Consider the following 72,089-nt stretch of genomic DNA (forward strand, 5'->3'; position numbering starts at 1 on the left):
GCTAGGGCTATTCGGGAGATGATTTCTGGGGCAGGCAGCGGCCAGGAAAAAAAACATCCCTTCTATAGAATCTATAGACCCTGGTATTAACAGCTGGCTAAATCCTAACTTTGTTCTGGCTTGGTGTATGGCCTCCAGTTCCATCCCCTGGCTCAGTCCTGAGTCCCACAAGCATCTCGAGAGGCACCAATCTCGAGACGGGCTTTCCTGCTCCCTCATGGGCTTGTGGGGTATCAGGTAAATAAAGCAAAGAATTCTCTCCTGGGCTATAGAAATAGCCAGAGCTACTGCAGAGGCTGTAATAGCAAGAGATGGGGGGCTGGAGCAATAGCACAGCAGGGAAGGTGATTGCCCTGCAGGCAGTCAACAAGAATTTGATCCCTGGCATCCCATATGGACACTGTCAGGAATGATTTCTGAATGAAGAGACAGGAGTAAACCCTGAGTATAACTGGGTATAACCTAATCCCGCCCCCTCCCCGCAAGAGGGGAGATCCCAGTGGGAGGAAGTAGAATGCATCCAGCTCACAAAGACACCAATATCAGATCAGTCATGGAAACAGGGACATAAGAAACCCTCTCCAAAGAATCAGAGTCCTATGCCAAGCCTAGTCCCCCACTCTTGACAGTGATGAAGTGTTTCCTATTGCTATTAACCCTCCCTTCCTATCAAAATGCAAACAAACAAACAAACAAAAACCTCGCTGGGCCCATGGAGCCTTCTTCTTAGTTCCTAGGCTTTCTCAGAAATCCTGATTTCTTCGCCCCCCCCCCACTTTTTTATTTTCTAAATTTTGGAGCTGGCAGTGCTCAGGGCTCACTCTAGCTCTGTACTGAGGGTTCGCACCTGGTAGACTTGGGGGAACCATATGAGGTGTTAGGGATCAAACACGTGGTCAGCCACGTTCAAGGCAAGCCCACACACCCTACTGTACTGTCACTCCAGCCCAATGCTCCACTTCCTGATGCAGCTGTAGATCCAAGGGACCCCAACTAACACATCTCTGCCATTGGCTCCTGCTTTTCTGTCCTCACTCTCAGGACTCAGAAACTCGCCCATCTGGTGTTAGTTGAAGTGCGATATGTGCCAGCTATCTGTGCCTGCCTGCCGTACTCTCTCTACCCACCTACTTAGAGCGGTCTCCCAAAGCCTTGAGGTGTGACATCCCCTTTTTTTCTCTGCTCTTTTAGCCCTCACTGTTGTTGGGCATCTTCCAACTCATTTCCTCACTAGTAAGCAAGAGAGACAAGACAGGAGAGACAAGAGGCAGGATCTTGCGCAAGTGCCCCTCCCAAGTCTGCAGGAGCAGCAGAGGCAGGAGGCAGCACATGAACCCTGGGAAAGAAGAGCGAGCATGTGGGAGCAGTAATAACCCCTGTCCACCCCTAACAGGAAAGGAATGACCTGTCCGCATCAGAGAATCTAGGGAAAACCCAGACACCCCCATCAAGATTCCTTACTCATTTCCCAGTCTGTAATCCAGCCCAGTACTCAGGGCTGGATATGACAGGACCAAATGCCTACAGAGGATTTTCAGCCACTCCAAGCACTGGGTGGACAGCGGGACCAAAGGCCTGGCTCCCACAGGCCTGACACCTTCAACTCTCAGCAGCGGCCAGCCCCACTGTGGAATCTTCTGGAAGGCTCCAAGTCTCCTACAGAGCAGCTATTATGCTACACTTCAGCACAGATTTAATTCCGGCGAGTCCCAGGTTCCTGAGCTCTGCTACAGAAACAGCATGTGTAGGAGTGATACTTGTGGAACTAAGGTGCTTGCTCTGCGTGCAGCCAACCTAGGTTCTGGCCCTGGCATCATGTATGATCCTCAGAGTCCTACCAGGAGAGGCCTCTGAGCCAGTCAGGAGTAAGCCCTAAACACTGCTGGTGTGGCTCCAAATAAACAAACAAGGCATCTGTAGGGCTGGGAAATAGGCCACGGGTTAGGGTACATGCTTAGCACAAACTTATCCTAGATCCAAGCCCAAACACCACTGGTATGTACAGCTGTGGCTCAAGAGAACCCACGAGTGCCACGAGGCTGGCTCTGCTGATTTCCAACACTGCAGCACCTAGGAATCAAGTAGCCACTGGCAAAGAATCATGCAAGTGGCCCCTGGGCTCCTGAGTACCACTAGGGTGGTTGAAAAAAAATTAACATCTCATTGTAGTACTACTCACAATAGCCAGAATTTGGAAACAACCCAAATGCCTGAGAACTGATGAATGGATAAAGAAACTGGTATATCTACACTATGGAATACTATGCAACTGTTAGGGAAAATGAAGTGATGAAATTTGCTTAAACACAGATAAATATGGGGAGTGTTTTGCTGAGTAAAATAAGTCAGTGGGACTGGGATAGACAAAATGATGGTACTAATTTGTGGGATATTTAAATAAAAAGTTATTGGGACCAGAGTAGTAGTGCAAGCAGTAGGGCATTTTGCCTTGCATGCAGCTAACCTAGAATAGACTGCGGTTCGATCCTCTGGTGTCCCATATGGTCCCTCAAGCCAGGAGCAATTTCTGAGCGCATAGCCAGAAGTAACGCCTGAGTGTCACCAAGTGCCCAAAAATCAAAAATAAATAAATAAATATAAAAAGATATGGTCTAGAGTGATAACACAGTAGGTAGAGTGGTTTGCCATACATGCAGCTGACCTGGGTTCAATCCCTGGCATCCAATATGGTCCCTAAGCCTGCCAGGGGTAATTTCTGAGTTCCATGTCAGGAGTAACCCATGAGTATTGCCCAGTGTAGCCCCCCCAAAAAAAATTTAAAATAGAGATAATATGGTAATAAAGTCCAAAACAGAGTTGAGGACCAAAAGGATTAAAGCATAGAAAGAAGCTTGCCACAAAGAGCAAGAGAGTGCAGTGAGAGCAGAGATGGGACCACTATGAAAACGATAGTTGGAAATCATCACTCTGAACAAGAACTAGGTGCTGTGAGAGCAACAGGAGTGGTGTAAGAAGTGGCAAGAGATTAGATTTAAAAAGCATCAATGGAATCAAACCTCCAGTACATCAACCCAGACCCAGAAGCAGCTGCCTGTTGGTTGTGGGTGGAATTTTGGGGAAAAATTCTGGTTTGATCCTTGCTGAGTTTGTGAGAGAGGTAAGAGTGCAGCCATTCTGCTTCGCTCCATGGCTGTACATGCATTCCAACCAAGGTGCAACACCACAACACTTAATAATAGTATCAAACACCAAAGTTCCCAATGGGAAAATTACACAGAACCCATGAAACCATGTGACTGAAGATGGAGACTCAACCAACACCTGCCATCCACATAACATCTCTGATCAAAATGTTAGAGAGGAAATATTACAGATGTTCAAATAACTTAAAGAAACAATGGAAAAGACAGGTCAGAAGAGTCAGGAGGATATGAGGGTTGAAATGAGAACACTCCAAACAGAAATATCAGGACTGAAAAACATGGTAGGAACAAAGAGAACCTCACTAGAAAGCCTCACCTGCTGAGTTACATCCACGGAGGACAGAATGTGTGATAAAGATGAGCTGCATAACCCCTTCATACAACAGAAGAGACTGGGAAAAAATCATCAAAGAAAGTGAACAAACAATAACAGAACTCGGGGGTAAGCTCAATAGAAGCAACATAAGAATCATTGGAATCCCAGAGACCCAGTCAAGGACATCATTAGAACTAAAGAGTGCATGCAGGGGCTGGCGTGATAGATTGAACAGTGGCAGGGCTTTGCCTTGCTGACTTGGGATAGACCCCAATTAAACCCCCAGCATCCCATATGGTCCCCTGAGCCTGCCAGGAGTTATTTCTGAGCACAGAGTTAGGAGTAACCCCTGAACACTGCCGGGTGTGGCCCCCCCCAAAAAAAAACACACACTGGAGTGCATGCAATCATATTCTGTAGCCCAAAGAGTACCAAATAAAAGAGATCCAAAGAAAAACACCCTAAGGCATTTAATAGTCACAACGATAGGAATAGAATACTGAAAGCAGCATGATCAAAAAGGGAAGTTATATACAAAGAGGCACCCTAAGATTTACAGAAGATTTATCACAAGGAACTCTCAAGGCTTGAAGGAGTGGTGGAATACAGTGACAAAACTCAACAAAATGAATGCTTTGCCAGGGATACTTCAACCAGCCAGACTTTCACTCACATTTGAAGGAAGGATACACAGCTTCATTGATAAACAGCTCAGAAACTTTACAGACTCAAAGTCAATCTTAAAAGAAGAGCCTGAAGAGTCTACTTTAAGGTAAAGCAGACCTAACAAACACACCAAACTCCTACAATAAGATGACATTTAATCCAGAAACAAGCAAAGTGGCAGGCAACAAAATTAATACACAAAAATCAATGGGCTTCTAATATATAAATAATGATAGAGAAGAAATAGACATTAAAAAATCCTATTCACGGGGTCGGAGAGATAGCATGAAGGTAAGGCATGAAGGTCATCGGTTTGAATCCCAGCATCCCACATGGTTCCCCGAGCCTGCCAGGAGTAATTTCTGAGTGCAGAGCCAGGAATAACTCCAGACCATGGGCCAGGTGTGGTCCCAAACCAAAATGAAAAAAAAAGGAAGAAAAATGAACATTTCCTCAAAGAAGAAATACAGATGGCCAAAAGGCACATGAAAAAATGTTCCACATCAGGGAGAGATGCAAATCAAAACAACGAGATGTCACCTCACACCACAGAGACTGGCACACATCACAAAGAACAAGAACAGGCATGGATGGGGAAGAAAGAGTCTCTCATTCACTGTTGGTAAGAATGCCATCTAGTCCAGCCTTTCTGGAAAACATATGGATATTCCATAAAACTGGAAACTGGGGGCCGGTGAGGTGGCGCTAAAGGTAAGGTGTCTGCCTTGCAAGCGTTAGCCAAGGAATGGACCGCCACGGTTCGTCCCCCCAAGCCAGGGGCAATTTCTGAGCGCTTAGCCAGGAGTAACCCCTGAGCATCAAATGGGTGTGGCCCGAAAAACAAAAACAAAAACAAAACTGGAAACTGAGCTTCCTTATGATCCAGCAGTACCACTCCTAGGAATATCTACCCTAGGAACACAAAAACACAACACAAAAATGCTCTCTGCACTCCTATGTTCATTGCAGCTCTGTTTACAAGAGCCAGAATCTGGAAGCAACCCATGTTCCCAACAATAGATGAGTGGCTAAATAAACGGTGTTACATCTACACAATGGAATACTATGCAGCCATTAGAAAAAATAAAGTTATGAAATTTGCTTATACATGGTGGGCATGGAAAGTATTATGCTGAGTAAAATGAATAAGGAGGAGAGGGATAAACAGAATAATCTCACTTATCTGTGAGATAACGGAAATAAAAGACAATGTGGGGATGATTAGGAGGACCACCAATAAATACATGGCAGGAAGCTAGCCACAAAGAGCAGAGTGCAGTCAGAATATAGAAGGGAGTAATCTAAAACAAACATTCATAGCACCTATTCATTAGCAGTAGTGAAAACCACAATGTCAAAAAGAAAAGAGAGAGAGAGAATAAAGTAAAATGCCTGCCCTAGAGGCAGATGGTATACCGAAGGTGGGTGGAAGGGAAGAGAGCATCAGGGAGGATGAGAGGGAAGCTCTTGACATTGGTAGCAGGAAATGTGCACTGGTGAAAGTTATTATACATTATATGACTGTAACTCAATCATGAACAACTATCTGTGGAAAAAAAAACTGTAGTATGAACAACCCTGTAACAATGGTATTTAAAAAAAAAACCAGAAAAAGAAAAAAGAACTGGGTGTTGAAAGGTGATTAAGTGATATGCATGATAGCCCTTCAGGAACAATATTGCAAACCATAGAAAATTAAAGAGAGAGAGAGAGGAGAGAGAGTGGTGAGAGAGAGAAAGAGAAGAGAGGAGAGAGAGGGAGAGAGAGAGAAGAGAGAGAGAGAGAGAGAGAGAGAGAGAGAGAGAGAGAGAAAAGAAACATGTCTGCTCCAGAGACAGGTAGGAAGAGGGAGGGTAGGAGGAAAACTGGGGACACTGATGGCATAAAATGTGCACTGGTGAAGGGTGCTGAATATTGTATAATTGAAAACTCAATTATGAACAATATTCAGCACCCTTCACCAGTGCACATTTTATGCCATCAGTGTCCCCAGTTTTCCTCCTACCCTCTGTGTATCTCATGGTGATTCAATTAAAGAATTTATTGATATCAAATAAATAAATAAACTGGGGGAAAAACAATGACTAGCACCTGCTTGACCGGACTACTGAGAGGAATATATTAGAGAGGCCACTGGCTGCGGAGAGCTCCTTGCTGCAAGGCTTCTCCTGCCTTGCACGCAAGAAGCTCGGGATTGGTACCAATCATGCACCATACTGGAAACAGCCCCCAAGTAGTACCGAGTGAGGGCTCCCCATCTTCCCCCCAAAATAGTGTAGGCCAGATTCATGGCATAGTGTAGGGAGGCATCTCAGTGGACAGTTCTCTGATTCTATCACTTTGCTCCTAATTCCCAGAGTCTGTGACTAGTGTCTGATCCTGGCTGATACATAGTTCAGTCTTGCCATCAGAATAAAGCTGGGAAAGGGTAGGCATGTTCCGGTCCTCCCCGCAGGACAGGTGTCAGGTTAGCAGCTCCTGACAGCTGAGATGAACAGGACACAGAATAGACACTGTCTTTACACACAGACAAGCAATGGGGCACTTGACACATCAACTCAACTTAAACCAAGACAAGACTTTCACACACAAGGAAGCAAATATTGGAAAAAGCTAAGGTGCTTGTCCAAGTGTGAGTTTACCTAAGCCTAAAATAGACAGTTGGCTAAGACTTTAATGTTATCTCAATTAAAAATAAAGAAATCTGGGGCCGGAGTGATAGCGCAGTGGTAGGAAGTTTGTCTTGCATGCATCTGACCCAGGACAGATTTTGGTTTGATCCCTGGCATCCCATATGATCCTCGAAGCCAGGAGTAACCTCTGAGCATCACTGGGTGTGGCCCAAAAAACCAAAGGGAAAAAAAAAAAAGAAATGCAAGGAATTCAAAGGAGCAAAGGACATCTGGATTAGCTTGCCTAGCTTCACTCCCCTCTGCACACCCCACAGCCAGACCTTATGTTCTCCAGCCGGCTCCATGAAGGTCTGTAGCCCCTGCTGGAAACACAAGTCCAGGACAGTAGGCACAGCCCAGTTTCAGCACTGGCTTAGCAGCCCAGGCCTGGCCAATTTCCTTTCCCCATCACAAAAATGCATCCTGGCTGAATGAGACCAAGTCCCAGTAAATCAATATCATCTACAGGAAAGGTGCTTAGAAGAACTGTATTTCTCCATTACTCTGGATGTGTTTTGGAGGTTCATATCACAGGGTGAAAGTACCAAATAAAGATCTGCAAACTTGAAGGCTAAGCTTTGCAAGTGGGAGTCCAGGATCCAATCCCAAGTATCAGATGGGTTTTAATTCCCTAACCCTACAACCCCTGGGCATTGACTATAGTTCAAAACTTAAAAAAAAAAAAGAATTTTTTTAAAGCTCTGATGACTTGAGAAACCCCAACAGCTGGTCTAATTGAGGCAGAATATGGAAACCAGTGTTTTCTTTTTAAAAATATTTTATGGTTTTATTTAAAAATTTAAAATTTTAATTTAAAATTTTAATTTTAATATTTAAAATTTCATTTATTTATGTACTGGTTTACATAGTTGCTAATAAAACATTTGTTTCTGTCACTCCATGTTCCAACACCAATCTCACTACCAATGTCAAATTCTCTCCACCATTGTCCTCAGTTTGCCACCCACTCCCAAACCTGACCCCTTTGCAGGCAAGAACTAATTTACTTTATATTGCTTGTTTACAAATAAGTAATGGAATTATAAAAACAATATACAGCAAAAGAAAATTTTTGAAAATTATTCTATCTCACAATGGAGTCATTAATTCATTGCTCTAAAGTTTACTAAGCTTTTTATTGCTAGCTGAGCGTTCTGTGATTGGGAAAATCAGTATTGTTCTAAGTGGCCTCTGGCTTCACCAACAAGTAGAAAAAGGGGCTGAAGTTCCATTAACCTACGGACAGATTTTGGGCAAGTTAGATCTATTTGGTTTTCTACTGGAAACCTGGGCTGATTATTCCCAGCTCAGCGAAAGATCCTATTTCCTAGCAGACTATTCTTTCCCCCAAAACACCTGGCCCCTGATACACACTGGTCCAGCAATGACCCTCCCTGCATCTGCCCACCCTGGCCCCATCCTGGTTCCAAAAGTTGCCCTGCAGGACAGAACGGAGAAAGGAAGAGAGAAAATTCTCAGGAGTGCTTTGGCTTGAAGCTCGTAGAGAGGCATTTGCATACTATTATAATATGATCTTAAAAAATTTATTACAGGAGCTGAGGTGATAGCACAGCTCTTCATGTGTTCACCTGCATATAAGCCAACCCGGGCCTAATCCCTGGCATTCCATATGATTTGGCCCAAGCCTGCCAGGAGTAATTTCTGAGCTCAAAACCAGGAGTAATGCCTGAGTGTCATTGGGTGTGACCCAAGAACAAAACAAAGGTATTACAGTAGAGTAACCTATAGTATCTCTAAATAGTGTCCATTCTAAACACCGTTTTATTTAGCCAGCACAAGCATCTCATTGTGAAGGATTATAGTGCTGACCTTTTAAAAGAGGGGGGAAAAGTAAATTTCTCTTGGCCTACTTTATTAAGCTACTCTTTTTTTTTGCCAATGATTAATATTTTATTTTATTTTTTTGTATTATTATTTTAATATATAAAATCTTTATTTAAGCCCCATGATTACAAGCATGATTGTAGTTAGGTTTCAGACTTAAACAGAATACCCACCCCTTCACCAGTGCCACATTCCCACCACCAATGTACCCCACCCCTACCCCTGCCTGTATTCAAGACAGGCATTTTACTTCTCTCTCTCTCTCTTTTTTTTTTTTTTTTTTTTGGTTTTTGGGCCACACCTGGCAGTGCTCAGGGGTTACTTCTGGCTGTCTGCTCAGTAATAGCTCTTGGCAGGCACGGGGGACCATATGGGACACCGGGATTCGAACCAACCACCTTTGGTCCTGGATCGGCTGCTTGCAAGGCAAACGCCGCTGTGCTATCTCTCTGGCTGTCTGCTCAGTAATAGCTCTTGGCAGGCACGGGGGACCATATGGGACACCGGGATTCGAACCAACCACCTTTGGTCCTGGATCGGCTGCTTGCAAGGTAAACGCCACTGTGCTATCTCTCCGGGCACCTCTTCTTCTCATTCTTTAACATTGTCACGCTAGTTGTTAGTGTAGTTATTTCCCTAATAGCATTCACCAATCTTTGTGGTGAGCTTCAAATTGTGAGCTGGCCCTCCCAGCCCTTAACTCTATTGTTTCTGGGCCTTATTACAATAATGTCTTTAATTTTTCTTAAAACCCATAGATGAGACTATTCTGCATCTATCTCTATTCCTCTGACTTATTTCACTCAGCATAATAGATTCCATATACATCCACGCATAGGAAAATTTCATGACTTCATCTCTCCTGACAGCTACATAATATTCCATTGTGTATATGTACCACAGTTTCTTTAGCCATTCATCTGTTGAAGGGCATCATGGTTGTTTTAAGCTATTCTTCATTCTGGACTTGAACATGTAGTTGGAAGATGTAGGAGCAACAGTAGCAAAGGGTCCATCTTGCTAACTTCATACTTGACCCTCTTGAACCCAAGATCATGGCATCTGATCTACGAGCCCTCAAGAAGAGGCAAAGATTGATCACTGATTTGCTTCCAGTGGGACATCCAGAGTAGGAGAATTGAGTACCCTTCCAGGAGTACTGTCTGCAATAAGGCCAGGAACCACTGACAGGTTCCATTCGCGCTGAGAACATCTCTGGGGTTTGAGCTCACGCTTGCCCCGCATCAGGACATCACAGACCAACACCCACGGTCCCCACCCCAGAGACTCTTAATTGGGTGGAAACATGAGAGGAAGGATGAGGTATCGTGTCGGGGTTTGTTCTGAGGTGAGAGAGGCTGATTAATTAGTGCTCTGGGGATTTGTTTGTTCCACGGGAGCCCTGCTCAGAAGAGAGAGAAAAATAAAAGAAAGGAAAATAAACTTTATTCAGAAATGCCATAGTGGGTACCTACCCACCCTGAGTTTCTAGAAATTGAGTCCACAGGATTGGGAACTGGAAGCAAAGCTCTGATCAGAATGCTCCTCAGTGTCCATACTCTCCACGAGGGTCTGAGGTGCCCATGGTGAGGGTGAAACATTGCCGTCATCCCAGGAGGGGCCCACGAAGCTGCCAGAGGGCAGGGATGGGGGTAGAGACTCAGGGGAAATAGCTGATGGGGTTCTCAGGGGGCAGAAACAGATTCTGTGGAGGTTCCAGTGGTGTTTCATGGAGAAGACAGAGAGGGAGCTAGCTAAGGGAGGAATTTTATCAACACAACATCCCAATGAGCAATCGAAGACAAGAGCCTTTCTAGATCAAATGAAAGTCTGGAGAAAAAGCTGAAGATGCCTAGAAGAAAGAGGAAACTAATAGGAAACTACCTATTAGGTAAGGTATGAACAATTCTGGATTCTTTTCTCCCAGGAACACCCCACACAGCAGAAAGCAAATACACTGGATTGAAGCATTGTGTGTCAAATTGGGCCAAAGGAAATAGCATAATTCCTGACCAGACAATGTAAAGTCTACCTGGAGATGTCTGAAGTCTAAGCCCAGGAAGGGGTGTGTGTATGTACCTCTAAACCTTTCCCATTTTTGCAGAGCATGGTTGATAAACTTGAACTCTAGAAAACCTTCACAAGAGAACACAGGCTACTCTAGAAATTGAGGGCAGATATTAGAGCACTGAAGGCAACATCAAATCAAATTGTTCTTGAGCACAAAGATAAGACATTCAGGCCAGCTCGACAGTACAGCAGGGAGGGGGCTTGTTTTGCATGTGGTCCATCCGGGTTTAATCCCCACATATCTCATCTGATATCCTGAGTACTGTCAGGAGTAATTCCTGAGTGAAGAACGAAGAGTAAGCCCTGAGCATCACTGGGGATGACCCAACCCTCCTCATCTCCTCACCAAAAGATCCAAAACACCCCCCACCTTGTCTCATTCAGTCTAAATTAACCACTAGTTTTTCTTTTTTTGTTGTTTTTGTTTTTATTTTTGGGTCACACCCAGCAGTGCTCAGGGGTTCCTCCTGGCTCTACACTCAGAACTTGCTCCTGGCAGGCTTGGGAGACCATATGGGATGCCGGGATTTGAACCACTGTCCTTCTGCATGCAAGGCAAACGCCCTAACCTCCATGCTATGTCTTCAGCCCCAGTTTTTCTTAACAATGAGCACAAAATGAAGAACTCGGACTAAACTTTGTCATCTAAAGAAAGAACAAAAGGTTCTACCCTTTATGCTCTTTCTAATCCATGTTCCACGTTTCCATTTATCAAGTTCTCAAAGATTGGTATTTGTGCTGAATTAATTGGTAGATAAGACCCTCAAGTTTTGGGGGGATATTTGTTTGTATGGATGTTTTTAAGGAATACAATCCTATCCAATTAGGTCCCCTGGGGGAACTTTACCATGAAGAAATGATTCTGATAAAAATCCATGAATCTTGAGTCGAGCTGGTTCAGAGGACTGGAGGGAGCGATTTTGGGGCAGAAGCTACAGGTTTGAATCCCCTGCACAGTCTTGTCCTCTGTGCTGGGGGGAGAGAGGTCCCCAAATAAAAACAGGCCAAACTCTGAATTTAAACCTGGAGAATAATTATCAACAGGGAACATCACGTTTCCTGTAAAAATGTCTGCCTTTATTTCCTTCCATATAAAGCAATAACCTCAACTCTGCCTCCCTTGTTCTTTCTCTCCTCTCTCTCTTCTCTCTCTTCTCTCTCTCTCTTCTCTCTTCTCTCTCTCTCTCTCTCTCTCTCTCTCTCTCTCTTTTTCTCTCTCTCAGCAAAAGCACTGAGTGGGCATCAGGAGACGTCCCCTGTCCCCCACAGGATCTCATACTGCACCAACCTCAGCAGTCTGCACACTCCATGGTCACCAGACAATCACCAACTCTGGACGCAGTCACCTTCTCTTTCTCAGTGTTCCCCAAACACGAAACCCTTGGCCCTGCCAATTCCCAGAGCACCCAGTCTTCTGGCAGCACAGCACCACTCAGATGCCCTGTCCATTACAGGGTATCCTCCAGCCCAGCATGAAAGTCCACAGAACCAGTGACCATAAGGCCTGGCCTGTGAATCAGCCATTAAGACACAGAAGTCAAGCATTTCCTTTCCCACTTAGGCTGCCACTCTCCTCTGAGATGGCAGAATGCCCAAGGCTCCCCCAAATATCTGTGGCCCTCCCAGCCTTCCTGCTTACCTTTCCTCGCGCCCCCTGGGACTCAGGAACCTGCTGGAATCATCATCGTGGCTACTCTGCTGGCTGCTCTGCTGGCTACTGTGGAGAGACATGGGGAAGGAAACCGTTAGGTTCTTTCTCAATCGCAGGCAGCTCAGTTCCACCTACAAGGGAGGTTACAAAATTCCAGCCTGCAAGTTCCCCAGTATTACGTGCATTAAGAGGGCGCTGGCATAACTGTGCTTCCTGCCTGAAGGGACATAGCGTGGGACAGACTCACCCTCAAGGCCAAAGGCAGGACAGAAAGGACCAGCAAAGCTAAGCAAATGGCCCAATATCTCATTATTGTCCCAGTTCACCCACATCTCAGGAACACCCTTGGATGGGGAGACGGGTGAGGGGACAGTGAGGGGCAGGCAGAAAACTAAAAGCTGGGAGCCCAAGCAAGGGCTATTGGGGCCTCATTTCTCTGCCCAGCAGGAGGACTAAGTTGGGTGGGCCAGTGAAGCCAGACTCAGTTTCTCTGTTCTGTAGAAATCAGTATGGAGATCACAGGGCTGCAGTCCAGGGAATTCTAGAAGATTTGTGCAGTCAGGAAAAGGAGAAATGCATTGGGTTTCACTCCAAATAAAAGAAATTTGCTCAAATACCTCCTAGCAGTTTGTTTGTTTGTTTATTGGGTTTTGGGCCACACCTGGCGATGTTCAGGGGTTACTTCTGGCTCTGTGCTCAGAAATGGCTCCTGGTAGGCTCAGAGGACCGTATGGGATGCTGGGAATCGAACTGGGTCCAACTCAGGTTGGCCGCATGCAAGGCAAATACCTTATCACTGTGCAATCTCTCTGGCCCCAGATATTTCCTAACTGAATATGTAACTGATAAACAAATGATTAATTGATTGATTAATAGTGGGCACGTCCAGTAGTGCTACCCCCAAGAAGAGCAGGGGACTATTCTTGTCTCTGTGCTCAGGAATTATTTCCTAGTGGTGCTCAGGGATGCCAGAGATTGCACAGTTCAGCTATGTGCAAGGCAAGTGCTCTCCCTGTTATGATGTCATTTGGACCCAAACAAATAACTTTTATTAGTCACTAATCAAATACTCCAAATATCTCGTCAGGAATGTGCAAACCATAGTCCCCAGATCAAATCTGGAGCTATCTGGGTTTAGTTTATTTGCTTGCTTGTTTTTTTAGCCTGGAACCTAAGAACAGAGCTCTCTATTTAAGGGGTTGGAGGCAAACTCCACAGTATCTCATGATGTGTAAAAGTAATACAAAATTCAAACTTCAGAATCACCAATTTTATTAGATCAGTCATTTCCTTTGCTTCCATTCAATCTAGCAGCTTTCTTGCTAACAAGCCAGAGCTAACTTGTTAAGTCTCTAGAACAGGGGTCCTCAAACTTTTTAAACAGGGGGCCAGCTCACTGTTCCTCAGACCATTGGAGGGTCTGACTCTAGTAAAAATAAAACTTATGAACGAATTCTTATGCACACTGCATATATCTTACTTTGCAATGAAGAAACAAAACAGATACAAATACAATATGTGGCCTGTGGGCCATAGTTTGAGGACCACTGCTCTAGAAAGTAAAGGAGTAGGACCATTAGGCTGAAAAGTTAAAAATATTTACGGTGGGGCCAACGAGATAGCGCACCAGGTAGGGCGCTCACCTTATATGCACCCCACATTTCTTCTATCCAAGAAGCCCATAGGGTCTCCAGAGCTCACAGGATTAAACCCTGAGCACAGACAGACAGGATTAAATCTTGAGCACCAGCAGGTGTGACCACCCCATAAATATAAACTCCCCCAATTATCTGGCTCCTTAGAAAAAAAAGCCACTCCTACTTTAGTTCTCAATAGATATGAATCATAAAGCTCCCTGCCATAAAATCACTATTACACAAATTCCAGTTAGCCACAATGCTTTAATTGTTTGGGGAATTGTCTGTAGCAACACAATGCCCCTATTTCTGTAGACTGGGTCCCCCCTGTGAACTGTGAGCCCTAAATCAGTGATCTCTAACCACTGGGCCATGAACTAATGCTAGTATGCAGATGGAGAAAGATGGGGAACTGCCAGCCAGCCGTATTGGTCTAATGCCAATCTGCAGGGGAAAAGGTGTAAAAGGGCTGAAGAAATGGCTCCGAATAGGAAGGGGAAGTGGTTTATTCCTGTACTTGGACATGCCCAACCTGCGAAGAACATGACTGAAGCCAATGAGAGTCGAGTTCTGACACTCTGTTTTTGCAGCAAGACGTAAATAAGTGATCACAGAAGAATGCATGTTATTCCTTATCACACATACACACGAACACACACTACCACCACCACCATCAGGACAGCACTACACATAGCTTTGGGGAGACCACAATTTCACCCTCATCAGTCACTTTATGTTTTCCTTCCCCATTCACTATGAACGGACTAATCTTCTACCTTCTTCTGCACAGTAACCACTCTCCCAGCCCCTTATCTGAGGTTTTGCTGTCCTTGGTTTAGGCTTCCCAAGGCCAGTTGCATTCCAAAGGTCTGACACATAGTGACATTTCTGAGGAAGAAAGGGTTTCCTATTACAGGACAATGTGCAGCTTGTGATCGGCTGTTATTGTTCATCTACTGTGTCTCATTTATAAGTTAACTAACTTCATCATATTCTGGATCTTTAGGGAAAGACAGTGTATATAAGAGTTGGAGCTGTCCACAGTTTCTTTCAGGCATCCCTGGGGGGCATGAAATGCACCTCTGCAGGTAAAGGCATGCGCCACATTTGTCCGGAACATGCCTTCCACTGCAACTGGCAACCTGATAACGACTGGGATTAAAATCCCAAAGTGGACACCATTTCAGATAAGCACAAGAGGGAAAGGTTGTGGAAAGTAGGGGTGACAAACCCAGGCTTTTGCTATGTGAAGTAGGTTCAGCCACCCAAATGATCACAGTCAACAGAGAAGAAGGCAAAGTGGTTTCCATTTAAACTGGGAGGGGCTTGTTCTCCCAACACCACTCTCCTCCTTTGGCTGTTAAAACCTGACAATTAACCAAAAAGTACCAAAATTGCATCAAGATTCAAAGAAATACTTTGGAGTTGATCGATCTATTTGCTGATCTCCCACTAGATGGCAATATTGGCTAAACCAATACTCAACACGGATCAATCCTGCCTTCTGGTGCCCCCTTCTGGCCTTCCCATTGCTCAGAAATGACTTCAGAGGGTTGAGGATGAACACAAAAGTCCAACACCTTCATCCAACAACAGTTCATTGGCTCCAAGTAATTAGTAACAATCGCTCTGCCTGCATTCAACAACTCACAGCTGACCTTTGTTGGATCCAGGCACCCCAGATGGCTCACTCTTCCAGTGCAGGGTCAGGAGTAAACCAAAAAGCAGCACATGGCCAGGGTTATGTCTAGGCTGGGAAAAATAAAGCCTGATTGAGTCCAAAGTCCTCCTGTGGACCTCGGGGAAATGATTTGATGTCACTTTTCTTATCCATAAAATGGAGATAGATGTTATGATAGTTCTTATTTTGTAGAGATTAATTTTGAGGATTAAAGATTAAAGCAACAGAAGAATAGAGAAACTAGTGGGCCTGAGGGTTAGGACAACAAGGAGACCATTTGCCTTTTATGCAACAGACACAGGTTTGATCCCTGGCATCCATATGGTCCCCCAAGCTTTGTCAGGAGCGATCCCTGAGCACAGAATCAGGAGTAAGCCCCAAGCAATCACTGAGTGTGGCCCCAAATCCTCAATAAATAAAACAGAATAATTCCTTGTTTCTTTTAGTTGTGGGAGGGGGGGCACCTGATGGTGCTCAGGGACTATTCTTGCCTCCATGTTCAGCTTCCTAGCAGTGCCTGGAAGACTATAAGCAGAACCAGAGGTTGAACTGGCAACCACATGCAAGGCAAGTGCCATGCCTCCTGAGTCTCCAGACCTTAACTCCTGTGCAAATGTTAGCCCTTATTAGTATGTTGAAGACATCAATTCTCATGGGCCAAGGAAGTTAAAGCCACAACTGAGACAAAGATCTATCCTCCAGGCGTTTATAGTCTGGGAAGTAAGAGTCCATTTAATTAACTGCCTTTGAGAAATCACACTTGGAAGTCCATATGAAATGTTACTGGCGTACAGAACAGAGAGAGAATGATCACTGTGGTCCATAAGAGAGCAGAGATACAGTTATTGTGCAGACTGAACTTTGAATCTATTGCAGAGAAGAGGATATCAGGAAAGGCATCCTGCTCCGGCTTCATTCACCAGACACAGATCAGGGTCACAGAGATCAAGCGATCCCTCTGTCTCACCATGCAGTCTCTCCAGGAAAGCAGCTGACAATCCTGAGTTGGAGGAACATATAAGAGAGGGGAATGCTGAAGAGAGCATAAATAAATCCCTGGTAGCCATTGGCACAAGGCCGAGCCTCCAGAAGGGGCATGATGCTCTCGTCTCCCATGTTTGAATCTTGTTTTTAACAGTCTTATATTCATGAGATGGTGACACCAAGCATTCTTCAGCCCAACCCCATGAGTTAAAATTAAATAAACTTAGGGTTGGAGCAATAAGACAGTGGGGAAGGTGTTTGCCTAACACACAGCAGACTCTGGCTGTTCAATCCCTGGCATCCCATAGGATTCCCTGAGCCCTGCTATGAGTGATCCCTGAGCTCATAGCCAGAAGTAACCCCTGAGCACTGCCATGTATGGTCCAAAACCAAACAAGAAAAAAATGAAAGACTTTCCAGAGATTCAGACAATGCTTCACTCTCATAAAAATTCTTATGGGGTCGGAGAGATAACACAGTGGTAGGGTATTTGCCTTGCATGTGGCTGACCCTGGAGGGACCTGGTTTGATTCCCAGAGTGCCATATGGTCCCCTGTGCCTGCCAGGAGCTATTTCTGAGCAGACAGCCAGGAATAACCCCTGAGCAACGCCGGGTGTGGCCCAAAAACCAAAACAATAACAACAACAACAACAACAAAAAACAAAATAAAAACTTTATTGATAGATTTATGGGACACTGGGATTCAAACCAACCACCTTTGGTCCTGGATCGGCTGCTTGCAAGGCAAACGCCACTATGCTATCTTTCCGGGCCCTATCAATAAAGTTTTTAAAAAAAAAATTATCTTAGGGTGTCTAGGGAGATGGCACAGAGAGCTCGAGCATACACTTTGCATGCAGGAATCTGGGGTCTGATCCCAGCACCACACAATCCCTGAGTACTACCAGGAGATTCCCCGTCCCCCCAACAAGCATTGAGAAAGGAGTAGTCCTTGATCATCATCGGGTGTGGTCCCCAAAGTAGTCTGTGAACACCAGGCAGATCACTCTGCTCCTAAATAAATCTGCTAGTCATCTTGGTCAGGAGAAAGCAAGTGGCAACCTAGATGTGTTGAGGGGAGAAGAAATGCCAGCAGGTCAATGGCATATCCCCATGCACTCCAAGGCATAGGGTTCACATATTCAGTGACATGAGAACTTGGGAGATGCCCAGAAGAGCAAAACACAACAAAACAGAAAACACCCTAACCATTAACCATAGATTTGGAATGAAAGCCTGGGCACCAGAATGCCCACGTCAACACCACAACTTTTCCTGTTCCGCATTCTGAGAACTGCACTTCCTCTTGCTGTAAATGTATGCTCCCAATAAAAACCTCTACGTTAAATGTGACATACCTGACCATCATACTAAACCAAGAGAGGAAGCCCTTTCAAAACAAGAACAAAACAAAACAAAAAAGCCTTCTAAAATATTCCTGAGAGATACTGCACTGAAAGCAAAGCACCTCAGAATCCTGATTTTCTTCTGTCCTGGCAAGTTAGTGCTTGAATCCTGTAAAGCTCCATTGTAACTTGAGCTCAGGCATATTCTAGAAGACAGATATTCAGAGGCCCTAGACCAGGAAGTGCAACAATGCAATCTGGGTAAATCTCCCACTGTGTTCCTGGCCCCCCTTACCAATTGGCATATGCAGAAAAATCCAGGCTAAACTTACAAGGCTCCAGAAAGGTGGCCCTTTGCCCTTTGCAAAGTACAGCTTTATTGCTAGGGAGACTAAGACTAGTTGGCACCTTTTCTGAATGGGTGCTTCCTAAGTACCTGACTCTTTCTTTTCCAGACAGCACCCAAGGGAATCTAAAAAGAGAAGCGGTTTGGAGTCAGAGGATTCCAAATGATCATGAGGATTATGAATGAAATGATAGTACTCGCAAAATCAAACACAAACTAGACTTTTTGCCACATTAATCCATTGTATGCTTTGCTGGGGTTGTCACTGGGGCAATCTAGTGGCTAAGCACCCATTATCTCTAACTAATCAGAAGCTCAGAGGCAAAGAATGACTTTGAATGATTTATAGGAAGAAGGAACTTCGAGGAAGAGGGCGCAGTAGAAAGAGCACAGAAACAAGTAAACCTATTTTGGCCTGGCTTGGTTTCCTGGTAATTGTTTCCTTTATAACAAAGTTCCCTATAAATTTTGGGAGGTTCACACTAGGGGACTCTCAGGGGTTATTACTGTTATTCTGTGCTCAGAAATTACTCCTGTCAGGCTTGGGGGCCATATGGGATGTCTGGGATCATACCCATGTTTGCCATGCACAAGGCAAACACACTCCTAGGCTCAGTTCCCTATTAACTTTGACTTGCCTCTTATCCCCTCAGTTCCTTACCTGGGAAAACTGAAGAATAAAATATAACTTTAGGATTATGTTAAGGAGTAAGGGTTGAGTATTACAATCACAAAAGCTGAGTTCAAGATTTTATCTAGCTCTGACTCTACTTATGGCAGCGCGGCTCATCAGTTGTTCTTACTATTAAGTTGGCAAATGTTTTTGAAACAGGAGATTCTTGGGGAAGGCTAGAGATAACAGAAGATGAACTTTTGGTTAAAGCAGTGAGAGTTACTAACCTGAAAACTTGCTATACAGAGAAATCACCATCAGAGAAAGCTGAATTTCCATGCGGACTTAGAGGGCTATAGCAATAGTATAGCAGACAGGAAGTGCATTTGCTTTGCATGTGGCTGATCTAGGTTCAGTCCCCAGCATTGCATTCCATATGGTCCCCAAAATCCTGCCAGCAGTAAATCTTGAGTACAGAGGTAGGAGTAAATTATGAGTACTGGGGGTTGTGGTCTAAAAAGTGTGTGTGTGTGTGTGTGTGTGTGTGTGTGTGTGTGTGTCGTGTGTGTGTGTGTGTGTGTGTGTGTGTGTGTGTGTGTGTGTGTGTGTGTGTGTATCCATGTGGAATTATACCCACCCATAATAAAATTGGCAGGGAGAGCTTCATAAATAGGAGAAGTACATAGGAAAAGAGGGCAGGTTACAAAGAAGTAGAAATAAAGGGACATTTCTGTTTGTCTTCTGGCAAGCAAGCATGGGAAAGTCGAATAACAAAATAAGCAAACAGATGTGATTTAGGGCACTGCTAATAAATGCCAGTTTATTTCATTTAATTATAGGGGAGGGGTTAGTGGGTCATGCCAGGCAGTGTTCAGGGCAGAGTTCTCCTGGTTCTGCATTGAGGAATAATTCCTGCCCGTGCTGGCGAATCCTGCCAGTTGTTTTCCATAACCAAACTTGGTTGGCTTCTCTGTGCCTTACCATTGGTTCCCTGGCATCTCTGCTGTACTGAGGGTAAATCTTTGTAGTTAGTTCTAGTGAGAGAGTCTTAAGTTTCGTAGATTTCTAGAATTGTTCTCAAAATACCATGTGGTAACATCATAGCACGTATTCACAAGGAAAGGTTTCCGGCTCGCATCATATTCTCAAATACACAGTCCCGAAACCTAAGAAGGTGGAAATCCTCAGTCACACCTCCCTTGGGGCCTCTCATTCACATCAGACACAACTATTCTAATGGGTACCTCAGTAGCCCCAAGAAAGCACAACAGATAGCTCACTGGCTATTTAAAATTCAGTACCTCACACTTCTTGTGACTAAATGCAGCAACAAAGTGCTCACCACAGTGCCAAGATTCTGTCACCATTATTATAAAAATTAATTTGTTTATTTTGGTTTGTTTGGGGGCCATATCTGATGGTGTTAGTGTTTATTCCGGGCTCTGATCTCAGGAATCCTGGTGGTGGTCAGGGGACTCCATAGGATGCCAGGGATTGAACCTGGGTTGGCTGAATGAGAGACAAATTCCTTCCCTACTGTGCTATCTCTCTGGTCTCTAAATTGATTTAGTTTTTAATTTCAAAAAATTGACCTGAAGGGCAGGCCAAGTCCCTGCCCTGCCAATGGCCCAGAAGCCTCCTGCGGATAAACAGCAACCCAGACTCACAGCTAGCCTTAAAAGAGACACCAACCTAATGAATCTTCCCAGTTCCACAGCTTCCAGAAGTCCAAATTCTATAAACTTGACAGCTCTGTAGGAGCACAGAAAATCTGATGGGGAAAATCCCACTAAGCTCAATGAGTGAAAACAGTAACACAGAAGGTTCATCTAACATCAATCTGCTCTGTTCATCCTCAAAAACTTTAAGGCTACCATCGTGACATCTAACAATTATTACAAATTTTCTTCTACTGAGCCATTCCTTTGATAGTTCCATTTGCCATTTTGTAATCACAAGCAATATAAAGTCAATTATTTTGTGCCTGCCAACATGGCAGGCTTGGGGGATGAGTGGGAAACTAGGGACATTGGTGGCAGGAAGGTCACATTGATACTAGGATTAATATTGGAACACTTGTTCTTTATATGACTGAAATCCAACTACAATCATGTTTGTAATCAAATTGTATAAATATATTAAAATAAAAGAATTCACACTGCATCTTGATGAGGAAAATATTGAAATACTGAATGACTGAATCAACTGTATTATGAAAAATTTCATAATCCATGGTTTTAAATAAAGCTTTAAATAAGAAAAGAAAGAGGAAGGAAGGAAGGAAGGAAGGAAGGAAGGAAGGAAGGAAGGAAGGAAGGAAGGAAGGAAGGAAGGAAGGAAGGAAGGAAGGAAGGAAGAACTAGTGGGGCTGGAGCAGTGGCGCAAGTGGTAAGGTGTCTGCTTTGACCTCAATAGCCTAGCCCTAGGACAAACCGAGGTTTGATCCCCTGATGTCCCATATGGGTCCCCCAAGTCAGGAGCGATTTCTGAATGCATAGTGCATAGCATTACCAGATGTGGCCCAAAAACCAAAAAAAAAATTTAATAAATGTAAAAAGAAAAAAGGAAAGAAAGGAAAAAAAGAAAGGAAAAGAAAAAGACAGAGAGAAAAATAAAGGAAAGAAAAAGAGAGAAAGTAAAAGTAAAAGGAAAGGAGAGGAAGGAAGGAAGTCCTGAGAGCTAGTACTGAGATGAAGGCACTTGCATACAGCCAATCTATGGTCCCCCGAGCACTGACAGCAATAATCTAGGAGCACAGAGCCAGGAGTAAGCTACAAGCATTGCTGGATGCAAAACAAAAAATAATTAATTTTAAGAAATTAAAACTGAGTACATTATTAATAATGCTTTCAAGTCCTCTATATATGTCTCCATGTAAGTGATTATTCATGTCCACAAGAGACAGTACAGAAATCGAGCATTCCATCAAGGTAGGAACCTGTCTCCCACACTACTAAGGTTTCTAGGATTTGAGTTCCAACCCTACCACTCCTCACCTGAGAAACTCAGAACAACAACCTCTCTCTGCATTCCCTTCCCCTCCTCCATTTGAATAGAAGTGATGAGGACTGAACAAGTTAACAACAAACGTCAAGCAGTGGTTTTCATTTTTTTTTGTTTATTTTGTTTTGTTTGGGGGCCATACCCATTGATGTTCAGGGGTTACTCCTGGCTATTCGCTCAGAAATCGCTCCTGGCTTGGGGGGACCATATGGGATGCCGGGGGATCGAACCGTGGTCCGTCCTAGGTCATTTTTTATTTTGAATGTATTTATTTTGTCTGTCCTGGAGGTCACTCCCAGAGGTGCTCGCCAGAAATGGCAATACATTGGATGAACCAGAGCTTCCTGTGTATAAAGTATGCTGAGCTCAATCCAAACCTATAGATCTGCACCATCAAAAAACTATGATCGAGAATACAAGACAGGGTAGAATGCTTGGCAAACAGTCCTTAGAGATGCTACCGGAACTTATTATTTATTGATTGATTGATTTTTGTTTTGGAGCCACACCCAGTGGTGCTTAGGGGTTACTCCTGGCTCTACGCTCAGGAATTATTCTTGGCAGTGCTTGGAGGACCATATGGGATGCCAGGGATCAAACCCAATTTGGCTGTGTGCAAGGCAGAAGCCCTACTCGCTGTGCTATTCTCTGGCCCCACTACTGCTACTTATTTTTTGTTAACACATATTGTAGTGGAAGTTTTCCTGGCACAGGGATCTCACACAGGACACACCCATCTTTCTCTCCATAGCTGCCCACGAGAAGGCCTTCAAGCTACAAACACATCAGATTTGTAACTTCTCCCCTAGATCCCAACCTCACTGGCCCCCAACCGCAGCATCCACCCCCCTGACTCAGTCTCATGGCTTCTTGCAGGGATTTTACTTCCAGAGTTTCAGCCTATTTGCCAGTCTGGCCTGACTCAAATGTGATCTTTTCAAAACACAGATCTGACCAAGTCTCTTCCTGGTTTCAAATTCTTCAGGCTTCCCTTAAGCTCAGAACAAAGTTCAAACTGATAAGCTTAGCAATAAAGGCCTCCCTGCTGCCTATAATCATCCCCGCCCTCAGTCCATGGTGACTGCAGAACTTCACTGTTGCCCGAGGCATCCCACAGCTTCCGCCTGCTTTGGCATCACCCCAAAAGGCATTATCTTTGCTTCACGCACTTCCAAAGGCAGCAGAGTTCAGGGATCAAGCCTGGAAGGCTCCAGTTTGAGACTCAAGTCTTGTCTCTTCCCCAACTCCACTCATTAAGCCTCTAAAAGAAATAAGGCGGCGATAAATGTCTTCATGGGGACTGGAGGGACTATTGAAAATGAAGTTAATCCTCCCCCAAAGTTACTTAGACATACATCTGGCATACTTTGGGACCACCCATGAAACTCTGATTCACCACTGCCCTATACTGCGGTTCACAATAAGCTCCTGGAAACACAGTCATGGGTGATTCTGTTCCCTATCGTTCCCTATACCTTAGAACAGAACATAAGCTATTTGCAGCAAAGTAACCCTTTCCTTTCCTTTTTTTTTTTTTGAGGGGGGCATGTTTTTTTTGGGGGGGGGGTCACACCAGTGGCACTCAAGGGTTACTCTTAGCTCTGCATTCAGAAATTGCTCCTGGCAGGCTCGGGGAACCATATGGGATGACAGGAATCGAACCACTGTCCGTCCTGGGTCAGCCACTGCCAGACAAACGCCCTACCACTGTGTTATCTCTCCGGCCCAAAGTGACCCTTTTCTTTGACCCTGCATCCAATCCCCAGGCCCGGCACTCCACTAACATGGAGCAGGCATCAAATTCATGAGCCTGCAAAATACCTAGCCTGGCTCCGGCTCTCACATAATCCCTGGCCACACAGGGATTATTCTGTATTTTTCTGATTATTCTGCAAATATGCATGTTATTTGTACATGGTTGACATGTGATCTGAAGGCCTGTGCTGAAATAGCCTGTGAGAATATATAAAGTAACATGATGAACTCGAGTCAACTGCTCCAGACGAATGACAGATAAGCCATCAGGCAGGTTCAACAGGATCTGTTTCAGGCCCGAGTTCTGGAGATACCAACTTGAACTAGAAGACTATGAACTGTACAAAGAAAGCAGCCACATAAGAGAGCCCTTGAGTTGGCACTGAAAGCCCCCCCTTCCACCTCACTCCTGTGTCAAAGTTGGGGTCCAATTCTGCTACCCAATGAGATGATTTTTCAATAAGGAAGTGCTGATAAAAGAACAGAAAAGTGGGCCCGGAGAGATAGCACAGCGGTGTTTGCCTTGCAAGCAGCCGATCCAGGACCTAAGGTGGTTGGTTCGAATCCCGGTGTCCCATATGGTCCCCCGTGCCTGCCAGGAGCTATTTCTGAGCAGACAGCCAGGAGTAACCCCTGAGCACCGCCGGGTGTGGCCCAAAAACCAAAAAAAAAAAAAAAAAAAAAAACCCAAAAAACAGAAAAGTTTTTTTGTTTATTTTGTTTTGTTTTGTTTGGAGACCTTATTTAGTGATGCTCAGGGGTTACTCCTGGTGCTGCTCTCAGAAATCACTCATAGCAGGCTCAGGGGGTCCATATGTTTTCTTTTTTTCTCTAAACTGTGAGTTTAACTTTCATAATTCAGGGTTCTCATAACTACAGACTTGGATTTCAGTGAAAATAACTACTTGCTAGTGCCCTACTCTGAGATATTTTTCACTCACAATCAAGGTATTCACCGTCCCACCTATGATTAAACTCTTACCACTCGCAAAAGAATGACACTTACCCTAGACAATCCTCAAACGCCTTTTGATGAGGGAGACCAGGAAAATCAGGTCAGCTTCAACTGCTTTCTGTGGCTCCTAGCTAAAGGCGCACACTGATTATTCTTTCTTTTTTTCTAGATCCTACCAGCTTTCCTAACCCCATAACTAGCGATTTCACAAGGAAGCTTCAACCCCCTTAGAGTCAATATGAAGTAACCAGGTTACTTAGCAGTGACTCAAGAGGTAACCTGAGTGCCGCAGCTTCCGAGAATGTAGCACCCTGAGGGTGTCCGCTACCCGGAAAGCCTCAAAGAATGACCCCCCAGCCCCGCCCCTCCATCCCTGTTTCAACAATGCCCCTTGCTTCCAATCTAGAGCCTTAAGGCTAGATCCACCGCAAGTCCATTTGTCCAGATAACTACCCAAGCCACCTGTTGGACAACCATATTGGTGTCTTCTCCTTGATCCAAGTTTCTCCTGATGCATTCACTTCTCATAAAAGCAACCCAGGTGCCCCCAGAGGGACAACCAGTGGGCCTCTGTTCACATCCCCCACACCAAGAACCCCTCAACTACACCCCACCCCAGGTCAGTCAATGGGTGAAGGCTATGAAAGTTTGTTCAAGCTAACACACAGCTCTGCTTCCAGAACACCCAGCCACTGCCCTCCTAAGGGGTGTGAGTCTTCCTGTTGCATATGATCTTGCCTCAGAAACAGGCAGTGCCATTCATTTCCTCTAGAAATGCTGGATCCCGAAAGAAACCCTTGCTCAAGGCATTGAAACTTGTCATTTAAAAATAAAAGGCTGTCTCTCTGCTCTTGTACTTAGTATTTGATCTTTACTATTGATTCATAACGATAAAATTGTAAGTAGGTCATAATGTCATACAGAATATTCAAAAGCTCACCTGCACAGTTACTCTGTAGGATGGCTTAGGTCCACTTACAAATCAAATTTAAGCAAAGTCCTCCTAAGACAGAGATCAATAGTGACAATGTCTAAGCATAATTAAACATTGGTTTCTATTTACAAAACTGTCTTATAACCAGTGTTATTATTGAGTAGCACAATCACACACATATATAGGAACACAGGATCTTATTCTAGCTAGACCAGGGTTCCTAAATTGAACAGGCCTACTTCCTCCCTTCTCAGAAAAGCAACCACCTAAAAATCTACGGATGCCAGGGATCAAACCTAGGATGACTGAGTGCAAGGCAAGCATCCTTCCCACAGTGCTATTTTTTTGGTTATTGTTGTTCTGGGGCCACACCCAGCAGCACTCAGTGATTACTGCTGACTTTGCACTCAGCAGTTACTCCTGGCAGGCTCATGGGACCTCAACTGAAATGCCGGAAATTGAACCCAGGACAGATACATACAAGGCAAATGCTCTACCCGCTGTCCTCAACTGTGCTATTGCTCTAGCCCCGCTATTAGACAAATTTTACTTGGCAATAGGATCTTGATTAGAGGCCTGAGAAACTTTTAGCACAGGGAGGAAGACATTTGCATCTGCTGCCCTCATAGTTGTCAGGGTCGGCATGAGCCAATCTGGACTGCCCTTCTGTCAACCTAGAGTTCCGCTGGCCGCCTCTTCTTCACACTCTCTTAACACTCTCACCCGCTGAGGGACTGCTAAATTCTGGACCTGAATCTCCAGCTTCCAGCCTTCTCCAAGTCCATGTTGTCAGGACCTCCTCACGCCAGATGTAACATCCACAGCCCAAGTCTCCTCACACACTGTGTCTGTCGCATGCCTCCCTCCTCACCTCTTCTTCTTGGTAATCTGCACCTGCCTACCCTGCACTCAGCTACCAGTACCCCAAGTTACCCAAACCAGGAGCTTTGAAAGGGTTTCTGGCAGCTGCTGTTCCTCCCTCCCATCTGTTCTGAGTATTTTAGCTCCTGCTTGAAACATCTGGCACACACAGACCCTCAGGGCTATCTCTCCTATTTTTCACAGCCTGGTTACAGAGGAATTGCCTGGATACTTTTTTTTTTTTGAAGGGGGTTGTTTTGGGGCCACATCTGGCAGTGTTAGGGAGTTACTCCTGGCTTGGAACTCAGGGGACTATGAAGTGCTGGGATCAAACCTAGGCCTCTTCTATGCTAAGCATATGCATAGCCTGTTGAGTCATCTCTCTGATCTTGGAACGTGAGAGATATTTTTAATATAATTTTTAATGGAATCACTGTGAGATACAAAGTAAAAGATTTTTTCATATAAATTTGAAAAATTGAATCATGTGAGATACAGTTACAATGATTTCCAATTATACAATGTCCAACTCAATCTCTTCACCAATCCCACCACCTAGTTTCCCTCCCTTCTTCCTGCCTGCTTCTGTGGCAGACATTTTTCTTCTCTCTTTCTCTCTCTCTTTCTTCCTTTTTTCCTTTTAGACACTGTGGTTAAAATATTGTTATACAGATGAGTGGCTGAAGAAACTGTGGTACATATACACAATGGAATACTATGCAGTCATCAGGAGAGATGAAGTCATGAAATTTTCCTATACATGGATGTACATGGAATCTATTATGCTGAGTGAATTAAGTCAGAGGGAGAGAGAAAGACACAGAATGATTTCACTCATCTATAGGCTTTAAGAAAAATGAAAGACATTTTTAACAGTATCTCAGAGACAAGAGAGATGAGGGCTGGTAGGTGCAGCTCAGGACATGAAGCTCACCACATAGAGTGATGAGTGCAGAAATAACTACACTGAAAACTATCATAACAATGTGAATGAATGAGGGAAGTAGAAAGCCTGTCTCGAGTACAGGTAGGGGGGTGGGGAGGAGGGAGATCTGGGAAATTGGTGATGGGAATGTTGCATTGGTGAAGGGGTGTGTTCTTTACATGACTGTAATCATACAACTATAATCATGTTTGTAATCACAGTGTTTAAATAAAGATAAAAAAATGAAAAAAAAGAAAAAAAAAGGAGACATTGATGTCAATATAAAAACCAAAAGATGGTGTAATCATCAAAAATAAAGAAAAGGTATAAAATAATAAATGATAATGAGGAGATAGAAAAAAAATATTGTTATAACACGTATCACCTGATTTCCTTTCAGCACCCAGTTCTTGGTCACAGAGTGATCTTTTCCAACTATCATTGTCCTTAGGAACTTGAAAGATTTTTAAAACACATTTTTTCAACATGTTTTCCAAAGTTTTTCAAACAAGTTTTCCAAGTCACTGAGGTCCTATTGTTCTGAAGTAGCCCCATAAGAGAGTAGGCATGTTTAACAGTAATTTGGGAAGGTTGGAGAAAGGGCTGTTTTGCCTCATCTGCTGACCTCTGCAGTACAGCGGCAGCTACCAGCACTGTGTCATGAAGCTCAACATTGGGAGCAAATGTGCAAAGTTGGGGAGGCCTAACCATCCCATAGAACCAGGATACACCTAGAAGTGAACAATTGGAGGCGTGACCTCTGATTGACTCATTCTGGGAGCTGGACAAAAATAAATGGGTCATAAATCACAGAATTATGACCAGAACAGGGCAAGGGTGCAAAGTGAATTAGATGGCATAAGCTGGTAAAGGACCTCAGAAACAATTAATAAAGGTCTAGATAGACTATAAGGCAAATTGTATTAATCACTTACTGGATCCATGATTGTCTATGTTGTCAGCCATCATGTACAGTGAAGGAGAAACCCTCTTCCTTGCAGTGGAGCAAGGAAGTATATTGCCTATACAATGCTTTCTGTGTTACTGTGGTCAAGGCCCAAGCCTTTTTTGTGAATAAATAAAACTGCTATCCCTCCATCTTCTCTTTCCAACTGCCCCTCAGTTTCTTGGTCCATTTTCTGAAATAACACCAAGTGGATCCACTGAAGCAGCTCTGAACATACCTCTTCCCGGGTTAGGGTCCTCTAAAGGCCCCTTCTCAATTCCAAAGTCACTGCCCCAGTTCTTTGCCTTACACACAAGGTCTTATAATATGAAACCAACTTCTCTTTTCCATTTCCCTGACAGAAAGTTCTTTTCAGCCCTGAGTGTTTCATTTACACAGAATCACAGGTGGTTCCCCAAACTTGTTCCCCAAACTTGGCTCTCACTGCCTATAGAGTCTCATTGATATGACCCTCCTTAATATCCTGGATCTCTTTTATCAATTTTTTTTTACCTTGGCCATTGAGCCCCAGGCTGCGTGCAAGCCAGGCTGCCTGGTGATGATGGACCAGGCTCTTGGGGCCTAATTCACTGATTTTTCTTTTTCCCCTCCCTGGCTCAAAGCACTGTTCCCTTTTGGATCTCAGAGGGATGAACTTCCAAGCCTGAACAGTGAAGGCTGATTAGTGCTCTGTTCCTGGCTAGACTACAGAGAAGGTTCTAGAGATCCAAGCATCATCCTCTGCCAACTGCCTTTCCCAGTATATTCAAAAGTGCACATGCTAACCCACTACACCAACAATCACAGCTTCCCAATGTGATTTCTACTGTCCAGGGGAGGGGGCTGGAGCCATCAGAGTAGGGGGAAATGAAGACTCCAGGTACAATGGTGAGGGAAAGGAGTTTGGTCAGACTAAAGGGTTCAGCAGATTTTTGGCGAGTCCACTATGGCAACACGGTGAACAGGCCTGAAAAGTAGAGAAGGTTATGGGATTGCCTGCCAACCTCATCTTCAGGTCCTGGCAAGATAGATCCCAGGTGCTAGGGCAATGTTACCTGCAAGGGATATGCATACATATGATGGGTGAGAGAGGCCAGTGTGCACATAACAGACCTTACCAGATCATAGAACTCACTCTTCCTTATTGTTAAGAATCTAGAGAGAGGGGCCGGTGAGGTGGCGCTAGAGGTAAGGTGTGTGCCTTGCAAGCACTAGCCAAGGAAGGACCGTGGTTTGATCCCCCCGGCGTCCCATATGGTCCCCCCAAGCCAGGGGCAATTTCTGAGTGCTTAGTCAGGAGTAATCCATGAGCATCAAACAGGTGTGGCCCGAAAAAACAAACAAAAAAAATCTAGAGAGAAAAAAAGTTCCTCAAGAGGCTTCAACAACCAGCTAAGGAGAAGTCAGAGCAGGCCACTGATGGTGGGCAGGACTTCCAAGAGCTAAACCAGGCCTTGAGAGACTCAGAAGGCCAGGGAAGAGCTGGCCAGCAGCTTCTGGGTACTCTTAGGAGTCAAGAAGGCCAGGGTCACCCCACTGCACAGCAAGTGCTGGCATAAGGAGAGGGTGGACTAACTGAACACTAGTGCCCCATGAGCCTTCTCGCAGTGGGCAACAAGATCTACTACTCCAGTTTGTGCCAGCTGAGGTGGGAGGAGCTGGACAGGAAGCAAACCATAGTGGGACAGACACTGTGCTCACCAGAAACATCTGGTAAACCCCTTCATCCAGTCAAAAGCTCAAGAAAGAGCCGGCAAGAGTCTCTATTTTTCTGACCAGACTGTTCTGACCAATTCTGTAGAGATTTTCTGTTGTGACAGTTTCCACATGATGGTCATTCACCGGTTCCGGCATCCCCTATTTCCCTGCAGAGGACACACAGTCAGAGGCCATAAGTGAAAAGTGTCGGAGTCTTGAAGAAGGAGAAACAAAGAGCCCGTGTGAGGGCCTTGGGAGAGAGGGTTTAAGAAGCAAGGCAGCTGCATTGGGAAACTATACTGTTTCTGGAGGCCTTGCTTATGTGGGGCCTGGGCATTTAAGCCAAAACTTAGCATGGACCTGCTGCTAGTGTTCAAGGGCAAATGGACTCTGAATGAGCTGCTTCCGGAGAGAGTCCTGCCAGTTTCCTCCTTCCCCTTCCAGCCCTCCTCCCTTCATCCCCCGGCCAACAGAATTGGCCCTCAGCCCCAGGAAAAACTGGTTTGTAGGTTTGTGGTCAAGTAGTTCTTGCCTTTTTTCCAATTAGAATAAATGAAAAACAGTCCTGATGAAGAATTTGAGTCATTGATCAACTCACAGAGAACACCTGGGGGTGGGGGGAGCCCTGGGAATAAATAATTGCTCGAACTGGCCCTTGGTCAGGAGTTTGACCCGTTTCCATGATGCCACTGTTCCAACGGGCTTGACTCCAGGTGTCTTTGCTCTGCCAAACACTCTGACAGCTTTCGATAAGGCACACACACACCTCTCATGGTCTCTTTCATCCTTTCATCAGCAGAAAGAAAAGGGATCAAATAACTCAGAGCATTGAACAAGAGAGAAGAAGCAGAATTCACAAATCATTTGCTTTGGACTTAATGAGACACAAAACAGGTTCCAAACATCTTTATATCCAATTGGATCTATCCACATGTACAAGGTCACAGAAAGAATTGGGGTGAGGAGGGCTGGGGAGATAGCTGCTGAAGCACAGGCCTAGCATGCATAAGGCCCCAATTACTATCCCTAACACAGAACTGGTCCCCTGAGAAAGATCACATGAACCCCAGCACTGCTGGTGACGCAACATCAGGTCTAATCATTGAACTATCAGGATTATGTGGTTGAAGATTGCTGGAAGCAATGACCGCTACAGGCACTCAGCCCTGCTTGAGAGGCCTAAAAAAAGCTGAGGGGCCACAGCAAAAGCTGCTTTGTATACAGCTGACCCAGGTTCAATCCCTGGCATCCCACAGACTTTTCTGAGTCCCACCAAGAGTGATCTTTGAGCTAAGAGCCAGAAGTAAGCCCTGAGAACCAGATGTGGGCAAAATAATAAATAAAATTTTAAGATAGATGATCTATTCCATATAACATATTCCAAAGTGGATATTTCATTCACTCAAAACTAATTTTTTCTTTCATTTTTGGTTCTGTTTTGAGGGTGGGGGCAGAGTTGGGGTTCAAACCCTGGCCTCCTACACACAAGGCAAGGAGGTCTCTATTGCTGAGACACATTTCTCAGGCTCCAAAATTCATTCAAAAAGCATTCTGATTGGCAGAACACTTCAGTGAGCTCCTCAGATCAAAAATGTCTTTATTAGTGGTGGTCATAGGGTGGTGGGGGCATGCCTGGCAATGCTAGAAGGCTACTCCTGGAGTCAGTCAGTAGCAATCCCTGCAGTGCTCAGGGAGCCTAGGGATCCTGAAGATTAAACTCGTGGCTCCCACTTGCAAGGCATGCTCTGTTCTTGGAAGTTTCTCCCTGGCATAAGATCAAGAATTTTAATGTGTATTTAAGAATGGGGTTAAAACTCTAAAAAAAAATACATAATATGCAAGTAGTCCAAAGTTTATGTTAGAGAGGGAGAGCTAATATGTACTAAGTCAACCCCTTCTTTATGGCCCTTTCCCATATTACTTCCCTTAAATATCAGAATTTGAATACAATAAGCATGCTTATTCTGCTGTTAATTTCCTTCTGTTATTAAGTTATGAGGCCCATCACTGAGACAATCCATATTGGCTCTAATGCCAACAGCTGATGTCTGAGACTACAACTCACCTGAGGTATGTCCTTTATGCACAGCAAGAACCTGCCAGAAGACTGAAGTGATAGCACAGCAAGTAGGGTGTTTCCTTACATGCATCCACCTTGGATTCAATACCCGACATCCCATGCAGTTCCCTGATCCTGCCAATAGTGATTTCTGAGCGAGGAGCCAGGAGTAATCCTTGAGTACCACTGGATTTGGCCCCAACCCCACACCCAAGAACCTACTAGAATGATCACCAGCTCATTGACAAGTAGTCAATTGTATTAGTGTGGCCCCCTGCCCACCAGACTGCTCTCTGCATCCTCAATGTCGCTCTGCTGGGTTAGCATGTGCCATTTATTTTCGGATGAACTGGCTAAGGTCTGAGTCAAGCCTGGGGGGAAGTTATAAGGGCACAGAAGATGGTCCCCTCCCTTCAGGACCTGTCTGTGCCCAATGCTGAAACATCAAAGAATACCAGCGATGGGGCAAGGGGAGAGACACATACAGGAAAGGCACATGCAAGACACATCTGTGGCACCTCAAAGGCAGACTGAGCTATTCAAGGCTGCTAGGCGTGATTCTGCTAACACACAACCTTGTTATCAGCAACCCGCCTCCCCACAAAAGAAGGTGCCTATGCCTACAAACATAGTTGACATGTACTTGGGGTGGGGCACACATAGCAGTATTCTGGGTCTATTTCTGACTTTGAACTCAGAAGTGATCTCTGCAGTGCTCAGGGAATACACAAATGGAGGGGCAAAAGGAGGGGAGGCTCTGAATGTGGGAAGAGCTCTGAGAGGTGGCAGCTCAGATGAGTAGAGACTTCCCAGTGGCAGCTCACTTTCCAGTGGAGAAACAAGCCCTTGCCAAATGACAGGAACATGAAAAGTGTGTCCCATGGAAGACCCCGGAGTTCCAGAAGGTGGGCACCAATGGCCAAAGCAGGGATGGCAAGAGCTGAAGGTGGAGACATGAGCCAAGCCCGCAGTGCCAAGGGCTGTGTGTGTCTCAGAAACCAAATTGAAGGCTATTTCATGACACTGAGGAAACAGATTAGAAATAAGGTGCTGGGGCCAGCGTGGTGGCACTAGAGGTAAGGTGCCTGCCTTGCCTTCGCTAGCCTAGGACGGACCTAGGTTCGATCCTCCAGTGTCCCAGATGGTCCCCCAAGCCAGGCACAATTTCTAAGCTCATAGCCAGGAGTAACCCCTGAGCGTCACCGGGTGTGGCCCAAAAAACAAAAAAAAAAAAAAAAAAAGAAAGAAAGAAAGAAGGTGCTTGGAGGAATGGGGAGACCGTTGGAAGAAGAGGCTGAAAGCTGCAGGCAGGCAGAGTGTAGATGCAGGGAGAGATGAACCATAACTTGTTTTCTTATGCACCAGCCCTCTTCCCCCACCCCCACCTCTGCCATCCTTTTATTTTCTTTGCTAGTATCTCCATTACCTTAGCATAGTGTAAGTCTGAGAGGACTGAAGAGCCACATCTACCACCTTCACTAACTAATTGTAAGGAACAGCACCTGTACAGCTCCAGGGAGCCTCTTTCCTAGAGCCAGGAAGGCTGCCAGGTGAGTCCTCAAAGGACTTCAGGGGCCTCCCGCTGGGTTCCTGCCATCTGCCTGCAAGCGAGCTGGGCTTCTCCACTGTGTAACACTGATCTATTAGATCAGAAAGATCCGGAAAACAGCACAACAGAGCAACAGCAGGAGGCATGGGTAATCGCGGGCCACCTGGAACCCAGAACGGGCAGCAGTGCCCATTTGAACCCAGGCTGGCTTAGCTGAATTCCAGCTCACAAAGCTCACTCTAGTTGAGGGCAACAATGAGGAGGAGGAAAGGAAATCAGGGAAACCAGCTCCTGCGCTGTGGTTGGCAGACAAGGGAGCTTATGTGCATTGAACTGGGGCTGAGATGGCTCCGGCCAGAGAGAACAGGGTTCCCTGAAAAGAGCAAAGCACTGTTTGGGGACCCAGAAAGACAATTGCTGGGACAAGATTCAGGATGTACCCAACTAGTTCCCAACTTGTTACCTGCCTCCTCTATTCAATCCCTGCTTTCCTTTATTGTTAGCTTCTTTCCAGCTTATTATTTTCTCTTGGCTAATTCTGAATAAACCCACGGGCCAGCCCTTAAAGCAGGAAGAGGCCTAAAAGATTATCTAGGCTATTTCTTTTTTTTTTGGTTTTCTGGGCCACACCTGTTTGATGCTCAGGGGCTACTCCTGGCTAAGTGCTCAGAAATCACCCCTGGCTTGGGGGGACCATATGGGACGCGGGGGAATCAAACCGCGGTCGCCATCTTCCCTTGGCTAGTGCTTGCAAGGCAGACACCTTACCTCCAGCGCCACCTTCCCGGCCCTATTTCTTTCACTTTCAAAACAGGAGTCCAGAGGCCAAAGCAGTTAGAGCATCTGTGTTAAGCCACAAAAGTATGTGCATTAGAGAAGAAAACCCAAGTTTGTCCGCTCAGAGGCCCCTAACACCATACTCCTCTTCACATATGGATTTCGGTCTGAGGGCACACAAAGGCATCTGGTTTCTGTGCTGAGTACTTGGTGGTAGTCCTCATCATGGGATAACCATTTCTACTGACCATTTCATGAAGTGTGTGAGGGATGTTTTCTATCATAACTACAGGAGACTCAAGAGTAAGAGTCCTCCTTAAAGGAACTTCAAATTCTGACAGCCAAGATGCAGAGATGGAGAGAGTCTCAACAAAGAGATACAGAAAGGAAGATGACCAGGGAAATGCAAATCAAAACAACAATGAGATGTCACCTCACACCACACCACAGAGGCTGGCATTCATCAAAAAGAAAAACAACCGGGGCCGGAGAGATAGCATGGAGGTAAGGCGTTTGCCTCTCATGCAGGAGGTCATCGGTTCGAATCCCGGCGTCCCATATATGGTCCTCCCGTGCCTGCCAGGAGCAATTTCTGAGCCTGGAGCCAGGAATAACCCCTGAGCACTGCCGGGTGTGACCCAAAAACCACAAAAAAAAAAAAAAAAAAGAAAAACAACCAGTGTTATTGAGGATATGGGGAGACATGGACCCTCATTCATTGCTGGTGGGAGTGTTGACTGGTCCAGCCTTTTTGGAAGAGACTACTTACATTACTCAAAAAAATAGAATTTGAGCTTCCATATGACCTAGCAATTCCAATCCTTGGAACATACCTACCCCATGGGTCCCAAAGTAGAAAAGGCACCTACACTCCTATGTTTCGTTGCAGCATTAGTCACACTAGCTAGAATCTAGAAACAACCCAAACGTCCAAGAACAAATGAGTGGATAAAGAAACTATGGTATGGGCCCGGAGAAATAGCACAGCGGCGTTTGCCTTGCAAGCAGCCGATCCAGGACCTAAGGTGGTTGGTTCGAATCCCGGTGTCCCATATGGTCCCCCATGCCTGCCAGGAGCTATTTCTGAGCAGACAGCCAGGAGTAACCCCTGAGCACCGCCGGGTGTGGCCCCCCCCCAAAAAAAAAAAGAAAAGAAAAGAAAAGAAAGAAACTATGGTACATATGCACAATGGAAAACTTCTTAGCCACAAGAAAAAATAAAGTCATACAATTTGATGCTATGTGGATGAATCTGGAGAGTATCATGCTGAGGGAAATCAGAGGGAAAGGAACAGAAACTCAAATGATGTCTCTCATATGAAGGATAGAAGGAAACTTCCTAGGAGAATAGCAAATGCCTACCCAATGGCAATTAAAATGAAGAGCAGGAGAAATGCTCTTCTGTGGGAAACTTGCACTTGGGTCAGGTTGTGGGGAGGGGATAAGCTAGGAAAGGGAACACCAGGACCATAGGACAAGGGAAAAGTGCGTGGGGGAGCAGCAGGGAAATTGGGATATTGGTGGAGGGTAGAGGACTTTGGTGAAGGGATAAGTGCTAGAACAATGTATACTTAAAACTCCATCATAAATCTTTGTGATTTAATAAAATAAAGGAATAAGATGAGCGTCTCTAAGGTAAAAGGGTACTTGAAAGGTGCAGTCTCAAAACTAGCTACTATACGTGTGAAAAGTCATAGGATGGTGGGAGAGGTGAACGGGACAAACACTACAGTACAGAAATTCCTGAAAGTCACATGAGTGGCAAGTAACAGAGTGTGGGCTGGAATTCACTCAGTGCCCAGGACTTCACCCACTTGGCTCTATTGAGTGACTGGCACTGTTGTCTATCTAAGAAATTGTGGAAGGAAGATGGAATGTAAATGCACTTCTTAGAGGAGTCCTCAGTGTACTTTTAAATTAGAAAGGGATTTAGAAGATCCTAGTGAATTCTTTTTTTTTTTATTTTATTTTAGTTCCTCCTAATGAATCTCTATCAAGGCATAAGGGAAACATAGATGATAGTGTAATCAAATATTTTTTCTTGCATTTTATATCTCTATCTCCTGAGACCAAAAGACAAGAAACATTTGCTTTCTTACTTTCCAAATATTAAACATGGCTCTTCAAACAGCATTTATTGTTTGGATGCCAATGGGGATCAAATCGATCACACGACTCTTACTCAGACTGAACATTCATAAAAGATGCCGTTGTGACAAGTTATCATCGTTCTTAAAGCGCGAGTTACACTCACGTCTATCCATAAATAAGCTCTCACAAAAGACAGAATAAGCATTGCAGTGTGTGCATAAAAGCTAACGCTACTATCACTGATGCCTCTGATCATTTGAGAGATGGTCTCGAGGCGTATCTTGCCTCTTTTGACAAGTTCTTCTCGTTTTGAAAATTATCCCCACTCCGCATCTCCTCCCAAGCACAGAACATCTTCTTCCATCCTGTCAGCTCCTGTCATAGAACATCACTGCAGCCCGCCCTCCATTCAAGGGAGTTCTCTGCAGGACTTCGTGGGCAGCTCAACAAAACACAAGCCACATCAGGAAGCCACATCACAGGAAATTCTGCACCCACACAGCTGGGCTCTTGTCCCCCTCCCTGACCCATCAGAAGGGGACCAGGTTCAAGACACACACACACACACACACACACACACACACACACACACACACACACACACACACACACCCTGCTCTAACTCACCACCTCTGGACCACTCCTTTCCACCCCCAAGTCTGCTAACCCTAAATGATTCCCCAAAGGTCAGTCAGGCTAGGAATAGCCACAACTCCTAGAGCCAGACCTTCAGACCAGATAATCTTGACACAAAATGACACTGAGAGGAAAAATTCCTCTTTCCCTAAACCCTGAAGGGTAAGTAGGCACAGAGCAGGGATTGGATTCCCCCTCTATCTGCTCCCTCTACCACTTTATCTTCAAATTAACTTCAAACCAAGGCAGATCTGAGCAGGCCCCTATACAGAGGTCCTGGTAATGGAGGAAGAGACAGATATAAAGTCAAAGTGTCTAAGGATGAAACCTTGTATCAGGCGGGAATTTTCCTCCATGGAAGAAGTCTGAAAACAATTGCCCTTGGAATACAAGTCACATATATCCTCAGGAAGATATATATTCAGAGGGCCAACACTGGAGAGGAAGGAGAGAAGGGAAGGAGGATGGATATAGAGAGGTAGAAAGAGAAAGAGATGCCTATCCAATGTCACTTGCTGAGTAGACTTTTGGAGAAAATGTCAATTGACATAAGATTAGGCCAATTACCAGGACCCTAAAACCCAACAGTTATTGCTGGGCCCTCCTTGGAGGCCACACCCTTCTTCAACTTTACACTTATTGGTATGATTCACATTAACTTATAAAGAAATGCTCAACCAAAACTTGTTGTTAGGGACTGGAGCGATGGCAGCAGTAAGGCATTTGCCTAGCACGCGCTAACCTAGGATGGATCATGGTTCCATCCCCTGGCGTCCCATATGGTCCCCCAAGCCAGGAGTGATTTCTGAACACATAGCCAGGAGTAACCCCTGAGTATCACCGGGTTTGGCCCAAAAACCAAACCACGCCAAAAAAACCACTAGTTGTTAAACAAATGAGCAGCTCGCTTCTAAACTAGATGGTGTTCATAAAATGCAAGGCTCACTGAAGCTCAGGAGTTAGCATAGAGCAGCCACAAGATCAGTGAGAGCAGAAATTGAACTCCCCTGATTACTAGAGCCGGAATTTGAACATCGCCCTCACAAAAGGAAAGGAATTTGGAGGAGGTAAAATCTTGCTGGTGATTTTCATAGGAGCTGGGGGCTTCAAAGGGATGAAGCGATGCTAAGACAGCTTACTGTGTTTTAATCTTAATTCCAGTTCCTGTGGATTTAAAAACAAAATAAAACCCTGCAATATTGGGAGCATTCCAAGCTAGGGAGCCTCCATGGTCAGACCCAAAAGAGCAGGGGCCTCCAGACAAAAGTGTTTGAGTACCTCCAGAGCTGCTGCACCCAACAAGGCTTGAGGTACCATGTGATATTGGGGATTCTAACCAGTCTCAGCCTTAACCCCTAAACTATCTGAACTTCTTATGTGGATTTTATCACCTTCAATGTCAGCACACATGCATAACTCTTGGTATGCCATCAGTTATACATGGGCATCACATACCAGAGAAAAGACCTGAAAGTAAATTTACAGCAAAACTCCTGTGAATCTCAGTTCTGCCATTACTTCACTGTACAAATGAGCTCAGAGCTCCAAGTTCCTTTAGTGCCAAGTGGACATACACATTCTGTCTGCTCACAGGGCCCAGGAACATATGGAAGACATCAGACCATGATCATCCAACCATGAGTTTGCTGTATCCAAGGCATGATGGTACATGTAAATGCAAACACAAAATCAAATTCTATCTGTCTCCACCTTCCTCCCCCTGTCCTGTCACCAGTTGGGGGTCGGGGGGGGGGGTGCCCGAGGATAGAAGGAAGTAAAGTCTTGACTCTGGACTTAATATCAGTTCCAGCCCAATCTGAGAATCCACCCTACAGCAGCCCAATAACTGTCATTTGTGGTCTCTGCCCTCAAGACAACCACTGTTAATGGTGGTACTTGGCCTCTTTGGATTCTGCTTGGGTTGGCAGGAGGAAAGTGGCAGGATGTACAGGGTATAAGTGCTCTGGCATCTGACAGCTGTGAACAGACCCAGCTTAATGCCAAGGTCCTGACAGATGTCAGAGTGACAAATACCTTCCCAAGAACCCACACTCAACCCAACTCAGCTCTCACCAGATGTGGCAGGGATGGGGGCTCGTGGTGCCAATTCCCTGCGCCCTCTCAGCTCTCTCTTAAGTGAAGGGGAGGAAGACCTTCTTTCTCCGCATATTATAAAACAAATTCCTTTTCAATGGTATATGCCCCAATAATTTGTTTTTCAAACAAACAGGGACCAATGTTGCATGGCTAATTTGTTTACTATCTCCCTACCAGCTCTAGGATGTAAACTCGACTGGGCCAGGAATTTTTCTTTACTTCACTTCTCCATCTGTCATTTCTGGTGCTTAGAATAGTACCTGACAGGTCATATATGTCCAAGGAATAAATTTTGTTAGCTGTATCAGAAGGGAAAGAGAGTCAGGAGGAAGCAGCCTCTACTCCAACACTTTTCTTACCTGAATAAGGAATAATGATTGCCCCAACACAGAAGACCAGGAGATAAAAAAAAAAAAAAGTAACGTGTTACCAGGGTAACCATAGCTCCAAAAATGAAAACATCTTCCAAATGCCATTGTCTGAGGAGGAAGGGGGTAAGGGATGGCTCACACTTACAGGCTTCCTGTTCTAGGTCCCCCAAAACAGCCCAAATATGGGTACAAGTTGTCTGGGGTTCCTTTATGGGAAAGGTCAATGATTCTCACCTAACTCTGCCAAGTCTGATGCCCTACCAGAGATCAGCCTTAGAACAATGTGGCCAATCATGGGGTCTCTGACCACCACAGCTAGTATAGAAGACAGGACAGGACGGGCAAATACACAAGAACTAATGAGCTTCACACAGACAAGTGAGCCAACACATGCAGTTGAGACACACAGACATGGGGGTGATTATTGGAAAATTCTGAGAGAATTCCATAGAAATCATCTTTTCTTAAAATCCCTTGGATTATTTGTTCATTCTTTATTTGTGTATTTGTTGCCAACTATTTATCTATCACAGAGTTCGGTGGGCCTCAAATGAATGAAATGCCCACAGGGCTAAGGGGCCAGTCAAGAACACGTTGTTAGAAACAGAGATCTAAAGATGCCCAAGTCAAGAAATATTTCCTTGGGGCCCAGAGAGATAGCACAGCGGCGTTTGCCTTGCAAGCAGCCGATCCAGGACCAAAGGTGGTTGGTTCGAATCCCAGTGTCCCATATGGTCCCCTGTGCCTGCCAGGAGCTATTTCTGAGCAGACAGCCAGGAGTAACCTCTGAGCATAGCCAGGTGTGGCCCAAAAACCAAAAAAAGAAAAAAAAAAAAAAAGAAATATTTCCTCAAGGAAACAATAACTAAGCTAAGATCAAAGGGTTACTTTGGGTTCCAAAGTACTTAGTGGTCTGAGAGAGGGGCCCTGTCTGCGGGGAGCAGGGAAGAGAAGCAGGCCACACCTTTCCAGGCATGAACAGGAGTCTGCAGAGTGAGGGCACCTAGACCAGTCTGGCTGCAGAGCAAGAGACTCAGGAAAGGGCCATGATGCTTTCAGTTGGAAGAGAGAACGTGATGGCGGGGTCTTGAGAGGGGCCACAGTTATGGAGGTGAGAAGGCAGTGAAATAAAGAGGGAGCATCCCCCCCAAATCAAGGAACAAACTTGGAGATGCTGAATGGAGAGAAAGGTGGTGAGTTAGATCAAGGGGAGAACAGCAGAGTCCTGAGGACACCCCAGCAGAAATGCCCACAGGCCCACTGCAACTGTGAGCCTTGGGAAAGAGATGAGGTTTGAGGGGCCAATCTGACAGTACAGTGGGGAAGGTCTGCACATGACGACTCGGGTTTGACTGCCAGCATCCCATACAGTCTCCTGAGTCAGCACGGAAACCAACAACTGAGTCAGTTTTTACTGAACTGTTTTTGGAGATGGAAGAATTGTTCCTTATCTACATGTTCGGCCTAAGCCCTTCAACTTCTAAGCAAAGAGGTACATCAGTTTCTCCTTGGAGACCATTTTAGAGACCATCTGAGCATCAAGAAGCCACAGGAGAGTTGGGGACAGGAGGAAGATTCCAGAGTTCCGGAGAACTTTCTGAATGGGTAGGCCCCTAACTACTCAACTCAGCCCCGAGTCCAGCTGTTTCTGGACTGAGTCCAGCTGTTTCTGTCTCCTGACACACACAGCCATCAATTTCGTCCCCCTCCAAAGCCCACAGGCCTCACAATCCCCATGGAGAACCAGTGGGGCCAACTCTTGGCCTTTCAAAGCCAGCATTTTCTTCAGAGTCTGGGAGTGACAGTCCAAGTGGCTAAAAATGAGGCTCTGAAGAAATATTCTCCAAGGTCTCTGGCCAGAAAGTGCCTTTTCTTTCTGGAGAACAAACCCAGAGAAATAAGCTTGAATTTCTGCTCCGTAAACCTTAGAAGGAAAACTGTCTCAAGAACATGGTTTGAAAAATATAGAAGGAAGTAGATGAAGCAATCCTCTTTGCCGGAGTAACAACAAATGGTTTATGAGTTTTCTTGTTTGTTTTTTCTTTTTTGTAGCACAAAGAAAACTTATTCAAGTTAAGGTCATGTGTTTACAATGGTGCTGACATTTATGGTCCTGGCTTATGAGGTGACCTCGCCACCACCGAAGTGCAAGAGAAAAGCCAGGCTGGCTGGTCAGCTAAAGGTAAACAGCTCTCCCAGAAGCTCTACCCAGAGAGAAGCGACTTTTCTGAGGCCGGTCCAGCCAACCTTGAGTCAAACAAAAAGGTCAGACAGAGCGTCAGTGTGCCCCAGCTGGAGGATCATTGAGCGTGGATCAGGGCAGCCTGCTCTGGGGCTCAGTCTGTCACAGAAATCCCTGAGCACACAAAGCCCAGAGTCCCTCTCTGCAAAAGTGTCTCCTCTGGATGGCCCCTGCAGATATGGTGCTTCGGAAGTTCTGATTTCTCCGACTTATCCACCATTCTCAGAACTCTCTCCCTGGCCCAAGATCATTTTAATGTGCACCACATGTGATAGGGCCAATGAAAAAAGGGAAGAAATGCCCACAATTCAAAAGAAAATCTCAAGGAGAAAACTACTAGGGGAAAATGCACCAGGCATGAGAGTATTAGCTGGGCCAGTAAGAGGAAATGGGGAGCTGACTACCTCTTTCCTAGCCTCAAAGTTTCTATTTGCTACCTGTTCCTTAAGATCTAGATGTCATCCTTTGTTTTCCACCTCCAAATGTTTCTTGAAAGAAATAAACTGAAAGTCCTTGGAAGCATGGACAAAACAAGTATTTAAAAAAAATGGTCACATGGAGATAGGGCTTTTGCCTTGCATGCAAAAGGATGGTGGTTCGAATCCCGGCATCCCACATGGTCTCCCAAGCCTGGCAGGAGCAATTTCTGAGCATAGAGCCAGGAGTAACCCCTGAGCGCTGCAAGGTGTGACCCAAAAACCAAAACCAAAACCAAAACCAAACAAAACAAAACAAAAAAAGGTCACTTTTCCTATTATAACTGTGGGAACAAAGAAAGCAGGGGACATTGCAATCACCCCTTGCCATGCTAGGTTCCTGGACCCTTTCTTTTACCATGGTTGCAAAAGGAAGGGGAACTAGGCTGACTGTTCTCCGCGTTCCTCTGGCCCTCAAGGTGGCCCCCACTTCCTCACCAACCTCATTCACCAGAGCAACAAGACAGAGAATGCCTGTGGTCATTGTGGGGGTGGTCATGTGTGGGGGTGGAGGTACAAACACAGAGGACATACAGAGACCACAGAACCCAGGAACAGGGTGGTTAGAAATGGGCCTGATGAGAGGCCAGCACTCTAGACACCCATCTAACACCCAATGTGCTTTCTTCTAAAAAAATTATTTTGGTTTGCTGCTGGGGACACAGTTGTTAGTAGTGCTTGGGGGCTGTTCTCAGCTTGGGTGCTCAGGTGCACTCTCGGTGGTACTCAGAGCATTCTGGGATTTCAGAGATAAAAGGTGGGGCCCTCACAGCAAAGTCTGACCCATTATACCAGGATGTGTATCTCATCTATTACAACTCAGGGTTGAACAACTCAACCCAGTTTGATCCCTCCCACCGGAAGTCCCTGCACAGCCGCATATGCCCAGAATGGATGTGAACAATGGCCTAAATGGAAAATACAGACACACAATCTGACCACAGAAGGCAATGTATGATACCACGATTAGTTTAGGAGGATGGCCCACAATGACAGGAACTCTTCACCAGCTCAAAGCATCATCCTTTTCCTTCCCCTGTGCCATTCTGAATGCCCACATTCAAAAATGGGTTCTACAGCTCTGGCAGAAGTTTCACCATATCTTCTGAGAGCAGGAAATAGTCACAGGGAAGTACCCTAAGACCGTCACCACCTTGGTTAGAAGCAAGCTTTTCCTCCAGCAGGACAAGAGCCCTGAAAAGGTAGCCTATTGAACCCCAAAGAGCAGAGGAAAGGCCCCCCAAAAGGCCTCAGCCTATATAATGCTCTATATCAAGCCTACTACCTACTACCACCACCTACAGCTCTTGGGCCTGAACTGAGACAACTGCTGTGTCTCACCCAGGGGGGTCAGGGAGACAGTCCTGATGAGGCCATTCAAGTGCTTTTGGGAGCCCCTAGAGTTATCCTGAAGTGATGATAATGACTGGGTCATCAGTCCTGCAGTAATTTAGCACATGGGGCTGAAGTGTCACCAGTTAAATTGCTCTTAACCAGTCCCATCTCATGCCTGACACGTATCTGGCATATTCTGAGGGCAAAACCACAGCAGACACTCAAAACTCGTCTCTCACACTACCCCCGGGTTCCTTCTCTCCCTTCTCACTGCGACAGTGTTGGAACCTAGAAACCACATCCATGGCTGATGGCTGATGACTTCTCACACACAGAGCAGCTCCCGTGAGCTGTCATGTGGTCAGCCCACTCCTCTCAGCATGTCTCCTCAGCTGTCTTCCCATCCCCCGTGCCTCCATCCTCCCTCCCTCCAGGTCTCCCTTCCATGCCTTCCCCACAACCCCCAACATGCTGCTCCCCAATTATTTGCAAGCCCTGAGGAAGACTGTTAGAAGGACATTAAGGATTAGAGTTAGAAGACTTGAAATTCAGTCTTGCTTCTGTCAAAGCAGAAGCAAGCGTGTTTCTGAACTGCATCCTCCTCCGTCATAAAAGCTGTGTGTGTGTGTGTGTGTGTGTGTGTGTGTGTGTCTGGAGTGACAGTACAGCAGTAGGGCATTTGTTTTGCACACAGCTGACCCAAATTCAATCCCTGGCATCCCATATGGTCTCCCAAGACTACCAGGAATTTCTGAGCAGAGCCAGGAGTAACTTCTCGAGCACTGCTAAGTGTGGCCCAAAATTAAAAAAAAAAAAATCAAGTATGTGCGTGTGTGTGTGTGTGTGGTTATGGTGTATTTATAAAGATAATAAAGCAGCTGTACAAGGGACTGAAGTGATAAAACATCCGGTAGGGCACTTGTCTTGTACAAGGCTGACTTGGGTTTGGCTCCCGGCAACCCGTATGATCCCCTAAGCACTGCAAGGAGTGATTCCTGAGTGCAAAACCAGAAGTAACTTCTGAGCACCACCGGATGTGGCCCCAAACAAACAAACAAACAAACAAATCAAATAAAGTGGCTGTACATGTACAGCACTTAGCAGTACATTTAGTACTGAGATCCCCTCCCCTCCAACAACACTGTGTGCTGAGGTTCCCTAGGTGAACCTTATCTGCCCGGATTACTTGCTGGCAGACAGACTACAGTCTCCTTTGTGCCTGTTTGCTATCTGGATTATAAAAGACGTAAGAAGGAAATGAAGGTATTTTTCATAAGAATAATTGGCTTTCTGTTCATGTGTAACTGGTGTATTAGTATTTGAAGATATAAAAATCAACATTAAAGGGTCAGAGTGATAGCACAGTGGGTAGGGCATTTGTCTTGTACATGGCACATACAAGTGTGATCTCCAGCATCCCATATGGTCAACTGAGACAACCAGGAGTAATTTCTATTTTTTGTTTTTGGGGTCACACCGGTGACATTCAGGGGTTACTCCTGTCTATGAACTCAGAAATCACTTTGGGCTTGGGGACCATATGGGATGCCTGGGATCAAACTGAGGTCCAACCACATGCAAGGCAAATGCCATACTGCTGCACTATCACTCCAGCTCCTACCAGGAGTAATTTCTGAGCACAGCCAGGAGCAACCTCTGAGCACCACTGCTGGGTGTAGGCCTCCCCCACCAAAAAAAATCATAAAGGGCCAACAGTAAGTTTTCTCTGTCCCCCGTGTCTTGTGCTTTTCATAAAAATCTAGGTGCGGGGGGGCATTCAGGGAGGTAGTGGGTTTGGAAACCTGATTCATGCTGCTCCCTTGGAAACTGAGCTGAAACAGAAGCAAGGCTCCCTCCGAAGGAAGGGAGGAAGAGCGAAGGTAAACAGATCCTTGGTGTATGCCCAGGAGCTGCCAAGACACACGATGGGGAGGAGGCACCTGCTGGAAAAGTGGCCATCCTGTGACTGAGCTGTGTGAGAGCAGATGTGCTGGGGGGACAGCACTCTGAGAGTTGGGGTGGGAGACACCAGGAGCAGTGAGGACGAGGGAGATGTGACATGTAGCAGGAAACAGAGGACACTGCAGGGATATGCATCTGCCCTCTGGAAGGCCACCCTGACCTGTCACTCTGCAGAGCTGGCCCTGTCCACTATGAAATTCCACCATAGTCCAGCAGCTTGGAGAGGGGCTATAAGTGTCAGAACCATCCCCACAACCACTTATGGCAAAGAAGTCCAGGGAGCCCCCTAGGCACACAGCAGGGACCACCAGCTGCCTAATTCACAAAGTAACTGGGCATGAATATGAACCACTGCCATTTTCTTCATGTTGTTGTGACTGTTGTTGTTGGACCACACTCAGTGGTGATCAGGGCTCACTCCTCGCTCTGTGCTCAGAAATCACTCCTGGCAGACTCAGGAAACCATATGGGATGCTGGGGACAAATCTGGTTTGGCTGTGTGCAAGGCAAATGCCTTCCTAGTTGTGCTTTGGTTCCAGCCCTTCTCTTCATTCTAGGTGCAAGGTCTGGGGGGATGCTTTCAAGTTACTTCTGAAGGTCACTTCTGGTTATACTCAGCCAACTGAGCCAGAAGGTTCTATGCTGGGATCAAGGACACACACGATGGCATAGGGGTCTTGTCATACCCTGGAGACACACCCAGTGGTGCTTGGGGGCAGCAGGGCTATGATCAGCGGTGCTTCAGGGATAGGGAGCACATAGTACTAGGGGCTGAACCCAGGTCCCACACTTGCAGGCCTGCACCTGACTTGGACAAAATCTCCTGAATCTACCATCTCCTTTTTTTTTTTTTTTTGGAGAGGGACAGAGAAAGAAAGGTATCTAGGTCATTCCTGGAGTTGTTTTAGGGCTACTCCTGGTAGTGTTCAGGGGTCCATATACTGGAACAGAGAAAGAACCAGAGTTGACTTGATGCAAGCCAAGCCCTTAGTCTCTGTGTTCTCCTTCCAGCCCTGCCATCTCCTTTTCCAAGGGGCTAACACAGCAGGACCTGTGAATATGCTGAAAGGAAGAACAGTCCAGCCTCACTACAGAGCCCACAGAGGAGAGGAAAAACTGGCTGCCTCCAGCACCACCTCTGAGCAGTTTCTGGAGCCCACAGGTTTCCTCTGCTGAGCTGACCCTGATTTATGGGGTGCACCATATTGGACACTCAAAGAACTGATGATGAAACAGACAAAACTGCAACCCTGGTGTGTTTTCATGTCATAGCCTTGGGTTTGGGGATTCTAAATCATACTAACTCGGACATTTTCTCCACTTTTTAGAACTTCAAGGAAGAAACCTCCTAATCCTTTTGCTCTCTTCTAAGCTATGCAGTTATAAATCCACAAATGAGGGGCTAGAGAGCTTGCATGGAGGTAGGATGTTTGCCTTGCATGCAGAAGGACGGTGGTTCGAATCCCAGCATCCCATATGGTCAGTCCCCTGTGCCTGCCAGGGGCAATTTCTGAGCGAAGAGCCAGTAGTAACCCTTGAGTGCCGCCGGGTGTGGCCCCAAAACCAAAAAAAAAAAAAAATCCAACAAATGAGACCCTCTTGATTTTTTGCTCTCTACCAAAATAAAGAAAACTCCACAGCAGGCCTGATGTTTTTCTCTGTTGTGGGAAAGGAAGGGGTCATAGGGTAGAGATATATTTGGAATGGTGCCAGGCCAAATTCACCATGCTAATCCCCGCTGCTGGGTAATCCAAGCAAAGGAAAAGTCAGTGTCCAGCCCTCAGTTACTAACTGTGTGAGGAGGAAGGAGCCCTACGGAATGTCAGGAAACATGTGAGTGTGGAATCGCATTTCTGGGCCCAAGTCCATTCTACAGGAGACAGAGACATTCTCTCCCTCGGCCTGGAACTTCAACCCTGTTATAGTCACAGAGATCACTCCTGAAACTTTCTGTGCACTGAGACTTCATTCCCTTTCACAGAGGGAGACGGTAACTCTCACAGAGAAGCAAGATGCTCCAGGCCTTGCTGCTGCTGGAAATAAAATATGGACCCGAGTAGGTCTTTTTTGGGGTCCAATATTCCTGCTCCTTAATGCCTGTGCCTTGAGGGATTTTAATAACTACCTATTTATTTCACGGCTGTTTTTATTTTCAAGGGGCCTTTCAGTTCTAAACACCTTTTTTCTTCTTCTTAGCGTTCTGTTTTGGACTTAGCTGTAAGTCAGAGAGATTTTTACCAGTCAGCACTATAATCGTGAATAGGAATCGAGATTCAAGCCGCACAATTTGGAGTCTGAATCCAATTTACCTTTTCCTACATATGTAATATATATCCTGAGCTCAGCAAACTGCTTACTTAAGACAACTGCCTTCAACTACGCCTAGGACATGTCTGTACTACAGTGTCCCCTACTCCCACCCCCGTGGCCCTACATGGCTTCCTCTCTCACTCCCTCCTTGGACCATTAAGCACAGAGCCAGGAGTGGCTTCAGAATACCACCAAGTGTGAACTCCAAGAGAAACATATATACACATGTATGTTTATATATATATAATATAAATTTGCATTATATCTAAAGGTGTATATCAGGTATAAAATCTCCATCTATGAAAAGGGAACAGGTGTGGCAACCTCAGTAGAAAGCGGTTTGGATGCTAAAATCCTTACAGTGGGGGGGAGAAACAGGTGAGATAAGCATTTGCCACCTAGGGGTTCCCATGATTTAGGAGCCAGAGGATCAACAAGAGAGAGAGAGAGCACAGCCCCCTGAGGGTCAGCTAGGAGATGAGAAGCACAGGGTCGGGTTTGGGAAATGTGGGTTGCGGGGAGCTTAAGTACCTTCGGCTGCAGCTTGGGGCGCTGCCGGGCAGTGGGTTGTGCGCTGCTAAGCAGCCTTCTGGAGAGGCGAAGTTTCCGGCAGGATGCCCAGGGGCCTCCCAGTGGTTGGTGGGTTTTGGGGAGGGGAGGAGAAGCCCAGAAGGGACGCAGGGGGCCCCAAGGGGTGGAGAACCGAGGCTGGGGCTGGGATGGGTGACCCTGAGACCTCCGTACCTGCTGTCGCTGCACTCCTTGCGCTCCCTCACCCGCAGCCACTTGCGCAGAAGAAAGCGCTTTCGCCGCGGGGACGCGCTGGGCGTGGAACAGTTGGACCACGGCGTGTCCTCGTCGCTGGACGGAGTGATCTCGATGGAAGGCAGCTGCAGGAACTCCTTCCCCGGCAGGTCCCGACTTAGCCCGGTTTCCAGGCTCTGCTCCTGCACGTTTTTGGTGCGGCGCATCTTGAAGCGCCGGCGGCGCAGCGTTGGAGTGGACGAGCTGGACCACGCCGGGCCGCCCTCCGGTGCGCCCTGCGCCTCAGGCACCTGCAGGGCGGGCAGCTGCAGGTTCTCCATCATGTTGGCTGCCGGCATCGGGACCACTCAGATGCTTCTGCTGCTGCTGCTGCTGCTGCTGCTGCTGCTGGCTCCCCGAAGTCCCCCTCGCCTTGCCCGGCCCGGTGCGCCCTGCGCGCAATGGAAGGCGCACGGCGCCAAGAACCTCTCCGGCCGTGCGCTCTGCTCCCCGGAGTGCGCTAGGGCGCACGCCGGAATGGGAACTTTTCCTCCTTGGCTTGAGCTCGACCCACGTCCTTGGGTTCAGGCTCGGCTCAGCCTCCTGGCAGCCCGAGAGCCACCAGCTACGGGCCGCCCCTTTGGGGTTTGCGACGCACCCGCTTGTTTTTCTTCCTCTGCGCTCCCGCTCGCTGGCGACGTTACCTTAGCGGGATGGGGATGCGAAGCCCGGGCCCCTGGGGGACAAGTCCGGCAAAAAAACTCTCGGCTGCAACAACGGGGCGCTGGGTGGACCGGGTTGGGGAGCTTGACTGACTTGGCGCTGCAGGGGAGGAAGGTAGGTAGGTAGGTGCGGGGCAGGGAGGAAGGGGGGGAAGAGAGAGAGGAAGCGAGACACAGGATAAAAGGCTAAAGGAGGAGGGGCGCAGTTTTGGGGGGTGGCTCAGAGGAGTTGGGGAGGGTCATTCCTAGCCGGAGAGGAGCGACAGCGGGACGAAACTGGACCCCGAATCTCTTGGGGAGGGACTTTTACCTCCGCCCGGACTGCTCCAATCAGCCTGAAGAAATCGGATCACAGACCAAACTTTCTCCAAGCCAGATTGGCCAGCAGCCCCCGCTTTGTGTGGAGAGAGAGGGGGGGAGGGAGAGAGGGAGGAATGAAAGAATTCAGTCCTCGCTTTCCTATTCCAAGGCCACTCCGAAATGCAGGGTGTAGGGAAAGCAAATGAGGGGGCTTTGCAGCTGGGCTGGATTGTTTCTCTTTAAGCTCTTTCTTTGTATGCTTCGGGTTGGGGGGGCACAGGCAAGGGCACAGAGGAGTCAGAGAGAAAGTAGAAGGGGTCTCCTGACAGCAACATCGAGGCTGCTTCCAAAATGACAGGTCCAAAGAGGACAGTTTCTGAGGACACTAGACTGGACAGGACATACCAAGGAAGGACAGATAATCACCATGAGAGATGAGAGACACAGGACAAGAAACAGACCCTCTTAAAGCTGGTCACACCTGTAATGACACCTGTCACACTGTGGGAGAATGAGACTCCAGGATACAGTGCTCCCAGAGGCACCCCCTTTATGCTTCCAGAGATTGCAATCAGTCACAGGTGTCCCTGGTCTGTAGAACCCACAGCGTCTAGGTCATGTCTGTACTGCAGTGTCCCCTACTCCCACCCCGGTGGCCCTACATGGCTTCCTCTCTCACTCCCTCAGTTCCATTGAACTGCCCCCATGCCTGAATGGTCTTGAGAACAGCAGCTAACTCCGTGCACCTGGAAAACTGCGCAGCCGAGGCCAAGTAGAGAGCAGGGTTGCCAGGTTAGGAGAGCACAGAGCCTTTTCTACAAACCCCCCTCCCCATTCTTTAAGGCACTCCCTCTGAAGCCCACTTCCCTACTGGGAGCCCACGATGGGCTTCTGTGCCTGGAAGAAGACCATGGAAACAGTTTCACAAGCGCCACACATGGGGCCTGGAACAATGTTCAATCCCCAACACCCCAGATGTTGTCCTGAGCACAGAACTAGGAGTTAACCCCGAGTACCGCCAAGTGTTTCTTCCCCACTTCCAAAAAAAAAAATCCCAAATGTCACCCAAGTTGGGAAGAATGTCATTTCTAGTGATCACCAGGATGTGCGATTCTGCAAGGGGAGTAGAGGGAGTTCAGAGCATGGAGACATTAGGAGACCTCAAGGGGTCAGGAACCGAGGTGGGGGTGTGGCTGAGCAATGCTGCCCAGAGCCAAGACCATGCCCACCATAGATGGCTCCATCGACAGCTGCCTTCTCTTCTCTGACTCGCCACATCTGGGTGCAGGCTCTCTCCAGCTGGTGTGGCTCTATTTTAACTCCTGAACCTGCCTTGGAAAGGGGAGACCCTTCCTGAAATCTGGAGGGCAGGCCCGGCAGGAAGTAACTGATCCTTTCTTCCTTCCACCCAGGGAATGTAGAGGGGAGCTGGGCAGCAACCCCAATTTCAGCAGCTGAAGCTGAATCAAGGTTTGTTCCTTGAATCCCATCCAAGGACAATGCTTTGAGAACTTCCCAATTCCAGATAGTGGCCCACTGCTAAGGGGGGGTTCTACTGTTAAAGGAGAATGCTCCAGGGACTAAATAGGGTGCCAGAGATGGAACCCGAGTCAGCCATGTGCAAGGTAAATGCCCTGCCAGCTGTGCTACCAGCACCTGGCCTCTCCTAGTCTCTTTTCTCTGCCGTTTTCTTAAGCCGTGACCTTTCATCCACTAAAAGAAAAAAAAAAAAAAACACCCTGTAGAATCCAGCCCCTGCCCGTTCCTCCAACTGTTTCTGTTTACCTTCACCCTGGCCCTCTCAATAAGGTCATAAATGTGCCTCTGGTTTGTCCCTGGGCACGAAGACAGAAGCTCCTGGAGAGAAGAGCTAGTTCCCTCATGCTTTGATTCTTTCCTGTTTGCTGTAATTTTGTTAGTGCAGTCCTTAGAGTAGACTGGGAAAAAGACTTTTGTTTTGCTTTTAGATCACACTCTGTAGTGTGATCAGGGCTTAGGCCCAGCTCTGCTCTCAAGGATAATTCCTGCCAGAGCTCTGGTGTGCTGGGACCAACCCTGAATCAGTCATGTGCGAGGCAAACTCTCCCTTCTGTCCTCATGCTCTATAGACCATCCCCCTTTCTTGGTTTAGGACCACACTGGGGGCAGGGGTGGGGGTGCTCAAAAGACTTTCATTCTCCTCATCTCCTGGACACCAGAAGTCAGGGTGAGCAGATGTTAGAACCCTTATTTTAGAGCTGATTAAAAAGAGTCTGGGCAGCTGATCCCAGCTCTGAGATAAGTAACAATCTCTCCGAGATGACAAAACAGAACCTGGGGCCCCAGAATCTCATTAAATGGAACAGCTCTGGAAAGCCCTTGCCACCGGGATTGACCTGAGTGGGAAAGACCACAAAGAGTTCCTCCCTTCCCCTCCAGGGACAGCACCTAAATTTCTCTCCAAGTCCTGTTCTGTTTCCAACCCATCCACCCCAACCCCCTGCTCCCACATTTGACTCTTAGGTTCTCAGGGAAACAGACCTCCCTCTCCAAAGAGTTGGAAGCCAGAACAAATGGCCTCCCATCCTCCCCAACCCCCACAAGGCAGCTTGGCCTCTGGGCTTTGCATGAAAGGGGCTCATATTACTAAGCAACTAGTGTTTATTCTCAGCTGTTCACACTCTCCTTTCCTCAGAGACACAAGACACCTAACACCTGTCTGCTCCTTTGGAGGCCCACAAAGTACAGGGCCCCATTCTGCAGCCAATACTTCCCAGAAGGCAACTGAGGTGGAAAACGGCAGATGTGAAGACCCCTCCTCTTCTGGGTGCACATCCCAGGGGTCGAAGAAGGGCCAACGTCCAGCGCCCCCAGACCCATTGTCTACCTGTCCCACAAAGGGCAACAGCAAGCCAACAATGCTGCCATCTGACAGTCGGTCCCCAGCCAAAGAGCAGGAATGCAAAGCCTTCCTCCCTCAGAAGACTCAGAATGGCCAAGTCAGAGGGTATTCTATGGGCAAGGAACAGGGCAATGGGCACCAGCAAAATGGCACTGCTGGCTCAGGGAAGCTACAAATACCAACATTCTGGAAAGGGCAGGCCTGAAGGCAGTGTTGGTAACTGACCAAGGGCACCAGATGAGTTCTCGAACTTTCCTGTGAGCCTGAGCAAGAGGAAGGAAATGAGTTTGCGGAGGTGGAGAGTGTGACACTGAGATGGTAAACATTTCCCCGGTGATGGTTAGAGAGTGGCTTTCTCTGTCCATCTTTAAAGGACATTGGAGCCTAGCTAGAGGTGGCACAGGAAGTGACCTTCTCTTTAAAAGGCCCAGTCCCACCGTCTCACTGGGTTTTGTAAAGCTCAGATTCTCAGCCCTGGAAAACCAAGCAACAATTTACTTCTCCTAGAGCTATGTCCATTTAAGCTGACTTCTGGTCCCAGGCATTTTTGACTGCTGTATAGGAAACATCTTCCAAAGACCCACAAAACAACTTTCAGGAGATTAAAAGATAGTATGACAATAATGTCCAGAGATAATAGAGACGAAGGCTCAGGAGGACCAGTTCAAGATAGAAAGCTTGCCACAAAGTGTGGGGAGAGGAGTTATGGTAGAGTAGGGACCATTATGACAGTGAAAGTTTAATCGATCACTCTGGACAGGAACTGGAGATAAAGAAAGGAGATAAAGTAATTTCCATAGTGTCTAAAAGGAAAAAGAGTATGAGAGAGAGAGAGAGAGAGAGAGAGAGAGAGAGAGAGAGAGAGAGAGAAAGAGAGAGAGAGAGAGAAGTAAAATGTCTACTCCAGAGGCAGGCATTGGAGTGAGTGGGAGGGAAAGTGGGGACAGTGGTGGTGGAGATGTGCACTGGGGAAGGGTTGTGTACATTATGTGATAGAAACTCAACCATGAAGAACTTTGTAACCACGGTGTTTAAATAAAGTAATTAATTTAAAAAAAATAAAAGCTTTCTGAACTCAAATGGTGCTAGAGAAATTCAGGGACCAATCCTGGAAACAGGGAGGTGGTAGGGTCTACAAGACTGGCCATAGCATGCACCCTCTCCTGAGAAATGGGGATGGGAGAAAGGCCAGGAAATTTCTGGGGCAAGTCAGAGGGCTGGGGAAGGTCTTCAGAATGGGGAAAGTGCAAAGTTGGGGAAGATTCTGTGCCCCCCCACCCCCGCATGTGAGCAATGACATCTCTGCAGGAAAAAGACTATCTCCAGGTCAAGCTGCATTACAAAAAGCTTAGGAAGCCAAAGAATGTTGGACACAAGGTTTGGCTGTCCCTGTCCTTGACAGGAGGACGTCAAGGAACCCCAGGCCAGAATCATCCCTTGTCCTCAAAATCATACAAGGCCAGTTTCTGTGTAAATATGAGTGGCAAAGAGTTCCAGCGAGGTCACCAGTTGAGTACTAGAAATTTCTTGTGAGCCTGAACAAGAGGAAGCAAGAGGAAGGGTTCAAGCGAGGTCACCCCAGTTGTCCCCTTTGCCAACTGCTCCAGGGAAGGTGGCTGACATGCTCTGGGCTCTGTACTGCTCTCCCTGAACTCAGACATCGAATGCTAGTGACTGGTGACCAGACTTGGAGCATTTTCTCCTGTTAAGAGGAAGATAGCATCTATACACACACACACACACACACACACACACACACACACACACACACACACACACACACACACACACACCAGCTCTGAATGTCAGAACAGAGAACTTAGAACAGAGTTAAGCGCTCCACAAATACTAGCTCTACTCATGTCTCCTTTGCAGTGCCCTGGTTGGCAAACAGAACCCTGTGAGTTGTGCTCAATTCCCTTTAATTCCACAAAAAAAGTGTTTAAATGAGAGCTCGGATTGAGGCCCCTCGCTGAGGAAGCATTGAGAATTCAACCGGACAAATACCAGCCAGTTTGTGCATTGGAGCAAATGGTCTAGCAGAGCAGAAATCATTAAGGAGAAAACATTCATGCCAGCAAGGTGTAAGGTGAAAGACTGAGAATGATTATGCAAAAGCAAGTTCTTAGGCTCTGTGGAGAATTGTGTTTGCAGTTTTTGGTGCAGATTTCAGTAGGGAACAAGAAGGGATTCTAAAGTAAGAGGCCAGTGTGAGTAAAGGAGACAGGAAGAAAAGCTTTTAGAGAGCTTTGAAAGTCTGGAGAGAATCCTAACATTCAGGAGGGCACAGAGGTAAAGCTGAGTAAATACACATATTTTGGGGGGAGGCACACCTGACATTTGCCTTGCACATCCCTGGCATCCCGTATGGTCTCCTGAGCACTGCTAGGAGTGATTCCTGAGTGCAGAGCCAGGAGTAACCCTTGAGCATGGCTAAATATGGCCCCAAAACACTCAATCAATCAAATAACTAAAACTAAATAAATATACTATCTTAGAATGATGAAAGACCAGCCCAATTGATAAAACTAGAAAGCGGAAGATGAGCACCGATATAAATGAGTTTTTAAAGCGCTGAAATCCACGCGTTTTCCAATCATACCCAATTCAGTCTGATCGATGATGGTAAATGCTGCACTGAAGTCAGACAGGAGGAAGACTGAGGTAACACGATTAGAGTCTCTAATAGGTTATTGATTACTTCGAACAGAACGGCAAGAGAGGACCTGGGTCTGCCATGGGGTTGAGTGTAGGGGAATGAATAAACAGAGGCTTTTAGACTGCAATATTCCTTCCATTTGGGGGGTGGGGGGCTCACACCCGGTGGTGATCAGGGGTTACTCCTGGCTCTGCGCTCAGAAATCGCTCCTGGCAGGCATGGGGGACCATATGGGATGCTGGGATTAGAACCATCATCTGTCGTGAATCAGCTGGGTGCAATGCAATGCCCTACCACTGTGCTATCTCTCCGGCCCCATGCAGTATTCCTTTCAGAAAGAAGCAATGGAAAGAATGAGCTACATCTCTTCATTCTCAAATCAGTAATGAGCTTCTCCTACTCATCAAAGTTTCTTCTAAGACCTGAAGTTAGGTTGTGAAAAGCGATGGGTTTGTGTGTTTTATTAGTAGGTGATGTTGTTTCAGAGAAATAAAATGTGACTTTTAAAATAAAATTCTGCCTTTACCAGCTAAGGAAAGCCGACAGTCTACCTAGTAATCCAGTAAACCATCCAACAGGTATTTAGTACAGACAGACACACTTGAACCTCACTGTAATGCTGGATTCTGTAGGAGAACTTCCATCCACTTCTTTCTAAAAATAATTTTTGAATGCTTATCAGAGATGACTCTGGTCTCAGTTGCTTCAAATTTGGAAAGAGTGGGGAACAGACAACCAATCCAAGAGCAATTTGGTAAGAAAATCCACTTCTACAGAAGCATGTACCAAGGATAGTCCTAGCCCAGAAGAGAAAGATGGTGATTCAAGGAGAGTGACCTATCCAAGGCTGAATGAAGTTTACAGAGGAGGTTAGGAGGAGACCAGCAGCATCTCCCCCAAGCTTTCCAGGCAAAGAGACCACAAGTGCCAAGTGTATAAAAGACAGTGTGATATAATTTCCGGTCTGCAAAAGGAACAATTTGACTGAATCACAATGTTCAACTGGGTGAGAAATGAGAGAAAACAAGAGATTATATGTGCTATAAATCTTTCTTCACTCACCCAGTCAATATTAGTTTATTGAGCTACATTATAGGAACTGGAAAAACAAGGAGGCACAAAAGTCAGTTTACTTAAAGGAGTTTATATCCTGGTGATCATAAAACATGCAGGGACGGAACTGAGATTTTTTTTTTTTTTTTTTTTTGGCTTTTGGGTCACACACGGCACTGCTCAGAGGTTATTCCTGGCTCCATGCTCAGAAATTGCTCCTGGCAGGCACGGGGGACCATATGGGACACCGGGATTCGAACTGATGACCTCCTGCATGAAAGGCAAATGCCTTACCTCCATGCTATCTCTCCGGCCCCGGAACTGAGATTTTGAAGAGCTGGTTCAACTACCCCTTTATTTGATCTTCACTCCTCATTCTTTTTTTTTTTTTTTTTTTTTTTTTGCTTTTTGGGCCACACCCAGTGACACTCAGGGGTTACTCCTGGCTATGTGCTCAGAAATTGCTCCTGGCTTGGGGGACCATATAGATGCCAGGGGATCACAATCCATCCTAGGTTAACGTGTGCAAGTCAAACGTCCTACCACTTATGCCACTGCTTCAGCCCCTTCACTCCTCATTCTTATTTGAAGGTCAGCAAATGAGTCTATAACAGTCCCAGGGTGGGGCCGGCGAGGTGGCGCTGGAGGTAAGGTGTCTGCCTTGCAAGTGCTAGCCAAGGAAAGGACCACGGTTCGATCTCCCGGGGTCCCATATGGTCCCCCCCAAGCCAGGAGCAATTTCTGAGTGTGTAGCCAGGAGTAACCCCTGAGCATCTAACGAGTGTGGCCCGAAAAACCAAAACCAAAACAAAACAAAAAAACAGTCCCAGGGCTGTTATAGACTTTGACTAAAAATCACGTATCAGAAAGGTTGTTGGACTGCTCAAATGGTACAATACATGTCTCTCATATATACACATAGGCGCAAACACAAAAACACTTTAAAAATGTGGCATTGCCTTACAGATTATAAAAAAGGACTTTGTTTGTACAGACCAAGAGCGCAACGAGTTGAAAGTTAGCTTGTCTAAAAAAGAGTACAAGTTCTAGGAAATGATTAATTTCAAGGGCTAAAGCAACCACCGAAGGCTTTATTTTTGTTTTTCAGTTTTTTGTTTTGGAGCCACACTCAGAAATACTCAAGGTTACTCCTGGTGGTGCTTGGGGGACCATATTCAGTGTCAAGGATCAAACACAGGTCTATTGTGATCAAGGCATCACTGAGGTTTTTATTTCAGAATAAATTGAACAGAAACTCAGACCATTCCATAGCCCTCAAATCATAAAAATAACCACTGTATGCAAACACTCAAACTAAAATCCAGAGAGGTAATGAACAGCCTGCCCAATTGCTTCTTGGATTAAGTGGAGCAGTGCTGAATAATTATCCTGAAATCTAATGCTAAAGTTGTAAGAATTGCCTTATTCTGGTGAGTTATAACAACATTTTTGCAAGTACCAAGGGAATCTGAACCTTTACATAGCTTTCAAGCAAAAAATTGGAATTTTTTTGTTATGATTCTAGAAGGAATTCAAGGAAATCCTTGATGGGGAATTTTTTTTCAGGGTCAGCTCTGTCTTCCGACTCTGAACCACAGTTGCTTTTTATTCTTTTCTACAAGGAATGTGTCTAAAGGGACCCACTGTAAAATATTCATTCCAAAAAAATTCTACATTGTTATCAGAAAAATATTAATATTCACCCATAACGTATGCACCAGACATTACTCCAAATGATTTTTTTGTTGCATCAAATCAGTTAAAATCCTGCATCTGGCATGAATCCTAGCCTTAACCTAAATGTAGGCGGGCCACTCCTAGGAATATACCCTAGAAGTATACAATACAATATGTCCTCTGCACTCCTATTTTCTTAGCAGCACTAGAAACAACACATATGCTCAATAACAGATGAGTGGCTAAAGAAACTGTGGTACATATATACAATGGAATACTATGAGCTGTTAGAAGAATTGAAGTCACAAAATTTGCTGACATTTAGATGGATTTAGAGACTATTATGTTGAGTGAAATAAGTCAGTTAAATCAGAGGGAGAGAGATCAGCACAGAATTGTCTCACTCATATGTGGGATTTAAGAAAAATAAAAGACAGTATATTGGGGCCGTAGAGGTAGCATGGAGGTAGGGCATTTGCCTTGCATGCAGAAGGATGGTGATTTGAATCACAGCATTCCATATGGTCCCCTGAGCCTGCCGGGAGCGATTTCTGAGCTTAGAGCCAGGAGGGACCCCTGAGCACTGCCGGGTGTGACCCCTCCCCCCAAAATAGTAAAAAGAAAATAAAGACAGTATAAGAATAACACCCACAGTCAATAGAGATGAGAGTTGGAAGAGCCAGCCCATGATAACAAGCTCATCACAAAGAGTGGTAAGTGCAGATAGAGAAATAACTACACTAACAGCTGCCATGACAATGATAGAGAGAGAAATACAATGCCTCTCTTGAAGACAGGTATGAATTTTATGGCTGAAACCCAATTATGAACAAGTTTGTAACCATTGTGCTTAAATAAAAATTATTAAAAGAAAATCAAAATAGGGCCGGAGAGATAGCATGGAGGTAAGGCGTTTGCCTTTCATGCAGAAGGTCATCGGTTCAAATCCTGGCGTCCCATATGGTCCCCTGTGCCTGCCAGGAGCAATTTCTGAGCACGGAGCCAGGAAAAACCCCTGAGCACTGCCGGGTGTGACCCAAAAACCACAAAATAAATAAATAAATAAAATCAAAATAAATAAATATGGTGTGCTACTTTTCAGGAATTGTTCCTGGTCTCTACCCTGGGTCTTCCCTAATGACTAAGTACCAGAAATGGCAGACACTTTAACTCCCTTCCCTCTAAAGGCTCTCAAGTCACCTCTCAGCTTCAATTCAATGACTGCAGGGTCCCTGAAATTTAAAACCCTGGAAATGGGTTGAACTAGGTGATCTCTAATGTCTCCACTGTAGATGAGTCTATGAACTGGAAAGGTTTCCTTTACTTGGAGCCGTCCTCCTCACGTGTGAAAATCAGCTCTTTAAAATGGATGAGTCTGTGCAATCAGTCATACACTAGAGATCATTTGTTTTGCAAAAGGATTCATTCAGGGAACTTGTTGCTTTACCTGTGAGACTGCTGTCATTCAGTCATGAAATGTGAATAGGCATGTGCTCACTATGAGGAAGCCACCTATTATATGACACAGACTGACCAAATAAACAGGAAGCCGAGTCTGGAACAAATAAGCTGCATGTGGTACAGAGAGTAATCGTATTGCTAGGGAATGAGAACAGAAAGCTATTTGCTCACCTACTCAATGTCAACTGGTGCTTTTTGTAAGACAGTGACACTGCCCAGCAGGGGAAACATTAGGTGAGCAATAAAATGTGTGTGTGTGTATGTGTGTGTGTGTGTGTATGTATGTATGTATGTATGTGTGTGTGTTTTGCTACACCCAGAAACACTCATGGGCTATACCAGGTCATATGGGGCCAAGGATCGAATCTGGACTTCCAGTGTATAAAGCATATGCTCCCCCGTGTCGAATAATCGCTCTAGTCCATAGTAGAACTTTGGGTGATAGGATCATAGACCTGAAATAAGTATGAAATATTAGTCCAAGACCCATTCTTTCTCCATACTATTATACCCAGCTTCATAGATGAGAAGTTCAGAAACTGGGAAGATAAATCTTGAACCAAGTTTATAATGTTAGACTTGACTTTGCTTTCTGGGAAGTACATTTTTTTGAGTCAAACTCTCCCTAAAGTACTTCCAATGTTTCTTTGACCTCCAAGAAGAAAAAAAAAATTTTTTTTTTGTTTTTGGGTCATACCTGGTGATGCTCAGGGGTTATTCCTGGCTATGTGCTCAGAAATCGCTCCTAGTTTGGGGGACCATATGGGACACCAGGGATTGAACCAGATCTGTCCTGGGTCAGCCATGTGCAAGGCAAACACCTTACCACTGTGCTATCACTCTGGCCCCCAAGAAGAATTTTTTTTTTTGGTTTTTGGATTACACCCGGCAGCGCTCAGAGGTTCCTCCTGGCTCTACGCTCAGAAATCGCTCCTGGCAGGCTCGGGGGACCATATGGGATGCCAGGATTCGAACCACTGACCTTCTGCATACAATCAGAATACCTCCATGTTATCTCTCCGGCCCCATGAAGAATTTTTTGTTTTTTGTGTTTTTTGGGTCACACCCGGCAGTGCTCAGGGTTTATTTTCTGGCTCCATGCTCAGAAATTAGTCCTGGCAGGCACGGGGGACCATATGGGATGCCGGGATTCCAACCAATGACCTTCTGCATGAAAGGTAGACGCCTTACCTCCATGCTATCTCTCCGGCCCCCCATGAAGAATTTTTTAAAGTCAAATAGCACTGAGGACTCCAAACAGACAGACTATCTGTGTGCATGCAATGTTTTCTAACATATGCAGAGCAAGATTTTAATCAAACACAACACCTTGCTAGAATTAACCTCAACACATTAACATAGAGATTTGCACAAGAGATTTAGTAGAATATTTGCTTTAGGCAAGACATTCTTGCTTCATTTAAATTATGTGGGACATTTTCCTAATTCATTTTAAATATTACTTTAATTGCTCATACTATAGCAACATCATAGCACTATTTCATAAAAGGATATCAGTAAATAATCAGTTTACAGGCTTACACCCAGTCCGAAGCAATTATCTGATAATCAGGTCTTGAAGCAAATCCATATCAGGCTCCATATCAGGCGTAAATTGGAAATGTACCAATGTTCTAAAAATGGTCAGGTTCCACTCAAATTTCCTGTGTTTCCCAATGTAGGTCTCAGAAAAATCCTATGTACTCAGTGTTATTTCTCCCATTTTTTTTTCCTGTGTGTGTATGTGTGTGTGTGTGTGTGTGTGTGTGTGTGGATCACACCCAGCATCGCTCAGGGGTTACTCCTGGCTCTACGCTCAGAATGACTCCTGGCAGGCTCAGGAAACCTTATGGGATTTGAACTACTATCCTTCTGCATGCAAGGCAAACACCCTACCTCCATGCTATCTCTCTAGCCCCATTTCTCCCATTTTTGAGCTGGGAAAAGAGTCTTGAGAAAAACATTAAGTGTCTAGCCCCAATAGTCTCAATCTCAAGTAGGTACTTTCTCCACTTCTCTGTATTCTATTTTGACTTCCTATAATATACATATCTATTTATTATATAAATTATATTATATTTAATTTATATACTTTTTAGCTGCCAGTCAAACTGCCACTATATCTTTTTGGCGAAGACCTTGAATTTCAATTTGCTTAACATTTAGGACTTTTTACTTTTTTTTTTTGGTTTTTGGGCCACACCTGGTGGTGCTCAGGGGTTTCTCCTGGCTGTTTGCTCAGAAATAGCTCCTGGCAGGCACAGGGGACCATATGGGACACCGGGATTCGAACCAACCACCTTTGGTCCTGGATCAGCTGCTTGCAAGGCAAAGTCGCTGTGCTATCTCTCCAGGTCCCTCTTTACTATTTTTTTTGCCTCCTATGTATGCATTTATTTTGTAGTGGGGGGCTTGAACCCAGCCATGCCCTTTGAGCCATATGCCTGGCCCTCTATATTTTTTTGTGTTTTTTATTTGTTTTGGTTTTGGGTCACATCTAGCAGTGCTCAGAGGTTACTCCTGGCTCTATGCTCAGAAATTGCTCCTGGCAGGTTCGGGGACTATATGGGATGCCAAGATTCAAACCACCCTAATTCTGCATGCAAGGCAAACACCCCACCTCCAAACTATCTCTCTGGCCCCTGGCCCTCTATTTTATAAAGCAATACTTTCTCAAATTTGGAGCATAATTTACTTGTCAAAAACATTTGCCAGACAATTCTTTCAACAGCCTGCTCAAGTCATCTAAAAGATTTCTCCTTTGCAATTGTTTTTTTTTATTAACTTTATTTATATTGATTGATTGATTGATTGATTGACTGACTGACTTTTAGGGCACACCCAACAGTGTTCAGGGACCACTCCTGGCTCTGAACTCAGAAAGCATCCCTGGAAGGCTGAGGGACTATATGGGATACCGGGAATCAAACTGGATCCCCCCTACCCCCCAGTTCAGCCACATGCAAGGCAAACGCCCTACTGCTGTGCTATTTCTCCGGCCCCTCCTTTGTAATTGTTGAAGTCTGTATAGTTCTGCTTCCTGATATGTCCCCAAGTATCTCTAACTCTCTTACCTGTTCTGTTGTCTGCCTTATAGGTCTGAGATGGTTCAATAAGACTTCACAAGTGTGGGCTCTCTGGGCTCCTTTACTGAAGATAATCCACACAGCATGCACCATGAAGGGTTTGTTAACTCACCAATGGAAAACAACTGGCTTCTTGCTCATGGCTGGCCAAGGCTCCACGACTCTGGTTGCTTAATGTGAGCCTTCTTCACTCCTCCCACTAAAATGAAAGCTCAGTAAAAGACCTTTAAAAGCAGCTACTCTGTGGTCATCAGGCTCAACGGTGGCTTCTAAAGGGAGTTCTAACTTTGTTAGAGATAGAGGCGCAGTTCAGGCAATGGCTAAAAATCTCACTAAACCAGAGCAAAGTCTCCTTTCTTGAAGGCTGGATCACATGTGCACATTCTGGACAAGGTTCACTCTACATCCTAGATCTTGGACAGGACACTAAGATGCCCCCTTCTCCCCCCCCCAAGCCCCACCCCACCAGCTTTACTCAAAAGAAGCACCAATCAGCACTCATTCATCTCATTGTCCTTCAGTTAGATCCTTCCCTGGGGGACTGAAAATATAGGTTATTGCTCTAAAATTTAGGTTACTTCTTCTACCTAGTGTTCCCCTTCTCTGTATGTCTCTCTACTCATTTCCTACCTACACATGTACAAACATTTAGACATCCTTCACCATGGCTTTCAATAAGCAGATTCTGTTCATCGAATATGACATGGAGAGTCCCCATAAGTGGAGGCACTGTTTATTGATCATATGCATGGATCTCAATGAGATTGAGCATTCCACAGGCTCCAAATCTCCCTACATCCTCTGCTGTATGTTTGTTTTACTTTTGAGCCCCACATGGCAGTGCTTAGGGCTTATTGTTATCCTTGCACTCAGGGATCACTTCTGGAGAGGCACAGGGGACTCTATGACTTAGAGGCCAGAACTGAATCGGGGTTGGCCATATATGCAAGCCAAGAGTCCCAGCTATTGTACTGTCACTCCGGCCTTGACATTCTGCTCTTCTATGTACATGTATACTCCTTTGTCTTTTCTCCTTTGAGTGTACCTCCCAAATTCATCCAACTCGTCTCTCTGTTACAACAAAACTGCATCACCTTGGGTCAAGTTACTTACACCACTTTCAACACATCATTTTTCATCTTAAGTCCTAATATAATTGATGCTCATTTTCAGTCATCCCTTCAGACTCTATAACTGCCATCAAAGGAAGATTTCTGGTCTGTCCATCTTGCTTCTGTTTGGCACTTGGGCTCCACACAAAGTAAAGAAAGACTCAGGCAAGGTAGGTACATGCAGAAAAGATCCAGGCTGGGGTGGGGCATTCAGTACAATTAGTTTCCCCAATATCAGTCTCCCTGGAGATTGCTGCTCTCTGCAAAGCCCTTCTGGAGAACCTGACAGAGGACTGTGCTATAACTCAACTCTGTGGTTTTCCGAGGGGCCACTTGACTTAGTCATAACTACTCTTAGACCACAATGTCACTCTCGGCCTACATCACAGAGGATCTGGTCTTGGAAGAAGTTGCCCGCATTGTAACAGTCAGTCCAGAACATTCATTCCTGTTTAACTAAGAGCTCAGATTTCTTAAGTAAAGGTGTTTGGACTCTGGATCTTTAGGTAGCAATTTAAAAAAAAAAAAAAAAAAAGGAACAAAAATGCACTTGCTTACAGCTGCTTAACTCTGAGGAAAATACCATGAATTGAAGTTTAACCAATGGCCTTTTTGTTGAGTGAAGGCCTCAGCCTGACAGCCCCAGAGAAGGGATTTATTTCATCCTATTCTTTGCAAAATGAAGTTCCAGATAGGCCAGCTTGGCCCTGGATCAGGAGATTCAGGATGCCCTGACTTGGTACTGCCCCCACATTCCAAAAAACAACCCTGTTTTCCTGTTCAAAAAGAAAAAAAAGTCTGCCAATAACAAGCGGGAGGCAAGCATTAAACTATCATTTAATTCTCTCTGTCTCTTCATTCTCCTTTCAAAGTGGAAAAATACCTAGGGGAGCCCAACCCACACATTTTGTGAAGAAGGAAGTGGGCTCCCAAAGGGATTGCTTTATTAGCCAGTTATGCTGTGCTACCAAGAAGTTAATCCACAAGTTACCGAAGAGCTGAGCCCAGAAACATGTGACCACATACTTCTAAAAGCGAAATGACTTCATCCTTCCTGGGACTGATCTACGAACAGCACCCCCTCAAGGCCCCCTCTGAGACTCCAGCCCATTGTCAAAATCATGTTTTCCCATTTGATGGCTACAAAGAACCTCTAACAGGTAAACGAAAGTCATCTCTTCGAGGTTCCAGGAAGAGTTTTCTGAGAGGAAATATTACTGAGAGGAAATATGCTTGTTTTGTGAGAGGAAATATTACAGAGGAACTTAGAGAGACAGGTTCTATACTGAAGGTGGAGAGGATGTATCTAAGTACAATCATAGTCAACCTTCCTACTATTTATTGCAGCATCTCAAGGAACCCTGGGTTCAAGTCAGTGTGTTGTTATCCTCTTTATCCAATGAGAAAAAGTGAACTTATACCATATAAAACTACACACTAATTTGCAGCTGGGTTGGAGTCTAGACTAGACAATCTAATGGCAGAGCCTATGCCATGTAGGTTAGTGTGGTCTGTGTATGATATAGCTGAGTTCAGTCTTTAATGGTAACAGCTTGGTCCTCATTTGGTGCATGTCTGGGTGACTCATTGAGATGCCTATCCACATCAATGATTGCATGTTCTATGTATACTTGCCATGCATATTCTTCATTTCCATCGCACAGCCCCTGTAATATCCATGTAAATATGGCAAGTGGAGACACATATTCTGGATGTTGGGACCCCCAAGGCTGCCATGCGTTTACATCAACACACATTCCCACTGCCTTCAACTTAAACCTCCATTGATTTCCCCTTTGATGGGAGGCAGTATGATTTCACAATTGCACGCAAGGGTTCTGGAATTGGACTGTCTGGATGTACCAGGCACTATTAAGTTAATTAATCTCTCAGTGCCTCAGTGAACTCGGGTGAAGAATAAGTGGAACTGATCATCCCAGTGCCTGTCCCCTGGGCTTGTGGTGAGAGAGAAACAAGCTGATACACTCAAAGCACTAGCCCAGTCCCAAGCACAGAGGAAATGCTGGAAAGTCTCCAGTCATATTTTTGTATCAACAATCATGTGTATAAGCATTGCATCCTCACTATTAATGGAATCATGCATATTGGACAACCAGGGATGTCTGCATCTACCAACCACAGAGCACTATAAAAGTCGACTTTCTGCAGTATCAATATGCAGCGTGTACCACCCCTTGATCATTCCAGGAGCCCACCAGCACATACTCAATTTCTGACACATATAAAAGTAGGCAAAGATTGAGATCTACTTACTTGATTTAAAATATAGTTTTTGTCATTTTAATTTTTTTTTTTGCTGGGGGAATCCATATTCAACGATGCTCAAGGCTTACTCCTGGCTCTGCACTCACGGGTCACTCCTATGCTTGGGGGACCATATGAAATGCTGGGGATTGAACCCTGATCAGCTGCATGCAAAGCAAATACCAGATTCTGTACTGTGGCTCTGACACTGGCATATTTACTTTAAGGCCTCTGGAGAGAGAGGGTTAAAAAAGGGGTAGGTAACAATTGGTACAATGATGAAGATGATGAAAGTGATGATTGCTACTAATATGAATAGGAGCTTCTATTTTTCACTATGGAATATTTTAGTATTCATCTTTTTTTTGTTTTTGTTTTTGAGTCACAACCGGCGGCGCTCAGGGGTTACTCCTGGCTCTACATTCAGAAATCGCTCCTGGCAGGCTCAGGGGACCATATGGGATGCCGGGATTCGAACAGCCATTCTTCTGCATGCAAGGCAAATGCCTTGCCTCCATGCTATCTCTACGGCCCCATATTCATCTTTTCTAAACAATAGAAAATGCTTTCTAAAAACCAAAAAAAAGAAAGAAAGAAAGAGAGAGAAAGAAAGAAAGAAAGAAAGAAAGAAAGAAAGAAAGAAAGAAAGAAAGAAAGAAAGAAAGAAAGAAAGAAAGAAAGAAAGAAAGAAAGAAAGAAAGAAAGAAAAAGAAAGAAGAGAAAATGCTTTCTTACACTAGGAGTGGCTCTGTCATTCAATTTTCATCTCCATCACACTCAATGGAAACAAAACATGGCAGGAGCCAGAGTGATTGTAGAGGAGGAGAGCCCTTGTTTTTCACTCAGCTGACCCAAGTTCAATCCCTGCCACCCGTACTGCCAGGAGTGATATCTGAGCACAGATCCAGGAGTAAGCCCTGGGCACTGCCAGGTGTAGTCTATATAAAAAAAAAAAAAAGCAAAATATAGCATGTGGATCTTCAATTCAAGTGGGTGATCTTTCTGTTTTTTCATTACAGAAACGACTGATAAAGCTAATTCAATTCACTATTACGAATGTTTTAGTAATGCCCAAAGCACAGCCCTAATCCACTTTGCAGACTAACTGTATTCAGAATGCCAGGTTTTATATTAAGCTATATATTATCGTAAAATTGGCTGCAGGGGAAAATCGTCCTTGAAACACAGCTAAACCATTTTTAATTCTTTCTAAAACTTAACAAGAGCCTGGCGCAAGAGAAAAAAAAAATCTCCAAACAAAGCTCTGTGTTGAGCTGCAATTTAACCCTCAGTTAAGCAAGAACTCTGGCCTAATCCGGGTATTTTGTTTTGCAAAAGGTCCTGCCTGGGTGTGTTATATCCAGATCCCTTCTAGACTGTCTGGGGACCATTTTATTGGCTTTGAGAATCACACCTGGCAGTGCTCAAGGGCTTACTTCTGACTCTGTGCTCAGAAATCACTCCTGGCAGGCTCTGAGGACCACATGAGATGCTGGGGGTCCAATCTGGGTCAGCCACGTGCAAAATGAACACCCTACCAGTTGTGCTATCACTCCAGACAGTGACCACTCCTGGCAGACTCAGGGTGGGATGCCAGAGATCAAAGCCAGGTCAGCTGCCTGCAAGGCAATCGTCCTCCCCACTGTACTTTTACTCTGGCCCCAAGGGACTACTTTAATAGGAAATGAAAAGCAAACTTTAGAATCTCTGTTTTGCTACTGAAATGCAGTGGTCAAAAATTAGAGATGAAACGGTGACTCAGCAGCTGAGTGAGGTTTGCAGCTTATTTTGAGAGGAACCAGTAAAGGGGGAGTCCCCTATTTCCGCTCTGATCTATTCCAGGATGCTGCATGAAAAGTACATTCGTTCCTGAATTTCAAAAGACAAATGGGATGTGCAACTGGTCTCTTGAGTTCTTGTGGCTGCTTGGTAATTACTGCTCATCTCTGCTCCAAAAGTGCATTTCCATAAGATCTGATCAAAGTCATTTGCCCTGAGTCTCCCTCTTTGGGACAGGGCAGGCATCACTGTGCTGCTTCAGTAGAAAATCAGTGTAAAAAAAGTCTTCTTGTTTTACACTGAGCCTTATTCCCTTCTCCCCACTTTTTTTTTTGTTTGTTTGTTTCTTTGTTTTTTGTTTTAGGGCCACACCTGGCAGCACTCAGGAGTTACTCCTGGCTCTGTGCTCAGAAATTGCTCCTGGCAGGTTTAGGGGATCTAAGGGATGCTGGGGATTGTGCCCAGGTTGTGAGATGAAACTCAAGAAGGGTAAATTGTGGCCTTTTTATGGACATAGAAGGAAGGAAAAAAAGAGCTCTCAAGGAAAAACCAAAGAAGATTTCAAAGCCTCTTGCTTTTACTGTGGGTTTTGCTATGGGGATTGTCAGCTTTTTTCATTGTGAATTCTCTTTGCAGACATTTAAACCACTAACTCTAAGGACAGAAATAAGGTCTATTTCTCATAGGTATATGTTTACAGGAAGCCACGTTAGCTGCAGGCCAAGATCCTTCCTTGTGCCAGTCAGTCTACTATCTGCCAGCAGGAAATTAGGCTGTGTTATAGTTATTCAGCACTGGGAGGCCTGCACAATGGGCAGATTTTAAAAACTAAAGACAGACAATTGACAGCAGTAATCTCATTTTCTGACTCTCCTGTCTGGGTATCAGAGCAAGGAAGGCCAGGCTTAGAGGGAAATAACTAGAATTCTCTCAGGTCAAGATTCAATGTCAAGGAAGGAGAAGGGGAAATTTCTGAGATGAGATGAGATGTTAAGGCACTTCCACCAAAACAAAACCCACATCCATTTTTTGTTTTATTTTGTTGTTGTTGTTGTTATTGTTATTGTTTTGGGGTTGGGGGGTATCAGATTTGGCCAGGGCTTGCTAAACTTGCAAAACATCTGCTCAACTCATTGAGTTATTACTACAGCCCTCACAAGTAGAAATCCATATTTAGGGCCAGAGAGATAGCATGAAGGTAAGGCATTTGCCTTGCATGCAGAAGGACGGTGGTTTGAAACCCAGTATCCCATATGGTCCCCTGAGCCTGCCAGGAGCAATTTCTGAGTGTCAAGCCAGGAATAACCTCTGAGCGCTGCCGGGTGTGACCCAAAAACCAAAAAAAAAAAAAAAAAAAAAAGGAAATCCATATTTAGTTAATCTGTTGTTACTGAAAAACATCTATGCAAAGAAACTCTTTTTATTATACCCCATAAGGGATGTAGGATAGGATAGGTCTAACTTTTGGAGATGAGACAAAACAATCAAAGAAATTAGGTAATTTTCATGAGCTCCATAGTAAGAGGCAAAATGGGATTACCAGCCCTAATTATTAAAAGGACTCGTTGGACAAGTGAGGGGCACCTAGTTACCCAATTCCAGTGCAATGGTCTTTTTACTACTTAAAAAGGTAGGTAACCACATTATATAAGCAAATGTCTTCTTCTAAATCTTCCAGCAAAAAGAACTCTTGTGAGCATTGTCTCTGGGTAGGCAACAGGTCAATTAAAAAGATAACAGATAAATTAAAAAGGGAAGAGAGCTCAACAGGCTTAGCACTTTGCTTGCATTTTGGCTTATCCCAACACCCCACAGTTGCCCCCCCTTTCCCACTAGGACCAGCACCCCTAGGAATAACCACTAAATATCCCCACAGCACTGCCAGGTTTGACTCAAGAAGAAAAAGACAAAGAAGAAATTAAGATTAAAAAAATAGGGGCTGGAGAGATAGCATGGAGGTAAGGCGTTTGCCTTTCATGCAAGAGGTCATCGGTTCGAATCCCAGCGTCCCATATGGTCCCCCGTGCCTGCTAGGAGCAATTTCTGAGCATGGAGCCAGGAGTAACCCCTGAGCACTGCCGGGTGTGACCCAAAAACCACAAAAAAAAAAAAAAAAAAAAAAAGATTAAAAAAATGAGGAAAGGCCCTATAGGCTAGTTCTGTCCTTATCATTTTCTCTAAGTCTTATGCAATGATAATAAAATTTCCCTCCAGGTTACAGAAAAACATTCACTGCAGGAGCCTTGATTAACAAGGATTAATTAATTAATTAACTAGCGTTGAGAAGTTCTGATAAGAGTCAGGGCAGGGCAGATCTGCATTTGTGTTAGGAGACATGGCTATTTTGCACCAATTCACATTGAGTGGTGGTAAAATTTTCTCATCCATACCAGGCTTTCCCACTGGTCATGTACATTTATGCACAATGCCTTGGTATTTAGGAAATGCTGTCAAACTGAGTCAAGCTGCCCTTGAATAACACCTGCTAGCTCAAATCTGGGGTGAGAGAAGTAGATCCTATGAGTCTACCATCGTGCAGCTCCATTTCCTTAGAAAGAGTGAACTATAACATACACTTATCTACACTCATCCCATTCAAGCCATTCTGTGAAGAATAAAGCAAGTTAATTATAGTATGCACTTATTCACATTCAGCCCACCCAACCTACAGTGAAGAACATAAAAAAATGAATATATATGAACTATAATGTACACTCTCTCACTCAGGTCATCCAAGCTACTGTGAGGACAAAAACAAGTGAATAATACGCACTTATTCATACTCAGCCCATCCAAGATATTGAGAAGAGTAATGCAGAATCAGATCTCTTGGCAAGACTGCAGGGCTCCAATACTGTTTTTTTTTTTAAAATAGTCTTCACTGTCTCTGCATTGAGTAATAAAAGTAGCCGAGGAAACAACTAACTGTGAAGCTAAGGATATCCTAAAGTGGCTAGTAAATTCCCCTGGATTCCTGGGTTTCAATCCTCCATTCTCATAGTTTTCTATTAGATAATCTTAGTGCCCTGGCCTTTTTGATAAGGTGATGTGGAAAGTTTAGTCCACAGAGACTAGTAAGTCCTACAAGTGTGCACAGCACTTTCCTCATTTAAACATTTTTTTATTTTTGTTTCGTTTTGGGTTTTTTTTGTGTCACTCCCAGCAGCACTCAGGGGTTACTGCTAGCTCTGGACTCACAGTGAGTCTAGTAGACATCTCCCAGTAGACCCAAGTTTAGATAAATGTCAACAAAAGGTCCCTTTCCTAAATTCCATTCTCAGAAATATATGTTTCCTCTTTTGAAATTATTGTAAATATGGAGCCTGAATGATAGCACAGTGGGGAGGGTATTTGCCTTCCATGTGGCCAATCGAAGTTCAATCCCCAGCTTCCCATATGGTTCCCCCAAACCTGCCAGGAGTGATTTCTCAGCACAAAGCCAGGAGTAACACCTGAGCACAGTTGGTATGGCCAAAAAAGACAAACAACAGAAAAGAAATGATTGAAAATATGATCCTAATAACTCTGTCACTTCTCTAGAAAAGAACAGTTTCAGAACCTTGGATTCAAGACCATGTAGAACCATCTTGGAAACTGAAAGACATTTGCCTGTATCTATGGTAAAACCAAGACTGGGAACTCCTGGAGAGCAGTTAGAGTAACATGCCTAGAGGAAGGTTATACTTGAAGTGTCTGGTACAGTGCTGGCTACGTAGACAAGAACCAATGAGTGGATAACCATTGAGTTTCAAGAGATCAGAGAGACTAAAGTCCGTCTGATGATATGAGTATAGTTCTGGCATTTAAACTTGGCACAAATTTTTGTTTAGAAGAAACCAGTCTTGCTTAAAACTGCCAACCTATAACAAAACAATGGCAAATCACTAGGTTATACGGAACATTACAGGTACTTAATGCCCCCTGGTGGCCAGGATGATTTCAAATTCTAATGTGTCCACTGTTAGCCTAAAGTTTCAGGTTCAAGCAAACTGGTAGCCCAGAAACTATAGGTTTCCTTTTACTCATCCGTCCCACAAAACAAGGGAGTCCTTGTCCTATAGGTCTGAAAGGTGTTGACTTATTTTTGAAGTTCTCAAAGGAAGTTTCTGGGTACTGAGAGCAGAAGACTCTGTCAAGTGGACACCCACATCCCACAACCACTGCCATGGAAACCTATTGGTCTGGCTCCACAGATTCTCAACTAGTCTAGAAAGAGATGCATGCATTCATGGGAACATTGGCTTTCACAGCTCTTAGGCACCTTTGGGAGGCCAACTCCTTGCCCTGCTGAAACCATGGCTGCCACATCAACACCCCCAATTGCCACCAGGTCAATGGCTTAACTTCACTGCTTAATGACTAATCTCTGCAGAGAC

General features: G+C 45.3%; 1 protein-coding gene across 1 annotated transcript; it reads right to left on the minus strand.

Moving 5' to 3' along the window:
• Nucleotides 1–10,151: 10,151 nt before the first annotated feature.
• Nucleotides 10,152–49,077, minus strand: LOC126015802 (uncharacterized). The gene is made up of 4 exons (XM_049778383.1): nucleotides 48,719–49,077; nucleotides 48,506–48,563; nucleotides 12,373–12,515; nucleotides 10,152–10,293 (listed from the first exon to the last, which is right to left on the minus strand). The coding sequence occupies exons 1-4, from the start codon at nucleotides 49,075–49,077 to the stop codon at nucleotides 10,152–10,154; spliced, it is 702 nt and encodes a 233-aa protein (XP_049634340.1).
• Nucleotides 49,078–72,089: the final 23,012 nt, after the last annotated feature.

Source organism: Suncus etruscus, chromosome 8 (genome assembly GCF_024139225.1).
Source record: "Suncus etruscus isolate mSunEtr1 chromosome 8, mSunEtr1.pri.cur, whole genome shotgun sequence".
In the NCBI taxonomy this organism is placed as follows: domain Eukaryota; kingdom Metazoa; phylum Chordata; class Mammalia; order Eulipotyphla; family Soricidae; genus Suncus; species Suncus etruscus.

Excerpts from the sequence above, each read along its gene's own strand:
- LOC126015802 (XM_049778383.1), bottom strand. The coding sequence starts at position 49,077 with ATGCCGGCAGCCAACATGATGGAGAACCTGCAGCTGCCCGCCCTGCAG. Across the intron at positions 48,564-48,718 it reads AAGGAGTGCAGCGACAGCAG|AAGGCTGCTTAGCAGCGCAC; the intron begins GTACGGAGGTCT and ends TCGCCTCTCCAG. Across the intron at positions 12,516-48,505 it reads GCCCCAAGCTGCAGCCGAAG|GTGGAACTGAGCTGCCTGCG; the intron begins GTACTTAAGCTC and ends CCTCCCTTGTAG.